This window comes from Camelus bactrianus, chromosome 8, assembly GCF_048773025.1.
Source record: "Camelus bactrianus isolate YW-2024 breed Bactrian camel chromosome 8, ASM4877302v1, whole genome shotgun sequence".
NCBI classification, from domain to species: Eukaryota; Metazoa; Chordata; class Mammalia; order Artiodactyla; family Camelidae; genus Camelus; species Camelus bactrianus.
Genome location: NC_133546.1, coordinates 23,499,510 through 23,571,598, shown reverse-complemented (window position 1 = coordinate 23,571,598; position 72,089 = coordinate 23,499,510). Strand labels below are relative to the sequence as shown.

General features: G+C 42.2%; 1 protein-coding gene across 1 annotated transcript; it reads left to right on the top strand.

The window, feature by feature from the left end:
• The first annotated feature begins 44,036 nt into the window (after positions 1-44,036).
• TNFAIP3 (TNF alpha induced protein 3) lies at positions 44,037-59,453 on the top strand. The gene is made up of 9 exons (XM_074368283.1): positions 44,037-44,374; positions 47,710-48,014; positions 51,321-51,511; positions 52,153-52,300; positions 52,471-52,641; positions 53,467-53,647; positions 54,804-55,708; positions 56,369-56,550; positions 57,277-59,453. The coding sequence occupies exons 2-9, from the start codon at positions 47,720-47,722 to the stop codon at positions 57,559-57,561; spliced, it is 2,358 nt and encodes a 785-aa protein (XP_074224384.1). The 5' UTR covers positions 44,037-44,374; positions 47,710-47,719; the 3' UTR covers positions 57,562-59,453.
• The last annotated feature ends 12,636 nt before the right edge of the window (positions 59,454-72,089 follow it).

The window sequence follows — 72,089 nt, the reverse complement described above, 5'->3', positions numbered from 1 at the left end:
GAGCTATAGTCTTAAAGTCCCGGTCCAAGAGGGAGCTCCCACCGTCAGACCCGTATTACAAGTAGCAAGAGAGGGGAAAGGAAATTAAGGGGCTTGGGTACATAGGCCATTGTTCTGTAAAGAAATTTCCCAGAAGCTACTGCCCACATGGCTCTTCTCATATCTCCTTAGTCAGAAATTCATCACTTAGAAACACCTAGCCACAATGGAGGCTAAGAAATGCAGTCTTTCTCTGCATAGCCATGGTCCCAGCCAAAAGTCCATCATTGAGGAAAGCTAGATATTGAAGGTGACTTGCCGTCTCAGCCTCAGAACCAAAGAATGTGATCTATCACTGAGCCAGCCTCTGCATTCCTCCATGTAATATGCCAGCAAAGTCATCAGCATTGGTGTCAAAGTCTGGCTGAGGACAAAAACAATAATTCACACTCAGTACAATAATTCATGGATCATTTGGGGATTCTTGACAAGACATAGCCACTTACTAGCTCTATAATATCATGTGTACAGCTAACTCCTTTGTATCATGACCTTTCTGGATTGATGACACTGTAGATTTATGCTGATGACTCTACAGATTTATTTATTAATGCAGCCATTAGCATCTCAGATCAGCACCTTTCAGCCCAAAGAGAAAAGCATGTATGTAGGTCAAGGTTGTAGCTTTAGGGTATTGAAGTTATTCTTTGTATCCTATTTTTAAAGAAATTTTGGTCTGTACTCATGTGTATGTTTATATACCTTGCCTGAATTAAAATTTTCAATTTTCTGTATTCCTTCCCATAAAACCTAAAGGCAAGCACTCTTCAAATGTCTATTTCATAAAAGTTAAGAAGTTTCTGTAATGTAGATTTGGGATCTAGTACTACTAAATTAGAATGGAAAGTTCAAAACTTTAGTAAGGAGAAGCTTTATCAATTATTTAGAGTGAACTTCTCTGATTATCCACTGGCTTTCATTTAGGAACAGCCTAAAACATCTGTCATAGGGTTTGGACATCTTAGTTGCTTCTGAATTACAAATGGAAACCTGGTGATCCTTCTTTAGGGCTGAACCTGTTATTCCAAAGAAGGAAAGGAATAATGACATCTTTAGCTAAACTTGAACTGGAATCTTAAGGAAACAGTTTACGAGTCTTTCAATTAAAACAAAAACTACCTTTTCAAGATAACATTTTCTGTAGAAAAATTTCATAGGTCCTTAAAAATGACTAACCACCACCCAAACCAGGGAAAAGCAAAATTTCTGTCCTGACTCAAAGGCAGAATTCCACCACCTGAGTCACCTACCACACTTTCAGCTGCATCCTGGATTTTCCTGAAAGGGTCTCCAGCCAAGGACTGGGCAGGTTTAGCCACGTTTTTTTATGAAACCAACTGATGACACAGCCACAAGGACTACAGCTCAAAGGTTATGGGTTGGGTTAGTGCCAGCCCTGGTAAGATGCCCTCCGCTCAGTACAAAGAACTCTAATCTCCTTAGATAACAAGACACTCCTTTAGTTCAAACATTCATGTCATCTGCTCACAGTAAAAGCACCACTCTGAGCTCTCGCCTTTTGTGATAGCTAAGGATATTTAGTCCACGTTGGCTCAGTTCCGGCCTTTCTTGATATTTATGGAAAACCCACGTTCATTTTCAACTGCTTTTGCTCATTTTCTTTTCATCCTTCTTCTCTCTCTGGCTTGCTTCTAGATTGAGACTTCATCCTCAAAATCACAGCATAAAAGTCAGCCCAGTGCAGCCATCATCTGGAGGAGCCTGAGAACCTTAGACTTGAACCATGTTAGAGCTAGAAAGCTGTTTAAAGACCACGTGGTCCCAACTCAGTTCAAAGGAGTTAGGGCGCCCACATCAGTGCTCACCAGCAGAAATGCAATCAGACCTGGGCCCCAGGGATTGTCAATACAAATAACTTTGACCTGGCAATTACACATCTAGGAATTTAGTCTACAGATACACCAAAATATATACAAAGATATTCATTGCAGCACTATTTGTTGTCAAGAAATGTTGAAGAGATCCTATCAGTAAGAGGAAGCATATCAATAAAAAGATTGTCATATAAAATGATAGGATGCCTGTAAGTGAAGGAATCCACAGAAAGAATGGGAGAAAGCACACGAGACTGTTTCCATAGTAGTTACCTCTCAGAAATAGGGTTGGCTGAGCAATAAGGGAGGAGGAGGGCCATTCACGTTTTAGTTTATACACTCCTGTTATACATTTTGAAAATGAAACTAGTCAGGAGTTCAAAGAGCACAGGTGTGGCTCCTTGACTCTAAGGTGACCACCTTCTCCTTAAAAATACCAGCGTTAACACTTTCCCAGCTTACTAAATATGTTTACCAGCTTGCCCCTTTCCCAATATCCGGGTAATAAGGGATATTCAACATTTTCTACTGTTGGCTGATGCTAAAAATGTCATCTTTTAAAAGGTTCAGTATGACAGAAAATGACCCATTTCCCCCACAAAACACCCCCTACAGTCTCTGGAAGCCATGTGGGCAATAATCTGGGAGTTTTGATAAAACCATGCTCTTTCCTCCCCTGCTGTGACACTCCATCGATGAACAGGTTATGAACCTTTGCTAGAGTATTTCTCTCTCTGAACCCTGCACATGGGGATGAGTCCTGGCCGTGATGATATTAATATCGTAACTCAGGTTTCCTCTGGGCTTACCCAACTGCACAGATAACAAGAACAACCCAAACTCAAGTTTCCCTGGTTCTTTCCGTAGCCTGGGGACAGTGGATCTCCAACCAAAGGTATCGTTCACATACTTCTGGAGGCCCCTAGGAGGTATCTTCCACGTGTTGCTGAGTAAGATCCCTCCAGCACGCTCGTCTAAGGACACCCCCGCCGTTTGATGGCTGTCGCTGTCTCTTGCTTGGCACCTCCATCTACTTTTGCAGCCAAGGTTCTGGAACTCGGAGGTGTTCAAGTTGCTTGGCATTTTCTTTTAGGTGGGAGGTATGCTTCCTTTCCCCACCTCCCATGCCCATCCCCAGTGAGGGTCTCCAGCAGTGTGGCTAAAGCCCCAGTATATTAGAGAATTATTAGTGATGCAGAATTTTAGTTTCCCTTTGTAGCTCCCTTCCTGTTTAAGGGACTCAGGCTTTCATTCCTAAATATGTATTGACTGCCTGCTCTGTGCAGACAGGCAATATTTACAATGACAGATGAAACCACCGAGGACCCTACTAGCATGGAATTTTTCAGTCTCTTCATGGAAAAAGATAAAGAATGAGGACACAAAAGCAAACAAATATATAACTGCAAATGGAGATCAGTGCAGCAAAGGAAACAGAGAGGTAAGAGAGAAAATAACTTATAACTTAGAATGGTCAGAAAAGTCCTCCGAGTACTGAGAGTATACATAACAATGAAGACATTGAAATGCCAGGTCTGGGAAAAGGGAGGGGAGGAGATGAGGAATAGAGGGAAAATAGGAACAGAAGGAGAAGGAGCTAACATTTTTAATCATTATGAACCAGGAGCAGTCTAAGAACTTCCCATATATTATATTCTTTAATCCTAACACGATCCTACAAAGTAGGACCACTGTTTGTCCCACCTCACAGGTGAATCCAATGAAGCAAGGTAAGGGTAAGTGGAAAGGCAGACCTTGAACCCAGGTCGTCAAAGACCCTAAGGAAGAAAAGACTTTGGGTTATTTCAGTAACTTACAGGCCAGTGTGGCCACAGCAGAATGCAAAAAGGGAGCATCGGCCCACGGTGGAGTTAGCAAGGCAGGCAGACTAGCCCGGCACGGTTTAGTGGCCATGTGCCTTTCTCCGAGTAATTCACGGTTGATTAACTCCAAAGGCACAGCGTTGTACTGAAGAGCTGGCTGTGGTCATGACAATAATTAGCACTCATATTCTTTTTCTAAGTGAGGTATTAGAAACTGAGAGTGCTTCCCTTATGTTGTGAAGAAGACAGGAGACTTAAGATCCCGGCACATTTGTTGACTTGAAATATAACTTGGGGAATTGCACCATCTCCCTGTACTTACCTGTAGTAACTCATCCCCTGGGTTACGGAATCATGGGTGGCCAAATTCAGCAGCCCTCTGCTTGGGATTGAATCCAGAGATAGTAAGCAGAGATGAGGAAGGGCAAAAAGAGGAGCCAGCTGTCAGCGTGAGCTGGCCCTCTCCAGGCAGTGATGAGTTCTGCCCCGTAGGCATCAGCTCTGAGTAACACCCTCGCTCGTGGCCACAGGATACAACCTGCAGCTTCTCTCTAGGCTACTTAACTTGGACGATAAGTCCCAGAGATGAAGTCCCAATGCTTGGTGCACCCAATAAGAATAAGAATAAAAAGGGGTGAAGTGACTACTTTTCTTAGAACTCAGTAAGTTATATCAATGGAAAGAGTGAAAAAGGAAACTTTTTCAACCTTAAGGTCAGCTTTTTGTTGGCTTGCCCACCTGAATCCTTTTTGAGGATTCTTCCCCCTCTTAAGAAAACACAAATTTGCCCCAAAAATGAGAAGATGAACTCAATCTCATCACATAAGCCACGTCTAACCTCAGCTCTAGTCACTTAACTAGGAAGAACAGAGAGGGGACTTCCCAAGTTCTGTTTGCTGGTAATGGTAAAGCCTGATTGGTTAGCGTGCTCTGCCCGCTTGTCGAGTAGTGTAGACATCCATCCTTCACTTCCTCCTCTCTAACAGCCCCTCAATTTCTGTTTGGGGACCCAGGTGATTCCTGAAAGGCTAATTCCATCTTGGTGGGAAGGAGGGAACATGTGGCCTGGGCTTAAGCCATCAGCACATCTATCCCCTGGTCACTGTGACTGACTGAGCCAGTTTATTCAGTGGGACTCCCGGGACTTTAGTTGGGAATGCAGGAGGAAGCCTCCAAGTCCCTCCTGCTGTATTTGAATTAGATGCCCTGGAGGTAGAGCCATCTGGGGACCACAAGAGGAGCCTGACTTAGGATAGGGTCACTGCTAAGCTAAGTAGACAGTGAAAACAGTGAAGAGCAAGGTCCTGGATGACATCATTGAGACAAATGATCCCATCACACAAGAAACCCGGACTTTCAAGGGACAGGAGTTGATTAGATTGAGTTCAACAAATATTCATGTATTCTAAGTGCCAGATATGGGATCAAACACTTAGAATACATGAAACAGACAAGCATCACTGTCCTTATGGAGGAGACAAACAATAGACAATAAGCATAACCAATAAAATGATAGTACGTCAGAGGGGGATAAACGCTGGGAGAAGGAAGAAAAGAGCAAAGTAAGGGGGTGGAGAATGGAGGAGGAGGACGGAGGACAGGGTCTCTGATTTAAGTTGGTAGGAGTCACAATCACTCTGTTACTTGTTACTACTTGCCAATAAACACCTTAGGACATTTTAAATACTTGCAAAACCCTTACCCCCACCCAAATACACACCCAAAAGTAGAAATAAAAGACAAAAAAGAAACAAGAAAAAAAGGAATGTTAATTAGATTTATCTAAGATTCAGGAGGGGGGACAAAGTTGTATTTAAATTCAGGATAAAGACTGAAATTTCATTTCCAAACACAGATCCACTCTGGGGGCAGAATGTGGGGAGACTCTTGGATCACTTCCATTTCAATCCTGTAGCACTTTGACATAAATTACAATACTTTTCTGAAGCAGCAAGATTCTTTTACTCCCACTATCTTTGCTTCTTGAAACATAAAAATAATCACTTGTCTCTGTTCCCAATTTCCATCGACAGAAAATGCAGCAAACGAAAGTTGACAATGCTTCATGACTCAAGATGTCAGATTCTGTGATACATCTTCCCAGGGACCAACATGCAAGAACTAGGATAGAGCCAGACTTGATCACAGAGCTAAGTTGAAAGCCAACAAGCAAGTAAGGAAGGAAGCAAGGAAGAAAGAATGAATGAGAGAGAGGGAGAGAACAAATTAACTTAACACAGAGATGTCTGCTCCCAGCCACCTTTCTGAGTACGTGGCTGGTGGCTTCCTGTAAAGGAAACATTTTGTCGACTCTTGTCTCAGTGAGTGAAGACTGGCATTCCCCCCTTTGTACAACTGTGCAGTGTTGTGTGAAAGAAGAAACCATCACCATAGAGACTCTGGTCCCTTGAACCATCAGGATGGCGGCAGATGCCCTCTCTCCCCGTAGCACTCACTTTCTCATGGGCACCTGTTTATAGGCCGTGTGTTTTTAGATCCAATGCCAGACAAATGAAAGCTATGCGCTGATAATGCCAAAAAGACATTTATAAACATGACTAAATTGGGCTAGTGGGTTTTCATGCAAATGCACTGTGCCTTTACCAGTTTCAGATCTTGACTCCAACTTTCCCTAGACGCCTCAGAGTTGAGCCTCGGTGAAGCTTAACCGCAGTGCCAGGTCAGCAGAGCCAGGGAGAAGGCGGGGGGAGAACAAGCACAGAGGAAGACCGCCTCCTCCTCAACATCTCTCCCCAAAACCTGAGTGATGCCAAAGCCCCCAACCCGCTCCAGGGAGATGTGCTGAAGCTAGAATAATATTGCTTTTAAATTTGAGAAAAGAGACGCCTTAAGTCATTGGGAAGGGAAAGGTTATTCAACAAATCATGTTGATGGGTGGATCTGGAGATCATCACTCTAAGTGAAGTAAGCCAGGAACAGAAAAATACCATATGATATAACTCATATGTGGAATTTAAAAAAGAAAAAAGAAGACACTAGTGAACTTAACTACAAAACAGAAACAGACTCACAGACATAGTAAATAAACTTATGGTTACAGGGGGAAGAGGGTGGAAAGGGATAAACTGGGCGTTTGAGATTTGCAAATACTAACTACTATATATAAAATAGATAAACAACAAGTTTCTTCTGTATAGCACAGGGAACTACATTCAATATCTTGTAGTAACCTATAATGAAAATGAATATATGTATGTATATGTATGATTGAAATATTATGCTGTACACCAGAAATTGAGCCAACATTGTAAACTGACTATACTTCAATTGAAAAAAAAAGATATTTAACAACTATTAAAAAAAATCATGTTGAGACAATTGGTCAGTCCTTTTGGCAAAAGAAGATTGTCCCCACCTACATTAAATTCCCAGTGGCTGACATCCAAGGACATGCACACATAAATGCACACACACAAGTACAGAAATCTAACTGTATACATGCCAAGGAAAAAAATAGCTGAATGTTTGATCACTGGTGGTGAAGGGCACTCTAAGAGTCATGTAAGAAATCTCAAAGAAAATAATGTCAGACCTGATGACATGAAAATATTAAACTTAAGAAGAATGTAAGATTAAAGAAAAAGAAAGAACATAAGATGAAAATACAAACATCTAAATAGAGGGGGAAAGCTTCAATGAATAAAATGAAAATAATCTAACATCTTTAAAACATACAGAGCTTACAAGACCACAAAAACATGAAAATTCCAGAATAAACATGGGCAAAGGACAGCAGACAATTCATAATACAGCAAATGTAAATGAATTTTAAAAGATGAAAAAAGTGTCCATCTCACTATTTAACTAAGGCAAAATTAGAACAGCAGAAAGGGATCTTTCTTATTACCAAGTTTGCAAAAAAATGATCTCTTTTCTTAATAGTTCCTATAAGAGTACAATGAAACCAGAAATCTCATTCACTACTAGTAGGAGTGTAAAACTTTCTGGAAAGCAATCTATCTTTTTCTCAAGAGGCCCCAAAAATGTTTATATCCTTTGACATAGTAATCCTACTTCCAAGAATTTATCATTAGAATGTCATTTAAAAATTCCAGGACGTGGACAATCATTGCTTATAAAAACCAAAGCACCCTAAAATGTCCTCTACTCATTTCAGTATCTCATTGAGCACCTACTATGTGTCAAACACTGAGCTAGAACAGACACATAGTAGGTGCTCAATTAGATAAACAGAAAACAGACAAGATCCTCATCCTCGCAGAACTTACAATCTGGGAGGAGATAAGCAGCTAATGGAGTAATTACGACATTTTCCACAGGACTTCATAGCAGAGGGAACCCAACCAGAGGAAGTGGCATTTAACTTAAAATCCGAAAAGTGTGTGACGTTAAGCAGAAGATGGGGATGACAGAGGGAAGAGGGTTTCAGCAAAAGAAAACAACACATGCAAAGACCTGTAGGAAAACGCAGGCTAGAGAGCCTGGAAGTTTAGCAGGGCTGGAGCAGCGGTGCTGGGAGATGCGGGCAGGAGCGACAGGCTTGTAAATCACCTTTAGAATCTTTGATTTTATGCTGAGGGCAATGGTTGGATAAATTATACCACATCCACTACATGCAAATATAGGCCATTAGGAGAATAGTTTCTATGTTGTTCTATCATCTGAGGAGACTCAAAAGAATAAAAAAAGGTAGTTTTATTCTCTTTACCTCCTCAAGGACATGGAAGTCTCCCGGTCCAGACTTTGCTTGCCAAACCCCTCTTAGGAAACTCCCACCCTTCCCAACTCAGTTAAGATACCTTTGTGTTTCCAAGCGTCAATAAAGAGAATCCAAGCCTCTATTAGAAGATTATGACCTCGTAGGAACCAAATTAGAATTGCTTTCCTGGAGAAGGGAGAGACAGACAGGAGGAGCACCCCCCATCAGGGAGAAGAAGTCTTCCCAAATGGGAGAATGACTGTGATGGTGCCGAGGGACCGTGGGGGACCGTTAGGTACCATGTCTTGAATTCATCAGTAAAGACATGAAAACCTCCCCACCAGGAGGACGGCTCCACTTCCGAATGCACCACAAGGGCATGAATACAGCGCAGGCGTGACAGTCAAGTTGGACTGAAAACAAGAGGCCCACATCCCTGGTGTTAATGTGCATCAGACTCCAGGGTGTTGTGTGTGTGTGTGTGTGTGCGCGTGCGCGCTTGTGTGTGTGTGTGTGTTTATATCTCCAAGAGGACGGCAGAGCCATCTCAAAACACAAGTGAGGTTAACTTTTCCAAAGAACCTTGGTTAATGTGGTCAAGACAGACTTTTGACCTAGAAATCTGTGATCAACGCAGTAAGTTCATGAAAGACAAAAAAAAGAAAATATAAGAATGTTCGTCTAATGTTACAAGTAAGATAAACCTTATATAACCCATAATAAGTTTATTCATGATGTTACAAATAAGATAAACTTTATATAACCAATAATAACTTTACTTACGAAGAGTTTGCAAAAATAAAAATTACGCAAAAGAAAAAAGTAAATGACAAATTGTGTAACAGTGTATTGTCAGCTTTGCTTAAAATACACATACACACACAGAGTCAATAAAATGCAAGAACGTATTACGGTGGTCAACTCTGAGTAACATGTCTTCCTCGGCTTTAATGAATTTTCCAAATTGCTGGATAAGCATATTTCACTTTTAAAAGTGCTTAGTATAATTATGATAGTTCGAGAACGTTAAGATTTTAAGAGATAAGCCTAGTTTAGTGTTTGGCACGTAGTAGCACCACACATGAACATTCATCAAGAATCAGGTGAGTCAACTTCATCACAAGAGTGTACACAAACTGTAAAAACTATTCAAATGATTTTGACCTATAAAATGTGATGGGCCCCATTGATTCTGACCAGTGACTTACCTGCTACAGTTTTCCTGTGTGCGGGTCAAGTTGAAACTATGCTGATGCAACGCCTTTGCTCTCAACAAACACAGAAGAAAAACTAAAAGACCTTGATTGCTTTAAAATCTTTATGTCTGGAGTCTTGTCACAACTGATTTTTCTGGCCTGAGGAATGGAAGCACAGATTTCTACTTACTTTCTTTTTTAGATTACAAGTCATGTGAAAATTTAGTGAAATTAATTAAAAACACTCTAGGCCCCCAAATCAAAAACTTTTACTTCCAGGGTCCTCTTAATCTAAGCTAGAGATTTTAAAAAAGCAGCAAGAAGGAGCGGCTGTTATCTGGTAAAATTGACAACTGCGAGATGTATGGATGACGGTCTACAAGTTTAGAAACAGGAAACGGTGCTCGCCGCACTTGCCAAAGGGCATATGAAGTTGTTCTGTAGACAAATCAAGATCAGAGGCTGAGCACAAAGACAATCTTCGAGAACAAAACAGTTTGTGGTGATAGGCGGCGACGTGAGGTTGTGTTTATGTTATTAATCGTGGAAGCATGTCTGTCGCCGGTAACGTATCCAACAGAGGTCTTGATATTATCTGCAGCTGATCACTTGATTAGATTTTACCGGCAGGAAAAGCCAGGCCACAGCCTGCCACAGGCCCGCCGCGCATGACGTACATACAGAAGGGTCCTTGTCTCACCCCAGGCGGGAGTGATGCAGGCGAAAAGCACACTTGATTCCATCCGCTTTCCATGGCAACAGGGCCAGATAATGACTCTCTATCAGCAGGAAGAGGCTGATCCCATGACAGGGGAAGTTTTCAAGGGGAACTCGTCCAAACAGCAACGGCTGTTTGCTGTTGCGGTAGACAGGAACATGTGGAGGGGTTGCCAAGTAGCTTGCGTATGAAACGTAAGATTCTTGCCCTGGAAGAGGGAACAGAGCAGATATAAATGTTCCCTGTTTCCTGGGGGAAGAAGGCAGACGGGCATATGTTGAGTTGGAGCCTCTCTTCATCTGTAAATTATTTATCGGATGAAAGAGTATGTCCCTTGCCGACATCCCAGCATCCCAGCATCCTGTATAGAACTTCAAACCTCTGCCATTCAGGCTTATCAGTTGGAAGTAGGAGAATTCAGGGAAGTAACTGGAGGAAAACGAAATGACAGAGGTAGGGAGTCATCTACTGTGAATCCTTCCCCAAGGCAAGGCGGGTCCCTGCCCATCTGGGCTCTGACCCACCCCTTCTCTTGGCTTTTACTGGAAGCTGTCTGGGATGTTGTTGACTTGTTTGCTTAGGTGCCTATCTCAAAAGTTCCCAAGGGCAGAACTACAGTCTCTTTTTCGTCTTCGTATCCACGGTACCTGGCATAGAACAGAAACTTAATCAATATTTACCAGTTGCTAGTGGTTATGGTGGTGCTAGTTGTATGAAGTACAGCTAAGTGATGGGACATTCTCTTTCTAGCCTCAGACTGTTGTGGCTGTCTCTGGGAAGTTCCAGTCCAGATCCTGGACCCTCTATCCATGCTAGTCAGTAGTGGGATTTCTCCTGGTGTCCTCTTTAAGAGAGGAAGGCAAGCTCTATTGTTTATAGCATGAGCCCCACAGCCAGATGACCCAGATTAGAATCCTGGCCCCACTTCAAGTTGTATGAGCTTGAGCAAGTAACTTACCTTCTCTGTGCCTCCGTGAGGATGAACTGAGCTCATTAGAATGGTGCCCGGTGCCCTAGAAGGGCTCTTTAAAGCTTAGTTGTCACTATTCCTAGTATTACTGCTCAGTCTTAGGAAGAGAGAAGTCCAGGTGATGAGAGCCTTTTACTTCAAATTTTGAGTTTCACATGTAACCCTGCAGTCTTATCCCCTGGGATCCCCTGCCTGGACAGAAGATGGATCAGGTACCTAAGCTTCTCCCCTAAAGCTATAAAGCCACTGCCAAGCCCCAGGAGTGCTTCTGAGTTCCTCACTAAACTCCTGCAAAGGTATGTTGTCACTTGAAAAGAAAAATGGTCCAAACCAATCAATCTGCTGTAACTATATATGGCGTCTTCAGTTTGCTCTTGAATTATGATTCTCTCCTTACCAAGTGTGATTGCTACTTATTATCTTGAATCTTGCCAGAAACTATGGCAGAAACTGTAAACAACTGACACCCAAAAGGCTGAGGGGACCTAAAGCCAAGTTGGAGAAACAATGTGAATATTGGGTGATTAACAAACATACAGGTCCAGAGAGTGGTGGGTTGTGCACACCCACCTCCCACACGTGTGTGCGCGCACACACACACACACAAAGAGTGAGCCCACAGTGTTCCAAGGACACATTAAAACTTAAATGATATAGCAGCACTATATACAATAGCCAAGACGGAAGCAACCTAAATGTCCATCAACAGATGACTAGATAAAGGAGATGTGGGGTGTGTGTGTGTGTGTGTGTGTGTGTGTGTGTGTGTGTGTGTGTACATACATATACATATACATATACATATACATATACATATACATATACATATACATATAATGGAATACAACTCAGCCATACAAAAGAATAAAATAATGTCATTTACAGCAACATGGATGGACTTGGAGAATGTCATACTAGGTGAAGAAAGCCAGGAAGAGAAAGAAAAATACCATATGATATCACTTATATGTGGAACCTAAAAAAAGAGAGACACAAATGAACTTATTTACAAAACAGAAGCAGGCTCACAGACATAGAAAACAAAATTGTGGTCACCGGGGTTGGGGGAAGGGGAGGGGGTGGAGAGATAAATTGAGAGTTTGAGATTTGCAGATACTAACTACTATATATAAAGTAAGCAACAAGGTCTCACTGTGTAGCACAGGGAAGTATATTCAATACCTTGAAATGGCCTATAATGAAAAGGAACTGAATCTCTATGCTGTATATCATAAACTGACACAACATTGTAAACTGACTATACTTCAATAAAAAAAATTATAATTTAAAAAAACACTTAAATGATACATAGGGAATTTGATAAAGTTCACTCTCAAAGCCTGAGAAATAAGGCCGTCCACAACTACAAACCAGCACAAAATATTGCCTGGGGAAAGGACTCCGACTGTCCATTTTGACCAACTTGAGCAGATTCTCTTGGAACCGCAAAAAAGAAGGCAGGGAAAGAGAAAGAGACAGACCACCTCTGAGATGATTTCCAGATAAGTACAGTGAAAAGGTTGAAATTTTCTACTAAGAATTTTAAGGCATTGCAACAGGAGCCTCTGTTACCTAGGACTGTATTCCTGCCGCGTGGCTGCAGTGATAAAGTCAGAGGAACCCGCTGTCAGTTTCCCCTGCTGTTGTATTACGTAAGTGCAGTACGTTTGTCACAACATATGAACCAGTATTGATATCTTGTTTTCCTGATGTTTTTCTTAATGTCTTTTTTTCTGTCCCAGCATCCCATCCAGGACACCACATTACATTTAGTCATCATGTCTCCTGAGACTCCTCTTGGCTGGGACAGTTCCTCAGACTTTCCTTGTTTTTGATGACCTTGACAGTTTTGGGGACTACTGGTCAGATATGTTGTAGGACATCCCTCAGTTGGGATTGGTCTGACGTTTCTCCTATGATTAGACTAGGTTAATGTATTTCACGAGAAGGATCATCGTAGTGAACCCCATCCCATCCTTTCAAGGACTGCATACTGTGACTCCACTTCCCATGGGAAGGAGGTTCTTTTCCTGTCGAAAGTAAATCCCTTGTTGTCAGAGAGCAGTTCTCAAAGTGTGCTCCCCAGGTCAGCAGTATCGGCATTACTTGGAACTTGTTAAAAATGCAAATTCTTGGCCGAATGGCAGGCTTAGTGAAACAGAAACTGTCGGGGCCCAGCCATCTGTACCTGAACAAGTCATCCAGGTGATCCCGATGCACCTGAAGTCTGAGAACCGCTGTGTCGGGGGCCCCCTGGCACTGCTGGCACCATGTAGCCGCTCACCCACGGGCTCAGAGGCTCACGACCCCACTGCGTTTCCTGAACAGCTCTCACCACGCATCACCCCCAGTGACTGATTTAATTGCTTTGGGCAGGTTTTGTTTTGTTTTGTTATCTTTCTCAGAAAGCTCCCAGGCGGTTGCAGACTGACGCAGGGTCAAAGACTCCTGCTTCTCACCCTCAGCTGCAAGCAGCCCCCCTTTTGTCACACGTTCCATCGTCCTCACACGCTCTTTCTTCTCCCCACCTCAGACTTCGGAAGAAGGGATCAATCAGTAGCTTGATTTCTTAGAAAACATCAAACAGGATTTAATACTCTAGATTTTCAGAGTTGGTAATAAAGGTCAACAAGTTAAACGGTTTTAAAAACTTTCTTTTTAAAGCAGATCTCTTTCTTCAAAGGAAATCTTATGGGGAAACCCAACAGAGAAAAAGAGAAATCGAGCTGCTCTGATGAAGGGGGAGATGGCTGGATGATGCTTCTGACCTGCCCTGCAGGTGGGCGCTCTCTGGCCAAGTTCAGCCTTCCCAGGCCATGGTTGTCCACCTTCTCTGGGATCCCCTTTAGTGATCAAAGCTTCTTTACCACTAAGCCACTTCCATTCTCAGTACAGCTCAAAGCTTTCACATATTCGTCTTTCAACTGAGGCCAAATCTGCCTTGCTCTCACCTCTCACCACGAGTGCTAGTTCTCTTCTCGGTGCTAAAGAGAGGAGACCTAGTTCCTTTCCCATTCAAAGACTTTTCTCAATTCACTATCAGGCCTGCCACCCCCTAATCACTGGTTCTCAGCTCAACTGTGTGTTAGAATCATCTGAAGAGATTTTAAAATTTCCTGATGTCCGGATCACATTCCAAATCAATAATTCAGTGTCTCTTCGGGTGGAACCAAGGAGAAGGACTTTTCCATTGTCTCAGGTAGATATAATGTGCAGCCCTGGCTAAGGATAAGCGTTTGTACCGGAGCCTCCCTGCCGGCAGATGTGGCCACCTCTTCTATCTGATCCTGAGTTGACCCCGTTTTGAAACTTCTTGCCATCCTCTCTGCTTTCTTGTCAGAGCGCTCCATCGTCTGGAGCCAAATGCAAGTCATAATAGTACAGTTATTTCTACTAGCTGTTTTTGTAGGCAATACAAAAATTTTAAGTGCTGGGCTGGTATAATAGCAAATGCTTCCTTGTCCGAGGTAATTAAAGTAAAAGATCTCTATTTCTTCATGACTCAACCATTTAAGTCCTACCCACCTGTTTCCCTTATCCTGCCCAGAAGCGATCAGACAAGCCCTCCTACCTTTCTCTAAGCAGACTTGGCTTTGGTGAAAAGGAACAGCCTTCACCTTCACAGTTAGGGTATTTTCCCTGCCTGGGTTATATGAGAGGTGGATGATGTGATGGTTTTTTTGTTTTGTTTTGTTTTGTTTGAATTTTTTAATGAATTATAGTCAGTTTACAGTGTGGTATCGATTCCTGGGGTACAGCATAATATTTTAGTCATACATATACAAACATGTATTCCTTTTCATAGATGACTGAATAAAGAAGTTGAGGTATAAATATACAATGGAATACTACTCAGCCATAAAAAAGAATAAAATAATACCATTTGCAGCAACATGGATGGACCTGGAGAATGTCATTCGAAGTGAAGTAAGCCAGAAAGAGAAAGAAAAATACCATATGATATCACTCATATGTGGAATCTAAAAAAAAGACACAAATGAACTTATTTACAAAACAGAAACAGACTCACAGACACAGAAAACAAATGTATGGTTACCAGTGGGCAAAAGGGATAAACTGGGACTTTGAGAGATGTGATGCTTTTTGATGAATGACCCACACAGCTACACCCAGATGGCCCAGTTCTTTGTTTAGTGACAACTCCTCTCTCCTCCTCTACCCCTCCACCTGTTTAGTCAGCAAACAACTGAGCTGCATAAAACACAGGCTGTCTAGGTTGTCAAGGTCACCAGCCTCCAAGTGTTCCCTCCTGAGTCCTCTCAGCCAGTATTTCCTGAACAAAGTTAAGATCACATAGGCCAGAAGCCAGGGAGTTTTGCTGGAGAGGGTGGGGTGAAGCACACGCAGACAAAGCTTTCAAGTCTCTCAGATCCTTCAGAGCCAATGACAATTACTTGTCTTAACCACAACACATCCCAGTGGTTCCTAACTCCAGTCGTTAACTTGTCTCCACTTTATTAGGTGACTCATAGCCATTAAGTCCAAGGAAACACGAAGAGGATAATGTCTGTGAAACCACTGGATCCCACCAATCACTCCAGGCTGCATAGCATTGCTGAGACAAACCCAGTAATTGTGCTGAAAGCTTCATCTCAAACACGTGTTCCATCCTCAGCTGGAACATCCTTCCATTCTCCACTATAATTATTTCATTGTTTTTTACTTCCTTGCTGCCCTATACCCTACATCAGTGTCTCAGAACTTCCTCCAAAGCTGCTGTTTTCTCATCTCTAACAGGGGGATAATTATAGCATCTGCCTAGTGAAGCTGTTCTAGTCGTAAATGAAAATAATGAGCATGTGGTTATAAACACATGATATCATAAGTACCTAATAAACACTACAATTATTATATTATGTATATGTTATTGTATATTATATGCTGTCATTATTACATAACATAAATAATGATAAAATAATAATTGTATAATTTTCTACTCATCTCAGAGTCAAGAGACTTTTTTTTTTAATGCCAGCTATATGCTAGTTATTGTGATAGGTACTAGGATTTTAAAAAATTAGTAAGACCTAGTTTTTGTTCATCACACAGGGAGAAAGAAGTGCAGAATTTACAGTTGACATAACACTCTAATGTATATTCTCTGAAGATCCCATCTCCTTCCCACTGGCTTTCCCTCATTTCATGGCCTTTTCTCTTTTTGCTAAGATCAAGGCAAGTCAATGGAAGCCCTTCAGTGTTCCTTTTCATCTCAGAATTTCTCCAAGTTGTCAAGGTTCTCGTGTTTCTGTGCTCTTGACACAGAAGATCACGTCGGCTCCACTCCTCAGCCCTGGCCCTTCTCATTGGCGCTGCGGTGCCCCAGGCAGGACTTCCCCTCAGCCTCTGCTATTAGCTCTGAGCACTGCAGCCCGCAAGTTTAAAACTGAATTCTTGCTCTCGAAGAGTTAAGGCAAGGAACAGAGTTAAGGAAGGCAAGAAGGCAGGAAGAGAGGAAGGAAGGAAGGAAGGAAGGAAGGAAGGAAGGAAGGAAGAAAGGAAGGAAGGAAGGAAGGAAGGAAGAAAGAAAGAAAGGAAGAGAAAGAAAGAAAGAGAAAAAGGAAGAGAAGAGAGAGAAAGAGAGAAAAAGGAAAAGAAGAGAAAAGAGAAGAGAAGAGAAGACAAACTTGCAAGATAGCTCACAGCAAGTCATTCAAGGAAAAAAAAAAGGTGCCAAGTGAACCACTGAGCTCCAGTTAAAAAAGTACTATTCCCAATAGGAATAAAGTTAACTCCCCAAGAATGTTTGGTGCAGCTTTTATGGAAAACAGTATGGAGATTCCTCAAAAAACTAAAAATAGAGTTACCATATGATCCAGCAATCCCACTCTTAGGCATATATCCAGAGGGAACTTTAACTCAAAAAGACACACACAGCCCAGTGTTCACAGCAGCACTATTTACAACAGCCAAGACATGGAAATGACCTAAATGTCCATCAACAAATGACTAGATAAAGAAGTTGTGGTATGGTTGTACAATGGAATACTACTCAGCCATAAAAAAAATAAAATAATGCCATTTGCAGCAACATGGATGGACCTGAACATTGTCATTCTAAGTGAAGTAAGCCAGAAAGAGAAAGAAAAATACATATGATATCACTTATATATGGAATCTAAAAAAAAAAAAAGACAAATGAACTTACTTACAAAACAGAAACAGACTCACAGACATAGAAAACAAATTTATGGTTACTAGTGGGGGTAGAGAGTGGGAAGAGATAAACTGGGAGTGTGAGATTTGCAAATACTAACTACTATATATAAAATAGATAAACAACAAGTTTCTACTATATAGCACAGAGAACTATATTCAGTATATTGTAGTAACCTATAATGAAAAAAATATGAAAACGAATATGTATGTATATGTGAAATATTATGCTATACACCAGAAATTGACACAACTTTGTAAACTGACTATACTTGAATAAAAAAAGAATCCCCCTAAAAATTAACTCATCAAAACTTTGTAATCATACTAATCATTTTGACGTCTTATAGTTTTTATAAAGTAATTTCACAAAAAGTATTTCCTTAAGCCACTTAACTCAGTGAGGAAGATTAAGGAATATTCTGTCCATTTTATAAATGAGAAAACTGAGGCTGAGAGAGAAAGGGGTGGTTAGGAGAATTGGGGCAGGTAGTAAATGCTGGAGCCAGGACTTTTGGGGTCTTAGGATTCCCTCACCTGCTTTTCCTCCCTGGATGCTAACATTCATTGGTTTATTAATTGCCAACATTATGCTGGGAAAGTAGCACTATGTTTTCTCACCTACACTTTACAATTCTGGAAGGTAAGTCTTACGTCCTGCATTTTAGAGATCAGGATGACCTTATGAGGAGGGGCTAGGGAGGGAGGGAGCCTGTTAACTCATTTGCCCCAAATCCCACCTCCAGGAATCTAGAGTTGGCATACAAATCGAAGGTCACAAAACCAGAATTCTACATATTGCACTATATTCCTTATGTGTTAAGAACTTTTGCTCGAGAGAGCAAAAGGTAATACAAAAAATTAAAGCCAAGTTTGGAGCAGGTAGCAGTGACAGCTGCTAAAATTGGGCAAGACATCCATGATCAGGTAAATTGTGTGTGCGGAGACTGGGCCATAGTGCAGGACAGAGAGAAGACCCTTCACAGTTACAGCCAGAAATAGTCAGCTATCTTCATAAACACTAATTCCTAAGTTATTTCTGAAAAAAAAAAGACAAGGTTAATTTGACTATCCCTTGGTTTTTATTGCTCTCTATGGTAACATGAGGTCCCCTGCTAGAAACTCTTCAGTGACCAAAGTGCATGGCAGTGTTCTCCATGTCCACTCAGACCTGTCACTCACATAGACCTCTGACAAATGATATGATGGCTTATATTTTTCAAATAAATTCAATTTTTTACAATTACATTAGACATGTAGACATCTTTAAAAATTAACTTAACTAATCTAAAGCTTAGGATGTCAGCAAAAATCTCTTTTGAAGAAAAAAAAACTAAGAGAAACCAATTTAAAAGAGTATGTGTTCAACAAAATACATAAAAATAACAATGCTTGATACAGTGTAGCCAAGTTTACAGCAGATCCTTGATATAGCAGCCTCTTTGGAAAAGTTTAGAAATATTTAAATGGGTTGGCGATCTCAAAATTCTAAAGCATGACTGAATGATTTTCTACTGGTTATGCTGTACTTTTATGAGGATTTCATCCTTTTTTTTCCTCTCTGTGTTCAGGCTGATCTGGTTGATGACTATGACTCAGATGATTGACTGGTTGTGGTTTGAAGGGCATTGCTTCAGAATTCTAATCTCCTTTGTCATGGACCATCCCTGGGGATTCCAAAGTGCTACTAGCCTTAGAGGAACTCCCCTTCCTTAATAACCACAGCTCCCAACAAGAAGTGAGCAACTTCTGGTAGTGAAAATGGGACATTTTAGAAGTAACTAATAGTAAAACCAAATCAAGAAAACTTACTCTAAAAACCACTATTTGCCATGTTAGGAAATGATGCCTGGGAGACTGACAAAAGCTTCATAAGAAGTAAACTGGACACTATTATAATAAGCTTATAAGCTTACTTACCAAAGATTTTTGTCATGGTTGCTTTTAACCAATGAAATAGAGGAATAAAGAAAATATAAATTATAACCTGCATAAGGACTGGTTACCCCACTTTTGGCCATCAGACACAGAGAGCGCAATCATTCCTAGGCATTTCTTAATCAAATTCAAGTCTGATCAATATCTATGAATACCTCCTAAGCGCCATCCTGTGTTATCAGGTATCGTGGAGTGAGTAAAGCAAGGTCTTTCCCTTCAGCAAGTTTACCATCCAGTGGAGGAATTCCTACCATATTCACAAACTTTTCAGTACTTATTATCAGAGTTATTAGGTACTACTGCCTGCTAAACGCTTAGCTCTGCCCTAAGAATGAGCACATGAGAAGATCCAGAAATGTGTGAATGCCGCACATAATCCAAGTGCAATATACATCCTCAGTAGAGGCATCCATTCGTGTTTTTACACTTATTTTTCTTAATCCATTTCAGGTAGAGGCGTATTAATTTATTAATAATACTATAGGTACAGTGTGTGCATCCCAGAAAATACAACAGACTTATTTTCAACCCAGAAACTTAACGCTCAAAAAGTAAGAAACTAATTGGGATCAAAAAGTAGCCTAACCAAAACTTAAAGAGGTGCTGGGAAAATCATCAGTGTCAAAGTTATAGTCTATTCAAGCCAAAGATTTCCCAGGTGTGGCTTAGTGTCAATACATTGAATACACAGGTTGAAGGAGTGTAGGGGTTTGTGCAAATAGTTTTCTAGGAAGAATATATCATACATAAAATACTTGAACTTTTCAGATTCAAAATTCCCAAGTGGAAGAGGGATTAGGGACTTTCTTAAGGAACTTAATGACTCAGTTTGACTATCTGACTTCACTTGATGAGTGTTTAATAACAAGCAAGCAAACTAGACAAAACACACACACACAAAACCTGCCTGATTATGTAGTTAGGTAACAAAGTCAAAACACCCACGGAAGTTTGTTAGTTTATAAATTATATCAAGTAGTGGAACGTAGAGTGTGCAAATGAATTTTCTATTTCCTTTGACTCCCCGCAACATTGGTACATACAGTCTTACTCCCATCACAGACATTCACATTTAGTGAATATGCATTTTGAATGAAAGAAAGAAATGAATGAACAAATGGATGGATAAATCAATCAATGAATCAATGCCTCTATAGGCACTGATGTATGTGTGGATATATGGGCAGGAGGACTAGCAGATTTTACCTTTTAAATTCCGCATCAGGAAATTATAATGAGTTGATTCAACACTTTTCAAGCTTGCCTGCTTCTAAGTATCACCAGAGACCATGTATTAAAAGTACCAGTTTCCAGGTTTCTGCCCCAAAGACTCTGATATGAGAGAAATCTAGAAATCTCTATTGTTAACAAATAGCTCCTGGTGATTCTTGTTATCAAACAGGTGTAGGAAATACTAAACTAAATGATTCTCGCCGCTCTGTTTATAATACTTGACTTGTTTGATTGAGGGTTTCATTTTATTTGTTTTTATCATTCGCAGTGGACCTTTATTTAGTCCTCACCCCTACTTTTTCCTCTCTTTGAGTTTCATCTGCTCCCTTAAATGAGGGCCCTGCAGCCCTGTCCTAATCTTCACTCCTAGCCTGAGCCTCTGTTCCACTGCCACGGAAGCAATCATCATTGATAACATTTCCATCAGAATCCTCATGGTCAGAGTAATACATGTTCATTTCAAGAATTTTTAAAACCTTGGAGAAAGGAAACAATTTTATCACTTCAACAGCTTTAGGAAAATTTGAAAAAAAAAATTGAGGAACTGAAAATGTCTGAGGCCTGAAGTCAGGGAATATACCAAAGGAACAAACCCCAAATCTCTTGTCCACACTTCCTCCAGACTCACTTGTAAATTACTTGTACATTCGTACTCCAAAGGAGGTTATTTTCTTCTTAGGCCAAAGTTTAAGACATTGTAGGTGATGTTCATGTATTCTGATCACAGTTGGCTAGATATGTAAATGTGTTACTCCCCCGAATGTGGGACCACATGAAGAAATTTACCTATTCATTCATTTTTCATTCATTCAATAATTGACACAATGCAAATGCCTCCTCTGTGCCACGGCCTAGTATGTGAGCTAGTATACAAAGACTAGTCAGAGATAATCCTCACAGGTCATTTAACTAATTCACAGGTCATTGGAAAAATAGGCATATAAGCAAGTAATTATGTCACAATAAGACAATGATATTAAGGTGTGTACGTAAGATACACAGAAAAATGTATTGTGTGAGGATGGGGTGGGGTCACCTTTAGAGAGGAGATGATCATTTCTTTAGCCTATTGCTAAAGTTATTTTTTAATTTACAAATAATATAACATTAAGAAGGATATTTTTTCAGCACTTTGCACATTAACAACTTTTCTTATGTTCCCACCCAGTCTTTTTGTCTATATGTAAATATATGTTTACATACAATATATATTTACATATATAGAACATATAATATATATTTATGTGTATACAATATACATATATTAGAATATATAACATATACACATAGATGAATATATATAACACATATGGGTAAATATACATTTATATTTATTTGTATATAATATACATATATTAGACTATATATATTAGAAAGTTGAAATCATAGCATCTATAATTGTATGCTCCAAAAGTTTGCATACTTTTGGCTATTTGAAACCTAAAATATGTTTTCCTATAAAAACAAAATTATTAAAGGTTGTTAGCTTTCCTGGAATAGCCTATTTAATGATTTACAAATCACTCTACTATTGTAGTATTGTGGTTGTACAGTGGTAGAGTAATTGTGTAGTAAATTAGAAAAATGTATTGTTTTTCTAATACATTTCTGTAGCTAAAAAGAAAACAATAAAATGATTTTAAAATATTTTTAAAATATATTCCAAATGCTCATTCATCCTTGAGATGGGAATTTATATATAGCCCAGGGCTGGGTAAGGAATAGATGTTAACCAGACGCCAGTGGAATGGGCAGCTCTGTTTCCCTTTGATAACATTATAGTTGGGGATGAACAAGGGAAGCCCAGAGCTAGTGAAAGAGGCAGGAGCACAGCTTGTTCTTCTCTTTGGAGATGGATGCTCCCCCTGCGATGGGAGCAATGCTGAGCAAACGTGGACTGAAGTCAGCCTCTGGCTAACTGAGAAACCTACCACCCTGAAAAAGTAGGGCATGTGGATAGCAAAGTGGGGAGAGAAAAAGGAAAGCAAGTGATCAGGTCCACACTCCAGACGGTTGGCTGGCACAACAAACTGTTTGCTCTGCCTACTTGAGACTTGACACCTATAGCAGGGAAAGTAGAATGACTGACTGCAAAACGTCCCTCATACTTTGGATCATGGACCCTGGATCCTGGAATCTAGTGATTTGGGAAAACAGCAGCCCAACAGCAAACTGGCTGGAGATAACTCATCACTGCTGTGGTGGCTCCCAGGCATCTGAAAAATGGCACGCATGGAGGTCCTGAGGGGCCGCCAGTCTTCCCATTTCAGAGGTAAGTATATCTCAAGGAACTTGAGTTGTGCTATGGGAGAGTTATGATTTCATTTCCGATACAGAGGACAGCTGTAAATGGGTACTTCAGGTTTATTTTTCTGAGCTATGTATGTGAAGATTAACATTATTGAAGACAAAAGCTTTAAGGTATTGAAACATATCTTTTCATTCCACAAATTTCCTATATATATACCAGTTCAACCATGAATCAAAAAAATACACATGAGCATATATAATGAATAATCCATTTGGGTAAAACATAGAGTAAGTGAAGAATACAGGTGGAAAGTTAGGCTGGGATTATACTGTGGATGGACATGAAGGTTTAGTGGAGAATCTTGTAAATTGATTTGGTAGACAAGAAAAAGAATTTCAAAGTAGATTTTTATAAAATTATAATACTAAGTCATGGTCATGGTACAAAATTCAAATAGTAAACTTTCTTATTAATCCTTCCAAAAGTTTTCTATACAATCAGTTTTTTGAGCAGAAGCTTGAGGTGACCAGAATTGGTATCTCAGGAAGATTCCTTTAGAGGTAATGTGAAGGCTGGGTTACAAAGGGAGAGAAAGGATGGAGATTAAAGACAGATCTTGCAATAGGATAGCTGACAGGACTTGGTGACTCATTAGTGGGAGGAGCCCTAGAGAGCAAACAGAGCTGATTCTCAATATAAGTCCATGTTAACAGGGTGGGGATGAGGGTGCACTCCCATTGGCTGACAAATGGAGCACAGGAAGAGTGCTATTTATAGATTTGTTTTTGAACCACAGTGGATTTGGGGTAACCAGTAGGACCCTCATTTGGAAATATAAAGCAGGCAACCTGGAGCTCAGGAAGATGCTGAGGATAGAGATGCAGGTTTGTGGCTCCCTCACCTGGAAATCACACTGACATTTCTGGGATGGGTTGTGTAGTGTTCCAAAAAACTACTTCCCAGAAAACAAATAAGAAGCCAAGTGAAGGAGGAGGAGCCAGAGAAAGAGGCAGAGAAGGAGAGACCAGAAATGTAGGAGAAACACCAGGTAAGGACATTCTCCCAGAACCCAGTGATGGAATTTCAAGAAAGGTTTATCAAATGCCACAGAAATGTCAAGGACATTGGGTCTAGTAATAAAGGAGTCACTGGCAAACTCTGAAAGAGGAATTTCACTAGAGCAAGAGGCTAAAACCAGAATAGGCAGGAAAGAGCACAGGAAGAATGCAGAATTCAAATTGCATTGGCGGCAAAGACAGCCATATCTTCATTTATTCATTCACTTACTCATGCATTAATCTATCCCACAGATAAATTAAATTGTGCCTCGGCACTGCACCAGACATTGGGGGTACATCTCAGGCCTCGTGGAGCTTACATTCTAGTGAGGACAAAAAAAATGAGTTAACAGGAAAATAAATTAATAGTGTTGTGATAAGTGCAGGTAAGAAGATAACTCAACAAGTGAGAGTGGCATTGGGGCGGGGCTGTGTGGAAGAGAAACCATCACGGACCAGATGACCAGGGGAAAGTTGAAGAATGTGGGTGTGTTTTGTTTTCACAGGAGAGACAGAGCCCATTTGTAGGTTGGAAGGAAAAATCAAAGGAGAAAAAGAAACAAAATGTGTAAGATAGAGGAGCAATAATTTATGGAGGAAAGTGCAAGGGAAATGGGACCGTCTTAGATCCAGGGCCTTGGAGTTGAGATGAATCTTTGAAAGGATCAGGGACACTTCTTCCTCAAAACAGGATTGAGGGAAGAGAGGAGACGTAAATAATTTTCTCTAGAGGAAGGAAGAGGAAGGAGAGGAGAGGGTCCTACAGGAGAAGTCACCTCAGTGAGGTAGACTGGAAGATCATTGCCAAAACAAAGAGACTATCCTTTGGTCTGCTGACCTGAGTTGCCACCGCACATCAGGAACTGTGCTGGGGACCAAACCTGCAGAGTCAAGTAACACAGAGAGCTTATAACCATCTTGAAGAACAGAGATTTGAAAACAAATTATTGCAACTAAGTGTAATAGGGGCCCTGATAGAAAGATGCACTAGGTGGAGTGGGGGCCTGGAGGGAGGGCATGTCAGGACTATCTGTGGAGGAGGGAGAGACGGGGGTGCAGAAAAGGCTTCCTGTAACTTGGCAGCTGAATCTCAAAAGATAGCAAATCTCTGGGAAGTAACCTGGATGGCGAAAGACACTCTGGACAGAGACGCGCCATGTCCAGAGGGATGTTCAGAACACAGTGAGTTAGAAGGGCAAATTTGAATGGACAGACTATCAGGTTCAAGGGTGGAACAAGGCAGGAGAACAGAGTGACACACCTGAACAGAAGGGTTGGAGAGGTGGGCAGAAGGCACTTATTTAAGGGGGGTGTACTTTGCTCCTATACGTGATGGTCGTCATTGGAGAGTTTGAAACAAAGCAATAACAAGGTTAGATGTCACCTCTGAGGCCATGTGGAAGAAGTATTGGAAGAATTCCAGATGAGAGGCAAGGAAGACAATTAAGACAAGGAAAGTGTTTGTCTGCATTTGGGAAACAGCTGGTGGGATAGAGAGAAGGAAACTGAAAAGAGAGGCTAAGGTGGTGAAATGAGGGGGATTTGGCCTCTGTCTGAACGTGAGCGTGAGAAAAGGAGAGTCTAGAGGACCTCTGGGTTCCTGGCATGGGTGACTCACAGATGGGGTGCCAACCCCGGAAACAGGAAGCAAATGTGACAGGAGAGCAGGCTTGAGGTAGGAAGCTAAAGTGTGAAAGTCTGAAGGTGGTGAGGAGGAATGAAATAAGCAATCAGCCAAAAATGGTTGTCAAGAGACCTGAGGGTCAAGTAGAAACATGAATGAGCAGTAAACTAACGTGGAGGCGATCTACGTTTCCCAGCAAATTTCAAGAGTAGAGCAGAGAAAACAGGCTCATTTTTTCTCTGGAGTGAGGTGTGGGGATATGAGTCAGAGAGGGCCCAGTGGAAAGAGCCGTGAGAGAATAAGAAGGGTCTGGTTGAAAGTGCAGTAGAGCTCCGGGCTGGGCTGTGAGGTGCGAAGTCAGAGAAGAGCCCAGGGACTGAGCAGGAGATCAGGAAGAGTGAAGCACAGAAAGTGCTCTGAGGTCAAACAGCAGTTCAGGAGAAGATGAGGGAGACGTGCCTATGGTCACACAGAGCATTTCAGTATTTGGGCTAACGCAGATGGAGCACTGGCAGGTGACTTTCAATTCAAGGTGTGGCCATGTTCAGCTGCAGTTTATTTGCACCAAAGTGATGCAGTCAGTACGAGGACCTGATGTGAAATGTGGATGTTGAAGTCACTGGGACTCTCGGCAGGGGGAGGGGAGGCGCCCATTGAGGAAGATGGAGCAGGGCCCTGAAAGCCCTTATTGTGGTTTTTAAGACCGGGTGCCATCTGTCTCCTTCCAGTCTCTCTCCATCCAGCTCAGGCTGTGCCTTGCCACTCGGGTCCAGCTGGCCTTCTTTCAGTTCCTTGAATATTCTGGACTCTGTTTCACCCCAGGGCCCCCACAAGTGTAATTTCCTCTTCTTAGAATTTCGAACCCACTTCAGCTCCTAGTCTCCTTTCCTCCACTCCAATCAGATCTCATTTTGAATGTCACTTCCCCCGAGAGACTTTCCCCAAATCCTCGGGCCATAAATCTGTGTTAGAACCCTCTGTTAGATTTCCCCAAACTACCTCGCACTTCTTAGCACTTGCCACCATTGTAACACATTATTTCTTAATGGTTTGCTTACAGCCAATCTCTCCCAATGGGCAAGCTGTCTGAGGGCAAACACCATATCCACCTTGTCTACCAATACAACTCCGTTCCTAATAGGGTACCAATGTATGTGTTTTTATCTACCCTTGGCTCAGAGGACCGGAAGTGGCACAGTACAATTGTATGGAGTATTTTGATCCAAGACATTGAATTAAATAAATTTAAATTATTAGGTAAACTGTCTAAATAAAGGTAGAGGAAAATGGTTCACTGGTTGTCAAGAGAGCTAATCTTTCAAATTAAGATGCTACAGTCTGTAAAAATAGAAGCTTCTATCCAAAGGACTGCTTTTCAGTCTTGGCCAGAGTATGCCACTGCCAAATTGTTCTTCTTTAAACACCATTTTCATCATAGCTCTTCCCTGCTTAAAAATGTTCTCAGACTCCTTTCTCCTTTCCTGAACAAAGCTAACGTCCTCTGGTGACTTGCAGTGGCCTCTATGTGACCAGATTTTTCCTACTCAACTCAGGCTGGGTTTTTTAACCTTCCAATTAGCTTGCTGAGCTCATCTTCCACCTCAGTGACTTGGCCTACATAACTTTTCTCTCCCCAAAGACCCTTACCTTCCTCCAGAACCCATCTGTCATTATCCCTGTCGTTTAAGACCTGGCTCCACAAGACGGGGTCATTTCTTGCCTTGCTAATGTATCCTCCTTTGAATTTGATTGCATTTGATAATCAGGACCACAAAATAGTACTTAGCTGTATACTGTTCTGGATTGCTCAGCATAGACTTTTAGCAGTTATATCTCAATATCTCCTAATAAAGGCTAATAAATTCCTTATCTAACCAAAGGGAACCAAAACTTAAAATTACTAAATTACTCTGTATCCCCCAGACCATAAGGTTGGTCGGGTTTTCTATTTACTGGATGTCCAAACACCTGTAAAAATCATTTGCCTCAAGAATTTCTTTTCAAATTAAAAACATTTTAGAAAATGTATTTGAGCAACCTTTTTTCCCCTGTGGTTTTTCTTTTCTAGTTTCCTGTAAGCAAATGTTAGTTAACAGGGTATTTTGGAGTTGAATTATGAACAATCTCTTTCTAGAACACAAAATCAACACTTTGCTGCCGTAAGCATCTGTCCCCAGCTACTTACCAAAGGTCATCCAGTGTTTATGAGCGAGGCCGGACGGAGGGTAGAAATTCCTGGTATTCCATGTATTTTTACAATTGGCTGCACTCTCATAACATATTAAGAAGTTGCTCCAAAGCATGTTTAAAGCAACTCAGGACTTTTTCTCTGACTCTCATTTAGCTAAACAACTCTTTCCAGTGGTTTTCTTGGCTGCATATTCCATAGAAATTAAGTAAGCTCTGCCTTCTAGCCACTGAAGGAATATTTCTTACAAAACTGAAATAGATTCCATTAAAAAAAACTCTAAGTACTAAGTCAATTAAAAAAAAAACCTGAAAGTAAGTCTACAGCACAAATGCATTATGCGTGAAGTCCTTCTATTAATGACAACCATGATATTAATAAACATATTAATGTAATTTATTATTTTCTATTAATACAACATTCATTATGTGCAGGGCTAGAATGCAAAGTTATTCAGTCATGAATCAGCTAGAAGGATTTCTTGGAGAATTCAGAGAATCTGGGATTGTTTTGCTTAACTGGGAAAGCTGACACTGGATCATGGTCAAAGCTTATGAATAGTTTTTTATAACCATAAAGCTAGGTGGTTCATGTATCATTCTTTATCCTTTGAGAAGAGGTAACACAACATTTCTAGGTTCAGTGTTCCTCTTGCAAATTAAAGGGGAAAAAAAGGCTGTAACAGCAATTCTGGAATATCCAGGAACTCTGATCTCACAGATGAGGAAGCTACCAAATATGGACACACAGAGTGAGATAATTTTCCAGTGCAAATTCTCCGAGGTACACAGTGTTGGGAATACCCTTATTAAAATTTCCTTTTCCAAATTCAATATAAAAAGTTCTGTTTAATTGTTAGAATACAACTGATGGGAAAAACAATAATCATGATGTGGGGAATCACCCAAAGTTTTCTGTAGACTCATCGGATCCAAGTAATCCGAGGCACTAATTTCAGAAGACCTGGTTCAAGTGACATTTCCTTCTGCTCCATAATGAGCATCTTTCTGTTTCATGCTGCCTGTGCACAGTCCACATATGAGACCAGGGGCATCACCCACACAGAAAACAGGCCAAAATATGATTGCCACCCGCACCTGCTTTTGAAAATGAATCTACATCCAGATACAGACTAGTCTGAACTTGTACTGCATGCCGTTTGGCTTCAACAGGACTCTGGCTTGGGTGCTTAGTAAATGTGAAATACAAAGACCAAGAAGTGTTTCCATTTCTACAGGTATCAGATTTGCTACCTCTCACAACCCAGTGGCATAAAATTGTAAAAGCCCAGGAACCCCATTTGCTCCCTGGGAGAAGATCCCCCGCCCCACATCCCCTTGCCCAGCCAAGCTAATTTTTTCCAGAGAACCTAATGCTCCAGGAGTGCAAAGTTCCAGCGTGATGAAGGAAAGGCAGGACACCGGAACCAGGCTGTGCTGCCACTTAAAGAAACAGTGACCTTGGGCATATTCCTTACCCTCTCTTTGCCTCAGCTTTTTATCTGTCAAATGGGGATAATTTAGTGCCAATTTTATTAAGTGACTATGAGAATTAAATAGATTACTGCTTATAAACACTAGAACGTTACCAATCACATGGTGAGTGCTATGTCAGCCATTAATCATTATTAAATTAATACCAAAGCCCTCGAACATCACCAAGTACATGGTAAGAGCTGTGCCAGTGTTAAGTGTTATTATTAAATTCATGCCAGCCATGCGGACATTCTCTAGAGGGTTTCCCTTGTCTGCCTTGAATAGACATCTTCACGCGGGCTCTGCATTGACCTTGCCCCCACTTTCTGTATTTTGTTCTTGCTTCCTCACTGTGTTTTCCTCAAAATTGGACAGTTGTTTACACCCACAGTGTAATCAGCAAATTCCCTCTCACGTAGTCTGAGCTAATGGGCTCTGTGGGCACCTGTCCTCACATCCTGTTTCAGCCGTTGATGCTAACATTGTAATTCTAACATCACAATGCATCTCTGCTGGATATCACAAAAGCTTTCTGTGCGTTATCTCATTTCTTTTCATCTTCACAATAACCCTGGGAGGAAGGTACTCTTTTCAGTTCTACTTTGCACATTAGGAAACCAAGACACTAAGACTAAAAGGTTTCCCTGTGTCCCCCTCACTGAAAATGACAAGGTCTGTGACGGAAGTGGACCTATCCCCACGGCCTTTGCTCTCCCGTCTCAGCCCCCTGTCTCCCAACCATTGTGGTTGGTATCGATCTCACAAAACCTCAGACCCCAGGCCATCCTCCTTGGTAAGTTCTTTACCTCTGTCAGAGCAAGACCACTATATTTCTAGACTGACCGGGAGACAAGAAACAATGGCCTAAGAGCTGATCATGCTTCTTACATTTTTAAACGGTTAAAAACAAATCAAAAGAAAAATAGTACTTTGTAACATAGGAAAATTATATGAAATTCAAGCATTAGTCTCCATAAAAAAAGGTGACAGAAATGCAGCCACCTGCGTTTCTTTACATAATGCTGATGACTGCTTTCAGACTACCCCGGCAGGGCTGACTAGAGGCGACGAAGACCCGGCGGCCCACAGAGCCAAACGTGCTGACTCTCCAGCCACCCCTGCTCTAGACCTTTGCCACTCACTGTGTAGTTGAGAGACCAACAGCGTCAGCCTCACCAGGGAGCTCACTGGAAAAGCAAAGACGTGGGCCTCATCTTAGAATCTAAACCAGAAGCTGCATTTTAACCAGTAATCTGTCTGCACGTGAGAGTCTTAGGGGGCCATGTCAGAGAGGTTTGGAGAAAGATGTTGGATTCTGAGCCTGACACTCCTGCTCCAACACTTCCTGTGCATGCAGCCTTGGATGTTACTCTGAAGTTAATCCTTAATGCAGGTTTCTCATCTGTAACGGGGGTCCAATACCATCTACCTTTAAGAATTAGATAGAGGAGTAGAGATACTGTCTATTGTGGACTCATCCCAGTGACAGTCACATCGCAAGCGTTTAATTGAAACTGAATGGTAGCTCTGAAGATTATGAACCCTGGACATTTGGGGCATGTGACTTACCTAAAAGGACTCTGCCATCTTGGCTTCATGGAAACTGAGGAAACCGACAAAACTTTTCAAGGTGTTTGATCAAACGTGCAGACCATTTCAGTATGTGCTATGGACTGAATGTTTGTGTTCCTCCCCCACCAAATTCGTAGGTTGAAATCTAATCCTTAATGTGTTGGTAACTGGAGACGGGCCTTTGGGAGGTGGTTAGGTCAAGAGGGAGGCGCCCTCCTGGGAGAGATCAGTGCTCTTATGAAAGAGGCCCCAGAGAGACCCCTTATCCCCGTCCCCTCCACTTTCACCCCCAAGAAGACCATCTGTGAGTCAGGACGCAAGTCCTCACCAGACACTGAATCTGCCAGCCCCTCGATCTTGGACTTCCCTGCCTCTGGAACTATGAGAAATAAACTTCTGTTGATTATAAGCCACCAATCTTTGGCATTTTTATTATCACAGCCTGAATGGGCTAAGACAGGGCATTTGATCAAAAGTGAAGACCTAACAGAAGGTAAAGCTGACAAAGAATGAGTAAGGAACTACTTGCCTCCTCCTCATCTCTCGAATTTCCCCCACCTGGGCCCTTGACCGCCACCTGCAGGTTCAGCCCCACTGTAGGCTCTGGGATATCCATGGCCTTAGTCAGTGTTCAGGTGACTCAACGAGAATTCAGCTCCACTCGGAGACCTGCTGGCACCGTGTGCCCTCCATTCAGCAACTAGGTGCCTGCCTTATGACTCTATAGTCACTCAACAAATACTTAGTTGGATGGCTCCTAGGTGCCGAGCAGAGGGCCTCCCAAGACAGACATACAGCTCCTAGGGACAAGCGGTCCCCTTACACCTCAGCTGGTAGACTTGATCTCCCCAGCTCTCCCAGGACCGAGGTCCTCCGGCACCTAGCCCCAGCCAGCACCTCCTGACAGTGCTGTGATTCTGTGGGTCTCCATCGCTACCCCTCCCGGGCTCTAGGCCTTCCCTCCTGCGGGACCTCACCGATGCTAACCTGCCAGATGCCTGCCCCACTCACCCAATGGTGGCCCCCAGGCTCCAGGCCCTCCACACCTGGAAGGAATCTCCCCTCTGACAGAGCGTCCCTCTGAACACTTTAGTGACAAGCCTTCATTCTCTACCATGCCAGGCCCCACCAGCCTGTGTAGAAACAAGCCCAAGCTAATCACATCCACGGAAGCTATAAAAGGAACTCTGGCTTTGTTCATTCACCTTTTATGATCATGGGATAGTCCTGTGTTCTGTGACTCATGCTGAAGTGCCTTGAGTGTGCTCTTCCCTGGGCAGTCAATTTCCCCTGATTCACGGGCCACATGCTTTTTCCCCTGGGGAGTAAGTAATTCGCCGGCTCATCTTTTTTTATTTGTTGAAATATTTCTCAGAGGTTGGATAGGTTACCTGGGAAAGGCCAAGTGGAGGTGTGACACAAATGAGTTTCCTACCAAATGATGGCATTAAAAAAGGAAGACAAATAATTGAATAGCTTACTCCTCGGGTATTGTTGCTATGGTACATTCAGATCACATGAAAACGTAAATCTTGTTCCCTGAAAGCAAATGCAGCTGAAAAGAGCACTAATTTCCCCCAGGGCTTTTTCAGGTTGATTTTCAAGAAGGATCAGGAACTATGATTTTAGCAACAAAAAGAACACTTACACTAATAATGTCCAACATGACAATGCTCCCGTTCCAGAGGAAGGAGCATGCTCACACACACAGTCAAACTGTTTCAATTTATCTTACAGTTGATTTTGTTTAGCTTGTTCAAAATCTGCTAAATTAAGCACTGGGGTCACTAGCACAGACTTGGGAGACAAGCAAGTTTCCAGTACCAGTTTTGTTGGTTTCTCGATCCGTGATTTTGACCCTGTTATTTTATCTGGAAGATGGGATAATGATACACTTGTGAAGATTAAACATGATAAAATAAAGAAAACATTTAGCTCAATACCGAGCATACTGTGAGAGTGCCATAAAAGTGTATAAAATACACGGATATGGACACTGCACGTCAGAAGGTGATAGTCAAGACTGTCCATCTGATTGACAACTGACCAATCTTAATCAAACCCTCTACTACCCTATGGAGGGAGATTCTCTACCTTCTAAATAGAAAGAAAATCTATATAGTATCTGGCAATATTTTCTTCATCCTGGACACAGTTGTCAAGAGAGATGTGAAATGTACATCCTATCTGATACAGGAAAATGGGGCACGAGAGAATGGTCATGTCCCAGGTGAGTCCCTGGGACACTCCCCATCAAGTGAGGGTCCTTGGCTTCACACAGGAAAGAATTCAAGAGCGAGCCATAGTAGACTGAAGGTAGATTTATTTAGAGAGATACACGCTCCACAGACAGAGTGCAAGAAGGCCAGAGAGGCCACGAGTTGTGGGGGGGTGTTTAGTTTAAAGTAAAAGTAAATACCCACTCCATAGATACAGTGCAGGCCCTCTCAGAAGGCAAGAGAGAGAGAGCCGAGAGAGTGACCATGAAGTGCGAAGTCGTTAGTTTCCATGGGCTCAGTAACTTCATGTGCTAAGAAGTGGGAGGATTATTCCAACTACTTTGGAGAAGGGGTTGGGATTCCCAGGAATTGGGCCACCACCCACTTTTTGGCCATTTATAGTCAGCCTCTGAACTGTCATGGCACCTGTGGGAATGCCATTTATCATGCTAATATATTACAGTGAGCGCATAATGAAGTTCAAGGTCTACTGGAAGTCAAATCTCCCATCATCTTGAGCCTCAAGGTCTACTGGGGGTTGAATCTTCATCTATCTTGGTGTTAGTTGCTGTGCCATTATTTTAAGTACTGTGCCTTGTCTGCTTCTCTCCTATTTTATATCCTTGGAGAAGCAGGGCAGCCATAACCTGTATCATTAACTCATATCCAACAAGGATGCCACAGATGCCCCAGTGGGGACTTCTAGTCACCTTGTGAAACCTACCACAGAGGTGAGCAGGACAGAGGGAAGAGTGGCAAAGACAGGGAAATCATTTCTATTTCAGGGTAGAGCCAAGTATGAATCATAATCACGGAAATTTCAGATTATTGAGAGACTGATTTATCTTACTAGATTAGCCACATGTACTCCAGGATATGGCAATAAAGCATCCATTTGTCATACATTACATTTTTGTAGCATGTTCAGGGCCAGGTACTGCATATTGTCTTCATTTAATACTTATGATAACTTTCTGAGTAAGTTTCATTATTACCCCTCTTCACATTATCTTCTCTTTACAACGTCTTTATGTATAAACCCCTACTGAGGGACACAAAAATAGTTAAATGGGAAGACATGTCATATTCTTGAATAAAAAAATTCAACATCATAAATATATTGTCTTCCTAAAAAAATTATAAATTTAATGCACTCCCCCCCTCAAAAAAACTAATCAGTTTTGTTGGAAGGATAGGGACTAGACAAGTGGAGTCCTCCTATGAAGAAAAAAACAAGCAAGATTAGCCAAGAAAATTCTTGAAAAAATCAGAAACTAGTAATTGCATCAGATATTAAAGTATAATATTCTAATTATTAAAACAACATTTTCTTTGCATAAGAAAAGATAAAAATCAGTAAACAGTGTATTAAGTCCAACAATATATCAAAATATGCACAGAAATTTAGGCTATGATAAATTCAGTTGGAGACTGATGTATTATTCAATAAATGGCTTTGGAAAAACGAGGTGTCCATCTAGAAAAATAAAGTAAAATTAGAGCCCCACTTCATAGCTTAAAATAAAATACATTTCAGGTGGATCAAATATTTAAATGTGAAAAATGTAGTTATAAAATATTCAGAAAAAAATTGGGAGATTTTAATTTTTTAATCTTAGAGAAAGACTTTTCTAAATATAATAAAAACCCAAGAATACAGCAATTTTTGGAAATTCTGCTTGGAAAACTAAACAAAGTTAAAAGACAAATGTGTGTGTGTGTGTGTGTGTATATATATATGTAGTTGTAATCCATACAACAGACAAAGGATTAATTTCTATGCATATAAATAGTTCTGATACTTTAATAAGAAGAAAGCCAACACGTCAGATTTGAGCATTACAGAAGGAAAATAAAAATGGTTCTTTAAAATATGAAAGAATGCATACCCTTAGTCGTGACAAGAGCACTGCACATTAAGCTGCTATGAGATGTTGTTTCCACCCAACAGTTTCAAAAAGGTCTCCATGAGGAAGCAGCACTGCCAGGCACTGCTAGTAAGAATACAAAGGAACAACCACACTGCAGAACAATTTGGCACTATCTATCCAACTTTCAAATACAAAGATCTTTTTACCCAGCAATTCCACTTATAAAAGTGTATCTTAACAGAGATGTATTCCCATGTGGACAATGGCTCACCCACATTGCAGCATTGCCTCCCAGAGCAAAAGACTGAAAACAGCCGAATATCCATCAACAGTTAAATCATGGAATGCTGTGTAGCCATTAAAAAAATAATAAAGGAGATCACATGTGCTGATATGGGAGAGCTCAAAGGTATTTAAAGTGAAAAAAAAATATGTAAGCCTGAGAAAGAGACATAATGAAATTCAGTAACTTGTCTAAAATAACCTTGTTGTGATAGGGCAGTTGGTACTGGAACCTGGTTCTTTCTGAGTACAAGGCCCCACTGTTCTGATGCTGTGAAAAAGTCATGTTCTTGGTAAGATGTCAATGTCAATGGACTGAGCATCTTCTGTGACTCTATGGACCCACTGTTTCTTTGGACAGTGTTTCAAGGAGGAGGGGAGAGGGTGGGGAGTGGAGTATTGGCTGCAAGACTTCACTCTAGTTAACAACTGTTTCTCAAGCAATTAATTAAAGCTTTCCCCTTACCATCTGTCAATACACCAGGACTAGCAGGGAAGATATAGCTTATAGATTCCTCTCTGTGTCTCTGGAGCAGAAATGGAGCTGAGGAATCCCGTGTTGGGAAACATGAAAGTTTGCACCCTAACACTTGGAAAGCATTCTGTACCCTAAGGAGAGACAAGAACTTACTGCAAAAGCATTTCCATCCTGAAAGGAAAAGCATTCAGCAAACGAGAGCATTAACAGTTGTTGAAAGGCATGTGGCAACATCACAAGTCAGTTTATGAAAGGAAATGAAGGCAGTGTTCTTATCTAATTAAAACAGCTTGGGGAAAGAAAGTGGGCAAAGGGTAATTACCTAACTTGGCATTTGGCCCGCAAAAGAAGGGTTAGTGTTTTTTTTTCTTTCAAAAACTGTCAGGAAACCTCAAATTATAATGCTTGCTTTTAGAGCTGTAGGGAATTTTTCACCCCTAAATCCCATGGTGGCTGACACATATAAATTATTTGGCCCTTGAGATGCTTCCTTCAAAAGCAATTATTCATTTTTCTGTAGATAAGGAAGTTGAATTTGATTAAGATGCTGAAGCTTTTACAAAACAATCTAAAGGCACAATCTCTGGTATCTTATTTAACTTCTAAATTCCATTTCCCTTGGTTTGGTCTTTACTGCTTTTATCAAGCGGAAGAAACCCTATTTAGCAAAAACGGGCTGGTATTCCTAGAGATGCTCTGGGGTTTTCTGGTTGTTGTTGTTTGTGAATTTGTTTGTTTTTACTTTAATCTGTTTGAAAGTTTCCAAGGCAGCATGGTATAGAATGTGGTCTATTGGACACCTGAAAACCTGGGGTTTATTTCTGGTCTGCTGTTAACCTGCTGTGTACCTCTGGGCATCTCAGTGCACCTCACTGAGGCTCAGTTTCCCTAGCTGTAAAATGAGGATATGTGAAAAATAAGATAATTTTTTATCAAGAATTGCAATATGCAAAGTAGATGGAGGCAAAGCCATTCTGGTAGAATCAGAAGTACCACAGAGACTTATCCTTCCTCACCCATCCTGCAGGGCCTTGAGGATGACATTCAAATCATCTCCAGGGGAGTCTAGGATTCCTATGTAGCAGGAGATATTGGTCAAAGGGTAAAGACGTTCAGTTATCAGATGAGTAAGTTCTGGGGACCTAATGTACAACATGGTGACTGTAGTTAATAATACTATATTGTATAGTGGAAACTTGCTAAGAAAGTAGCTTTCAGGTCCTCCCATCACAGAAAGGAAAAAAGGTAAGTGTGTGAGGAAATGGACATGCTAATTAGCTTCATGGTAGTAATCTTTTCACTCTGTATCTATATACCAAAACATCACGTAGTACACCTTGAATATATACAATTTTATTTTTTTTAAAAAAGCAAATTATGATGTGGACAAGAAATCAAGTCATTTACATAAAATAATGAATCCTGATAAAAATACATTATCTTAAGTGAATTAAAAATAAAAGTATATGAACTAAAATTGGTTGACTGTGCTATTTTCTACAATGAATCCAAAAATAGAAACATCTTATTGAAAAGTAGTTTTAATATATTGGCTACTTGCAATTCACTGAGAGAGTAGACCTTAAGGGTTGTCACCAAACACAAAAAATGGTGCCTATGTGAGATGATGGATGTGTTAATTAGCTTGGTGTGGTATTCACTTCACAATGTAAACATATAGCAATCATCCTGCATACCTTAAACACACACAATTTTTTGACAATTGTACCTCAATAAAGCTGGGTAAAAATGTTTACTAAAAGAACTAAGACATTGTCAAAAAAAAAAGAAGAAAATTACTAGTCTTGATGACTTGATGATTTCTAAAGTCCCATCAAGTACTAACATTCAATAGTTTTATAATTCTATATTTGTTTTTTTTTAAGATAAATGTATAAAGGAATTCTTGAACTCCCTTGCAAAATAAAGGTAATACTTTTCACCCAAATATGGAAAATAACCATGAAATGACTTGTATCTTTTAGTATGATTAGTTCCAAGCAAATCTTGAAATAAAACAATTTGTCCTGTCAAGAAAATGAACAATGAATAATAACTAACATTACTATGTGCCAGTCACAGTTTTATGTACATCACACATATTAGTTTATTTAATCCTCTTAATAACCCTCGGTCTTATTATTATCTTCGGTTTTCCAGTGCAGAATGAAAGGCAGAAAAATGAGGCAACTTCCTAAGATCATTCAGCTAGTAAGTGGCCAAGCTGAGCCTTGAACCCAGCAGCGTTGATTCAGATCCTATACACAGATCTCTGTAGTAAATGTAACCCACTGGAACATTAATTCATATACAATTTTCTCGAGTAGTAAATGTAACCCACTGGAACATTAATTCATATACAATTTTCTCGATAGAACCATAGAAGGATCAAATGTTACAGATGGAATGACTCTCAGGGACCAGTGCATCCCAACCTTTCACTTTACACATGAGCACAATGAGACCAATTTAAGAAGGGAAAAAACCATCTCTTGGCTCAGCTGAAAGTTCTACCATTTTTCCTAACATTTCTCAAAATGATTTCCATCAGAAACGGCCCCTTAAAAAATTTAAATTCAAAACAAAAAGTTAAATACATATTAGCTCAGAGAACATCAGACAAACAGAAGCTTTAAGACTTAAAGTAAATGATCATCAGCTTAGGAGGTTATTTACATTTTCTCGTGGTGAATTTTCCATTCACATCATGTGACTTCACTCTAGAAAGGCACTTTGAAGGTATGGCAGCATCCAGAGCTCTGCATGGATAGGTGAGTTATCACAAAGCAAACCACTGTAGTTAGGAAATAAGACATGACAGGCTGTGACTTTCTGAGTAATTACAGTTAAAATGCCCAGGGCCAAGAATTTTTCAGCCACCCAAGCAGTACCATAATTTTGCTGAAGTTCAAAGCCAGGGAGGTATATATGAATTAAGTTCTTTCATTAAAAAACAGTTTTTACTCTCGAAATTTTTTTACCCACATTGGCTCAAGTTTGGATGTTTGACATAATTGAGAACTAATTAAAGAATGCCTATTTGGTTCAACCAAATAAGCCAAGAACCAACCAGGAAAACCTCAAGAGTCAAGGCTTTTTTTTTTTTTTCTGAAGAATTTGTTTCAGAGCGGAAAGGCAACAAGTTGCATTTGGAGTGGGCAGGGAAGGGTACTTCTGTGAGATGCCATGAAACTCACTTGTTCCAGGAGAACAGCTGCATTTCATTCTGAGATGAAGTATGATGTCTATCTAGTTATTTTCTCTAGAGAACTGAACCTGTCTCAGGACAGACTCAGCGGATTTATTTCAAGTATGAAAAACCCAGGTAGCCTCCACACATATATTAAAAATACAGCAATTGTAAAATTTTCTTCTAGGTTTTTAAAGCTTCTCTAATGAAAACCAGAAATCTATTAAAGCTAAAGTCTTAGGACTTTAAAAGAATAGGACCAGTTCAAAAAATAAGAGTGTTTTTGTCAGTAACATAAAACCAACAAAAGATTAATATTTTTACATATGATAAACTCATTTACACATGAATTTTAAAACTAAAGTGAACAGATAAATATTTCAAAACTCCTAAACATTCATATGGGAGACTAGTGAGTCTTCCTATAATCAAGAGAATAACAGACATGCAAAAATATACATAGTAAGTAGAGGGGCCTTGCTTCTCTGTGCTGCTGATATATATTCATTCATAGAAGAGAGAGTGGAGAGGGTATAGCTCAGCAGTAGAGTGAGTGCTTAGCATGCACAAGGTCCTGGGTTCAATCCCCAGTACCTCCATTAATAAGAACAATAATAAATAAATAAACCAAATTACCCTCCCCCCTAAAAAAGCCAAAATCAAAACAAAGAGAGAGAGAGAGAGGAAACTGGCTGGTTCATCTCAGGGACATACAATTTTTTCCTGTGATGCCCCTATGCATGTAATATTAAAAATTAATAAATTTGTATACCTTTTCTCCTGTTAATCTGACTATTGTCAGTTTATCTCATAGACCCAGCTATTGAACCTAGGAGCATAGAGCTAAAGTCTTTCCTCCCTCACACAGTGAAGAAAGGGTACTGTAATTACATCAGTAAATGTAGGCTATGGTCAGTGAGTAAAAGGATCGCGTGAACATCTAATATGAGGTTGTGCCCCTCAACTCCCCACCCACCACGTTGTTACTAAATCCATGGTACATCTTGCAACCATGGACTCTCAGAATCATGGAAATAGAGCTGTTTCTTCTCCAGCCTGCTAAGGTGCTTGGAATTTCCACCTTTAAGCTCTAGGAAGTTCTAGTTTCAAGAGGAATGTTTCTCAAGAAATATAACATAACATGTTGCAATCTGTTTTTGCAAATGAACCTGAATTACCTTCTTAGATTAGCCAGTCCCAGAAAACAGGCCCGTGGGAGAGAATGAAAGCCGAACTCCCTTGCTATGGAGATGGGGGGTAGGCAAAGCTGGGAGGCAGGGGTGGCAAAAAAGACAGGATTATGGGCCCCCCAGTTCCTTGGACTAAGGGAATTGAGAGACAAATGAAGAAAAGGGGGGAGCAGAAAAGGCAAGTTTTCATAATGGCTTGCACTATCCCAAATAACAGGAACTGATTTATTTCAGTTCACATCCAGCTTACTGCTCAACCCGACACTGCACACCAGCTGGTTCCTAATAACACCCTTTTTAAGATATTTATGTCATTATTCATATTTGGTCATTAATAGCAGCCTCCCCAGAAACAGAAATGAAACCAAGAATTGAATATTTATCTTCATGATGTAAAATCAAATTACTTTGCCAAGTGTTTCAGCCAAGTGTTGACAGAAAATTAAACCAGAATTTGTGGCGGGATGAATTTTCTGACCAGTTTCAGATTTCAGCAGCCCATGCTTTCCGGCAAATTGGGATAGGAGGAGCTGTACTTGGCACTGAACCAACTTCCTCCCTTCTAGTGGAGGGTCTCTGTTCCTGTTACTAGCGATTCATTAGATTCCCTTGGTTAAGTCCCTTCCCTGTGGTGGGTCTTGGTTTCTCCATTCACCCCAGATAACACCTGTAAAGAATCTGAGGTCCCTAGATAAGAAATAGCACTTCAGGAAAATTTGGCATCCATAGGGTGACAAAATCCATGACATCATTATCCCAGATCTCCCTGCAGTTACAGCCCACAAAGAACTTCTCCTGTCCTCCCAGAAAGAGTCCTTACAGCTGCCTCGAAAGCACAAACACTACACTTTAGTAATCTCAAAACACAGCCCAGGGTTATTAAAATTTGAAGCAGGATTCAAAGCTACCTTGCAATAACTAAACTGCCATTCTTACATAAGGCTGTTTCAAAATATGTTTAACATGGATTTTCCTTTTCAACAGAGCACAATGCTGGGAAAGGGGGAGCAATTGTTCAACAGACACAGAACGTCCGATTTTAGTTCAACCCTTGATTGTCTTGTGGCAGAATTCCATACACCTTAAGAAATACCCTGTGGCTGTTTCTTAAGAAAGACTCATGAACTGAGTTTTGAAGTGAGCCAGATAGGGGTCCTCTTCCCAATTACATCCGCCTCGATTTAATTGGGTTTCTCCTGTCCCCTCCCCGACCCCTCACTCTACTCCATCCTCGCTACCTTGGGGCATACATCTTTTTTGTTCTGTGGCATAAGCACACAGGCCACAGTCCCACAGTGGGAGATTGTCTAACTCCAAGAGATCATATGTGCTTACTGTACGCAGTTCATGACGTGTGAATGATGGCCTCACCATAAAAACGGCACATAATTTGGAAACTCTCCAAAACACTCCACATTACCTGAATTCCTCTTCTCTCTGATAAGGAGACATGTATTTTTCTCCTATGTGTCCACTCGATGTTAATATATATTTCTTTCTCTTTGCAGAGTTCCGTTCATCTTAATAAGATCATAGAAATTAAAGTCCCTGGCAAGGTTTTGATATCTTTTTTGAGTTTAGTTCATTCCACAGATTTCCCCAAATTTTAGATCTCCTTTTCCTTAGGAGTCTCTCCTTCTATGTTCCCCCTTCTTGTCCCACTCTTCTGATTTACCATCAAGAAATTCCCAACCGGTCTTGCCCATGTGTTACGTATTAGAAAGGGAAACGCCAGAGTTCTGATTTAGAAGGCAGAAACAAGAGTCAAAACTAGAGAAGGGCTGGCCTGAAAATGCAACCTCATAGAGACCATCATTCCAGGGGCAGAATTATGGAAGATGGGGGTAGAGCTAAACTGGGCGTTACGGACTGCTCCCGCACATTTGATTGCTACTCCCTTCTTTGCTATTGCTATTACGAATCCTGGCAGGCAAGATGGTGCTGCCTCGACCTCAGGACAACTGGAAGTGACAGATCTGAGCATGGTCTTTCGGGCTTGTTACTCCCGCTATTGCATTCCTAACTCATGAAACCGGGGAGCAGATGTAAACCAGAAAAAGGGCAATGGAAGTTCCAGGAGGGGTGAGGAGCAGACAGAGATGAGCAAGAACAGGCAAACTATGTTTCCAAAGTAGCACAAGGGGAGCGTGGTCTGAGGACTGAGGATATTCTTTTATATACATCATCTTTTATCATCTCAACCAGCTCAGGAAGTTTCCTGAGGATGTCTGGCTCCCAAGCCCACATTCTGCCCCAGCCCAGGGTCCGTATTTGGCTAGGGGACTGCCGTATGTTTGGGAGGCTGGGACCAAGGTTACAAACAGGGGCCATGAGAATTTAAATCTTGTCAGATCTTTTCTGAGAGTAATGATTAAGGGTTAAGACTTAATGGTGTGGACTTTGGAGTAAGGCGGGCCCAGTGCCAGGTGCGGCTCGGCCACTTGCTGATTGTGTAGACTTTGGGCAGATGGCTTAAGCTTCTGAAACTTCAGTTTCTTCAGCCGCAAAGTGGAGCTGTGAGGTTTAAATGTCAGAATGCGCTGCAAACACTTAGCCTACAACCTGGCCTATAGTAAGGGCTTGATAAATGTCTTCATCATCACTGTTATTATCATTATTATATTACTAGCTTGACTACCTATTGTTTGCCTGTTGGCAGCTGAAAATATTTGTGAATGAGAAGACAAACACCAGGAGTTCTGGAGTTGGAAAAAATTCCAGCCATCAGTTTCAAATGATCAGCACCAGCCTTGGGACCTTGGTGATTCTCTGCTGTTAGAGTCACCAAAAAAGTACCTCCCTCCACCCAGCCCCCAGCCCCCAGCCCCGTTTCTGTGGGCCCTTACTGGAGAGAGGAGAATGTTTTTCTAATTCAAAACTTGAGATATCTAGCCGGACAAATATACCTAAGTCTACAAGGTATATTTTAGTCTGGTTCTAGTTTAGTCATTCTAGAAAATGAGCCAAGGAGGACACCAAGGCAGTAAAAGAGCCTAGTGCCCCTCCCTCCACAACTCATGTCCCTGCACTGCCCAGTGGCTGACACCTATTTCCACAGGACACCCTCTGGGTGAAGACAGTGCCATTAACATGCTATTTAATAAGGGGGTGGGGGCGGGAAACGGAGGGTAATAAGTATTATCAGCCTTTGGAACCGTGGGGTGAACTACTAGCACGACCTACTATCAGACTCATAAGGTCTTAGAAGCAAGTGGCAAGGACAGAAGGAGCTAGAAGCGATTTCTAAACTGAAATGCTACCTGAATTCGAGGCCAGCTGGGCGCCTGGTGTGCAGAAATGTAGAAAGGAAATCAATCAAGTGAGGGACGAGGCTGGCAAATGTTCTGATTCCTAATTTTACCTAAGACTGGCTTTGCCCCTGCAAATTTCAAGGCCACGAGGTCTGACGTCACCTAGGAGCGGCATCCCACGAGCCAGGAGCCCGGGACTGGCAGGAACGCAGGAGGTAGGGGCCAAGGGCTGTGACTGCAACTTTTTCTCGAAATCCCCCTGGGGGCCCAGAGTAGGGCGCTCCCCTACGAACTCATCACGTGCGCAGCCCAAGCGCTGCAAACCCGCGGAGGCCTGCGGTCCCGGGCTCCGGGGTGGTTTTTAGGGTTTTCTCTCTTTATTATTTCCCTTCTTGTTCTCCACAGTTGATGATTTTCTGCAGAAAAACGGCTGCGAAAAAGAACCTATTTCCAGTTCCCATCATTGCGATTTCCACATGGATGTGACGTTGGGCCCAGCTTCCGAAATGCCCAGGTGACTCACGCGGGGACACCCCGGGGCGGGGCGCAGGAGTTTCTCCGGCGGCAGGCGGGGCGGGGCGAGGCGAGGCGGGGCGGGGCGAGGCGAGGCGGGGCGGGGCGGGGCAGGGCGGGGCGGGGCGCAGGTCACCTCCCTCGCCTCCTGCGCCTCCCGCGCCTCCTGCGCCCCCTGGCGGCGGCGGGAATACCCCCCGAGTCCCGGCGCCAGGAGCCCGGCCCAGCGTCACGTGACTGGAAAGTCCCTGGGTGGAAATCCCCGGCTGTCCGCGGGCGGTAAAACAGAAAGGGAAAAAAGAGAACTGGCAGTCTGCAGCCTCCTCGGCGGCCAAGTGCAGCGAGCTAGGAGGCCGCGGGGGCGGAGCGGCGAGAGCGGCCGCCGAGAGAACTGCAGTGGCGGCGGCGGCCGCGGCGGCGGCGGCGGCGGCGGCGGGCGAGATCCACACCCCCGGCCAGCCCGGCCGGCGAGCGAGCCCCGAGCCAGGCGTCCATGGGGCGCCGCCTCCACCCGGTCCCGACCCTGACCCGGACCCCAGCCTGCGGCGCGCGCCTGTCCTGACCTGCCCTTGGGATTTCGAGAGAGGATTGCGCAGCTCAGAGAGGTAACTGCCTCGTCCCCGTGCTATCTGCCACCGGCTCCCGGGGCGGGAGCTGCGGCTGCGAATTTGGCAGCGACCCGCAGGCGGGCCCCGTCGACCAGGCCTTGAGTTTACAGCGTTCCTGAAGGGGAGTTTGTTGGCCGTTTGTGCCCATTGCAGGTTCTGGACTGCTGGGAGTTGAGGTTGCCGTGCCAGATGTTGGGGGGTGACAGCCAGGCTTCCTCCAGCCAGCTGTTGCTTGCAGCTGATGCAGAGAACTTGAACTGCAGCTGCCTGGGGAAAGTGGCCCCGGGGCCGCTGGGTTGGGGGTGGTCGTTGATGTCTTTGCGGCGCGGCTTTTTTAGAATCAAACGCTGCATGCTTATGGCCACGTAGACCTTGCAGAATCGCTGTGGCTTCTTTCCAGATTGTGCAGCACCAGCCCAAAGGGTGGGATGTCGCAGGGGCAGCAAAGCCTGATGGGGTGGGGGGCCTGTCAGCTAACCTTTGCGGGGACAACTTGCAGACACTCGGAGTTCAGCAGCGTCGGAGAAGTGTGCATGTCGCAGGAGGTCGTCGGCCTGCCTGAGGGGGGTGGGTTACTCCAGTTTAGAGCATCTGCAGGCCCCTGCCCCCCAGTCAGACTGCCTTTGTCAGCCGGGGTCGTCCCACATCCTGCCACCTGGCCTTTCAGGAAAGCCGTGGTATTAAGTAAGGAAGGAGCTCAGCTCTTGTTGAGACCACTTTGTTTTCAGTTCTCCCTGCTTCCAATTTCCTTTCCTTGGAAAGCCGCTCTGGTCGAGTGTCTCAGGGTAGCCTCTGGGGAGAAACACTGTTTAAAGAGTCCTCTGGACCGCAAGTATTAAACAGGCAGTTACTGCTCTATTCTCGTTGTCTGCGGTGCTCCTGGCTTTTTTTCCCCAATTCTTTGTACAATTTTTGAATTTGGCGGGGGCGGGGGTTACTTTCTAAAAATTCAATGAGATATTTGTTGATAAAAGGGCAGTGAGGTAACAGAAATGTGAAAGAAATATTACAAGTAATATTGTATGTCTTTGCCTATAAGGACTTTACAATCGTAGCTCAGAAATTATCATAGGTCAGATTATTCCTTAATCTTAAATGTGGAGAAGTCCAAGTACTGGGTACTTGGGCACTTGTGCAGTGAGTTTTTATTTATTTTAAGGAGGCCATTCTGCAGGCTGTGCAAGGCTGAACCTATGAATGAGATGACACTGGGCTATCAAATCCTGACATTTGCATGTCTTGCCTATGGTTACGGCTCTCACTGAGAACTTTGCTGAAAGATCTTAGGTGCAGAAGAAAGTAATAGAAAAATCAGAAAAGCAAAAAGAGGCTGCACCTGGCTTGTTTCAAATCTTCCTCTTGCCTGCCTGTTTCCATGTGAGAGCAACAGGCACCACAACCACAGGTGTGGTGTTGTGAGACTGGCAAGGGGGCGGGTGTTGGAAGACCTGGCTTCCCGGCCAAGCGCTGCCCCTGGATGGCGTGGTTCCTACCTGAGCAGGACAGGTGCTTCAGCTGCCGTAGCTGGAGACAGAGATGGTCGCGTGATTTCAGGACGGGGAATGAGGTCATCTTTGATCTTTTAGCCTCAGCATCAAGCACAGCGCTCGGTGGTCAGGCAGTGGTAGTATGTGGTCAGGCCGTGCTTGTCAAGTGATGGATGGACAAATGAATGACATCGTGAAAGAGACTTCTCGTGTCACAAAGGGGAAGTGCGTGTGATTGTTTTGTCCCTTTGTTATGTCTGTGAGCCTGCCATGATTTTGCCCAAATCCACCTGCAGGGAATGTCTGACATCAAAGGAGAGATTACCATTTGACCCAGAGAATGACTGACTTCTTCCAGGCATCATCCAGCAATCAGATGAGGAATCCCAATCTAAAACTACCACCAGAAAACTTAGAAGCAACCTTGGAGTCATCTAGCCCAAGTCTCTGTTCTGAGTGGGCTACGAGAATTTAGAGAATTTAGACCATTTTATCAGGGAGCCTAGACCCACCTAGGAGCGGCTTCCCAATAACCTAGGTTTCTTTCTTCCCCCTCTTACATAGGTTTACGTTCTTTCTCAGCTAGAGGCTTGCCCTGGCAAAAAGTATGATACAGAAGTGGGATTGACAACTGGGGTAAAACTTCCTAGGGACCCTCTTCATGCTCTGAAACTGTCTTTGTCTGGAAATTAGGATGGATGATAAGCACCCTGCTAAGGGCCAGTGAATTCAAGCCGGCTCTCCACACAGCTCTAGGATGTAGAGGTCCAAGGTTCTGTCAACTCACAGCATCGGTTGGAGATGCTGGGTTTTGCCCCACTCCTCTTTCATTTGCCCTGAGTGGCCCCTCTGGCTGAAATTTCTTTTCTTGTCTGCTTCCAGCCTTTCCTTTCTTTCTACCAGCTGATTATGCTTGAGGATTTCAGGGTGAAGACAGGGTGGGAAATGCATCAGTCTTGGTACCTAGAGGACGATAATAGAATTTGGTTGGCAGTTGTTCAAGCAGTGCAGCTCCAATATCTGCTCTTGCAAGTAGGATTTATTATTCTGTTATTATAACATTTCCTTTTCTTATGTTGTAAAGCTCAGTGGAGAGGTTCTGAAAGCCTGCTGACCGTTTGCTCTGAAAATTGCAAAGCATCTTGCTGGAAATAGGCTTTTTTGTTGTTTATAAAACATTCAGTTTTAGCTCTATATTACTAATACATTTTATAAATAAACTCTTTATACATATTTCTCCCTGGGACTAAAGAGGAAACTCCAGTCCACAGCCTCAGTGGCAGCATAAAATTGCAAGATTTTCCGCAAAATATTCACTGTCTTTCCAGTATGGGGAGGGAGTGCTTAAAAGCAATAAATCAACATTTTGCCTAAGAGCAACGATTGCTTGGTGGTCTTCTTAGAAGAAGAGCCAGACTTGTCAGGGCTACGTTGTGCCTGTAACTGGCATTCAGGGCTCTTAAAATTCAATTGCTGACCCAGAGTAGTATCAGAGTAGCATGGGAGCTTCATTCGGGTTATGGGGCAGAGTACCTGCTGCTGACAGGCTTGGCTCCCTGACAAACGTTACTGAAAACACGGGTTATTCCCCTCCCCCTCAGTACCCACTCCCCGCCTTCCTTCTCCTGTTTAGACTAATCTTTAAAAGTGATGTAACTTAAAACAGTCCAGTGTGAGTTAATCTTTGGGGCCAGCTAGTATCCTGGGAGTAGAGGTGACTAAGATCCTTTGCCTACCAATTAGGGTAATGACCAGATCAGACGCTGGGGTTTCCTGCAGGCAGGTGTATAAGAGTAATATCAAAGGCGAGCTAACGGAGTGGGGTTTTCTTTCCCTCCTCTTCAGATATAGCACAATGGCTGAGCAACTTCTTCCTCTGGCTTTGTATTTGAGCAATATGCGGAAAGCTGTGAAGATAAGAGAGAGAACTCCAGAAGACATTTTTAAACCTACCAATGGAATCATTCACCATTTTAAATCCATGCACCGATACACGCTGGAAATGTTCAGAACTTGCCAGTTTTGTCCACAATTTCGGGAGATCATCCACAAGGCTCTCATTGACAGAAACATCCAGGCCTCCCTGGAAAGCCAGAAGAAACTCAACTGGTGTCGGGAAGTCAGGAAGCTTGTGGCACTGAAAACAAATGGTAAGACATGCTTTTTTCCCGGGGGCGGTGGGGGCAGGGGTTTGACTCCCAGGGTGCTGGGTCCCCATTCATTAAAAGGTAACAGCCCCAGCCCAGCCCCAAATCACATCTCTCCAGGCCATAGACACCTTAGGACAGAGACTCTATAAGGGGCGTGTGATGAGAGCAGGCTTGTTTTATGGCTGTTTTAATTAAGGCTGTTTTCTAGTTGTGTGTATTAGAGAGCAGAGCACACTGAGGCTTGGGGAATGCATTTCTAGACACCATGCACCCATTAAGTGTATATGTCTGGTATGTATGTATGACTTCAGTATCTAATTCTTTTTGACTGTTTAATCATCTGTAAAATGCCCTTCCCTAGCCAGTAATGCAAATATTAAAAGGCTTTAAGTTCACAAGGAAAGCCTCGTGTGAAAATTGGTATTGTTCCCCACTGTCCTTAGAAAATGCTTACACTTCTTGAATCGATGGCATTTTATGGGTTAAGCAATAGCTGTTGTCAGTTCCTCCCTTACCTACGTTCGGTTGCCTGTGGTCCCATGATATGCACTAAAAAGATATTTGAGTTTCTTAGTGCAGATTTTAGGCCTCTACTTCATTATTTTTAGGGATTCCTAGTACTGAATTTCTTGCTACGTGTGCCTGTCTGCCCAATGGGCATTTATGACTGATAGCTGTTTCCTGCTCTAAGCTTTACTGTTTTGATTTTTAATTATTTCCTTTGAGCAGAAGTATGTGCATCACAGAAACATTCAAGCATACTGTTTCATGCAGGTCAAAATTCTGCTTTATAGATGTAGCTAATTATTACAAGAAGCGCGTAGACAACTAAATGCTTACAGTCTAGGTAAAAGCAGGAGTCTCTTGTCCTTAGATCAGTGACAGTCCTAAGCTATCCCAATCAAAATAATACGTCAAAGGGCAAAATAATACATCCTAGTTGACAATGAGATGATAAGAACATTAACTTAATGAAATTCATTTGTACATTCGCTTTGGCCATTTTTGACTTGGGTAACGTGGCATGATTGAGGGACATGCTTTTGGCTTTGGTTCTGGGGGTCAGGCGCAACACCTCAAGATTACTTTTATTTTTGAAGCACAGATTCTTAGAAACACAGAAAGAAAACTGGGGATTGCTAGTGTTTACATTGTTGTTGGCATTAAATCAAGTGATGCTTGGGAGCAGGTAATTATGTTAAGTCATCATCAAGGAGTTTGTATTCCTGACAGTTTATGGTTTTAACTCTCTCCTATTTTGTTGCAAAAAGAGGTGGAGTCAGCTTTGGGAAAGTTGGAAACAAAGAGATTCTTCCAAATTAGAAATATGGTAGAAAGAGAAAATCCATATTATGAACAGAATTAACTGAGATTTTAGGTCTAACTTGCTGCAGTCCCTTAAAGAAAAATGGATATAATGTAAAGAGTAAACACTTGTTTTGCAAAGATATGTCACTTAAATCCAGGATTCATGCTACAAATAAGACTACGAAATCAGGTGTATTTTGATATCGTTTTCTGGGAAATCGAGATTTTTAGGCTCAGAATCCTTTTATTTCCCCACTTGCACGAAAATTCCTTAAAATTCTGGAAAAGGAAGACAAGGTATTTAGGGGAGGGAGGAAAACAAATGACTTTTCCTCTCTGATTTTATTAGCAGCGTTGTTTTTTAAGCCTGCCCCCAGTAGGAGGGTTCTACGGAGTCAGTGGTCTGTTTGGGGAGGGGTGATTCACAAGTTCACATTTGAGGATATGAGACTGTGGTGTATGAGGAAGGGAGTAGGAGGCATAAAATTGAAACTTCATGTGAAAAATCCCAGCGTCTATTGGCTGCCGCGATTTCACTTGTATAATGAGTAGCCTGATTCCAGCTCACCCTGACCACACCCACTTGGAAAGTCCAGGGTGCACTTCGCAGTTTAAATGTCTACACATCAGAACAAAAAGTACAATGGCTGTTGCTCAATTGCTAGTCAAATAACTTAGCACTGGGGAATTCCAGATGTTGCTTAGGGAATTTTATGCTGCTGCATCTCAATAAAGAACTGAAAGTAAGCACAAGAAGAAGAAAAAAAGCCTTATCTTTGCTCTAGATTTTGCAAAGGGGAAATTTCAACAGTGCAATTGTTGCCACACTTCTGCCAAGACACACGGCTTAAGCGATCTTTTTTGTTCGTTTGTCTAAATGCTGGTTTTTCTAAGTGCGTAAATTGAAGGGATACTGGCTGTGGCCATATATTTGAGGGTTTTTTTTGTTTTTGGTTGGGTTTTTTTTTTTCTGTTTGACTATAATTAAAATATGGTAACATTTCAAGTAACTTTATTGCCCTGTAGAGCAGTGTAAGAAACCAGTTGAACTTTTCTTCATGAAAAACAGTTATGCACTTGCCAAAGGAGACTAAGGAGTTAACTTTTTAATGTTAAACATCCCTCCAAAACGTTTATTCTTTGGAGGTCAAAGAATGCAGGCTCGTGAATTGTGGATTTTAAGCTATGAAAGTAACAAAGTGATGGAATAAAATTAGACCTGTCTTTTTCTCAGAATGCTCAGTATTCTGAAAATGCCAGTAAACAATGAATTATGTTTGAAATGCAGCCACCCAGGCCCTCGTTAGCTCTGTGAAAGAACTCCGTGATTGCTGACAGACGGGTTCACTCAAGGCATTGCTAGGGAGCGGGGGCCAGCAGGCAGTAGGTAACTGTGTATTCTCAGTCCCAGCTTACAAATGAGAAGAGGAAACTCCCAGGCCCCCAGAACTGCAGTGGGATGGTCAAGCCACTCAGTCATAGCTAGACTGTCCCTGTCTAGTAGATGGAGCCCAACCAGCTTCCTGGTTTGAGCGTGTTGCCCTGTGTAGGGTCACAGAGTAATAGTGCCAGCGTCTTAGCCAGAAAATCAAGGAATGTTAGCGAGGGATGGACTTTAGAGATCATAATCCGATGCCCTCATTTCACAAAGAGGAAAAATACTCTCAGAGGTTAAGGAATTTCCCTCCAATGTCATCTAATCTAGTTAGGGCAGAGCCAGCCTGGAACCAAGGTCTCCTGACTCTCAGTCCCTGGTTCCCTGGCTCTGTTAGGATCATTCATTTAAAATACAAGTGAAAAGAATGATATTCACCTTAAAGCCGTCATTGCCTTGTGGAATGTTACCACTTGGCCCTTTGACTAAATAATGAAGCCCTTTGCATTTCTCCCAAGCCTCCCATTGGGTCCCTGATGGTAGCAGTAAGGCTCATTTATTCCAGAAAGCTTTTCCGGGCCTTAGATGTGGATGGCTTGAATTTGCCCCGCTTCTGTCCGCAGGCGACGGAAACTGCCTCATGCACGCTGCTTCCCAGTACATGTGGGGTGTTCAGGACACAGACCTGGTCCTGAGGAAGGCGCTCTTCAGCACCCTCAAGGAGACTGACACGCGCAACTTCAAATTCCGCTGGCAGCTGGAGTCTCTAAAGTCTCAGGAATTCGTGGAAACAGGACTTTGCTACGATACCCGGGTATGTTGTGTATCCCCGTCAGCATCTGTGGACGGAGCTCCATGGAGGGAAAAGGGTACCTTAGGCCGGTCCCTGCTCTCAGGGAGCGTTTGATTTGCCAGGTCATGTGAACTTGGCAAAGCGGAGTCAATGGAAAACACCAGAAACCTCCTGTGGGATGATCCCCAGGCTTTGACACTGCGGGGAGACTCCCGGGCAGGAGCTTCCCAGCTGGAGAGTCATTTTAGCACGTTCTTTCTGATCAGGGCCTTCCCTGTGGTGTTTTGGTTAGCTTTCAGTTTGATTACCCTTTGCATGCTTTGCTGAGCCAGCCAATCAAATTCAGGTGGTGCCTCCCATCTTCAGTCACAAGTTTGGGATTTTTGTGCACCTTCGGATGGGGGGCTTCGAGGTCATGCCTCATCAGGGATTTTTTCTGAAAGCAGGTGCTGTCCCCATCCTCCCCTACTTTTGAATTTGCCTTGCTAGTGGAAAAAAGTAAAGGAAGAAAACCAAAATGGGGAAAACAGGGTGACTGTTTGAATGATGATTTAGAGAAAGGGGAAAAGTAAGCTGAGTGCTGTAAATAAACAATTACAGAGTGAAGCCAGAATTGTCTCAGAGTGCAGAGTACGCTCAATCGTTTCGCTCTCCCCCCTCAGAATTGGACTGATGAGTGGGACAACCTTGTCAAAATGGCATCCACAGACGCCCCGGCAGCCCGGAGTGGGCTTCAGTATCATTCACTGGAAGAAATACATGTATTTGTCCTTTGCAACATCCTAAGAAGGCCCATCATTGTCATTTCAGGTGAGATGCTTGCAGATGGCTTATCTGTATTTAAGTTTATTTATTACTTATTTTCAGCTGCTTTAGCTCTTGGGAAGGTCCACACCACCGAAGTTGTAGGCGATTATAGCTAATGGAATCCTATGGAAGTCACGGAGGGCCTTATTTTTCCTTTCTCTTTCCTTAAACAGACAAAATGCTGAGAAGTTTGGAATCGGGTTCCAATTTCGCTCCTGTGAAGGTGGGCGGAATTTACTTGCCACTCCATTGGCCTGCCCAGGAATGCCACAGATACCCCATCGTTCTCGGCTATGACAGCCAACACTTCGTACCCCTGGTGACCCTGAAGGACAGTGGACCTGGTGAGAAAACTGAGCATCTGTTCACATTTGTAACTGCTGGTAGATACCAGTACACCCTGTGCCTACTGAACGTCAGGGTTCACTCTTTTGCTCCTTATTGAAATAGTGTCATTTAAGTATATTAGTTTTATTTAAATACAGTAATCTGTCATTTATTTGATTAGCAGCAGTAAAGCAGTGACAGTAATCATAATGCCCCTCCCTGCCTTTTTGTGTTTAGTTTGGAAAGTACTTTCAGCATGTTAGTGGCAAGTAGGAGATACATGTGTATGGCATATTAAGGCACACAGAACCCTTAATATAGTGCCTGACATGAGGCAGGTAAATGGTGGTTTAGCTATTACTGTGATAGCTTAATGTGGAATGAATAAGGCACTGGGTAAGTACTTTGGATACATTATTCTATCTATTTCATCCTCACAGCATCCCTGTGGATGCTGTAAGCACTGGTAACCTTATTTTACAGATAAGACACTGGAAGCTCAGAGAGGTTAAATAATTTGCCTGATATCACAGAGCTGGATAGTGGCAAGTCAGGATTCGAACTCAGGTCCATCTGATTCTGAAGTGTGGGAATTTGACCAATACGATTCACTGCCTCCAGGCCTCTAAATATTCTGTGAGCTTCCTGGAAACAGTACATTTTCTATTAGAGTTCAGCACAGTTTGTTTCCACATTTGATTTTGTGGCTAGATAATACTTTTCCACTCTGTAATTATATCCTTTCTGCATTTTCAAAATGTAGTCATTATATACATGGCCTCACACATAATCTCATGCAGTAGGATTGTATTTGGCTTATGTGTTACTTTTTTTTCCCTCAGAAATTCGAGCTGTCCCACTCGTTAACAGAGAGCGGGGAAGATTCGAAGACTTGAAAGTTCACTTTCTGACAGATCCTGAGAATGAGATGAAGGAAAAGCTGCTCAAAGAGTACTTGACGGTGATAGAAATCCCAGTCCAAGGCTGGGACCATGGCACCACCCATTTAATTAACGCTGCAAAGTAAGCAGTTTGTTTTTAGCACCATCGTTTGTCATCTTCCGCTGTTTTTACTTCAGCCACAGAGGCTGCTGCCACCCCAAAGCTCAACAGTAAAGATATTTGAAGCCAGTTTCCTCCAATGTGAAACAAATTCAGAGGCTTGTATGAGAGTGAAAGACATTCATTTCAGGCAGTACTGGCTTTGCTTTCAAATGGGAACAAGCAGCTTATCTGTAATGATTTTCCTGCCTGTTTGGATGTGAGAGTCGGAACTGTGGCTTCTAAAAGGGTGTTTACATCAAGGGTTGGTTTTTTTTTAATTGCCCTAGTGCTAGACCAGCAAGTGAAAATTCTTGGAAACAAAAGCCTCTTTCTCTTGGCTTCTGGGTAAGGCAGACGCGTCAGACACAGACTGAGCTGTCAAATGTTTAAGGTTGCAGACACATGACTTTGCCACAGGGAGAAGGGAGGAGAGACCCAGGGTGCAGGTTGTACAGGTATCGAAATTGTCAGTACTGGCTTTATGATAAAGAGATGCCTGTTTCCTAGAATTTGAAAGACACAAGAAAAGACCGAGAAGGCCTAAGAGAATCGGTTTCTCCAAGTGGAGATGGACAAATTACAGAGTCAGAAGTCAGAACGTAGCACCTGGGGGTGTGTCCACCTCTTAGTGACCGCTCCTGCAGTTAACGCTAATAGGAACCAGGTGTACGGTGAAAATTAGTAACAGCAGAATTCAGAACACAAAGTTCCAGCGTAGTTAGTGCTATAAAGTAGGCTAGTCTCAAATGAATACCCTGAATAATATTTCACTAGAAATTTAGTCTCTGAGAAGTTAGAAAATAAAAGTGACATTTTCAAAAAAGAATAGAGTAATGAAGTGTGGTGGCAGCCCCTGCACATCTCTTTCCTTAGAATTATCTGTAATTTGGGGTGAACCAAAATTGATCAAATAAAATTGTGATTCTGGAAATAATGACATCTTCTCAGCAGGATTGGCCTGTGCTGTGTTAGAGATGTAAGCTCTATCACAGGCTGCAGTTCAGTGAACAGTTACAAGGTTATTGCTGCGATCCACATTCTACAAGTTCGCTCTCTGAGCTGATGATGTAAAATTGTGTGTCTGTGTGTGTGTCTGTGCACAGCCGTAGTCTCACATTTCCCTTTTGGTCTTTAGGTTGGATGAAGCGAACTTACCAAAAGAAATAAATTTGGTAGATGATTACTTTGAACTTGTCCAGCATGAGTACAAGAAGTGGCAAGAAAATAACGAGCAGGGGCGGCGAGACACGCACCCTCCGAATCCTTTGGAACCTTCCATCCCCCAGCTTTCTCTCATGGACATAAAATGTGAAACACCCAACTGCCCTTTCTTCATGTCCGTCAACACCCAGCCGTTTTGCCACGAGTGCTCGGAGCGGCGGCAGAAGAACCAGACCAAAGCCCCGAAGCCCAACTCCAAGCCAGGCCCCGAGGCGCTCCCCGGCCTGGCACTCGGGGCCTCTCGGGGCGAAGCCTGGAGCCCCGAGGAGCCCTCCGGGGGCCCCCACTCGGCCCCTCCGACGGCGCCCAGCCTCTTCTTGTTCAGCGAGACTACGGCCATGAAGTGCAGGAGCCCCGGCTGCCCTTTCACGCTCAACGTGCAGCACAACGGATTCTGCGAGCGCTGCCACCACGCCCGGCAGCTGAACACCGGCCAACCCGTGGACCCCGCACCCCACCTGGACCCCAGCAAGTGCCGGGCCTGCCTCCAGGATGTCACCAGGACGTTTAACGGGATCTGCAGCACTTGCTTTAAAAGGGCTACGGCCGAGCCCACCTCAGACCTCGGCTCCAGCATCCCACCTGCCTGTCACCAGCGCTCCAAGTCCGACCCCTCACAGCTCATCCCAAGCCTCTCCCCTCACTCCTGTCGCCGGGCCGGGGCCGAGGCCCCCTCCGGCTGCCACTCCCCAGCCACGCGGACACCAGGGGACAGGACTGGGACGAGCAAGTGCAGGAAAGCGGGGTGCATGTATTTTGGGACTCCAGAGAACAAAGGCTTTTGCACGCTGTGTTTCATTGAGTACAGAGAAAATAAACGTGAGTAAGATAATGGATTTCCCTAACCCCCATTCCAAAGCCCATCCAGAAGGCGGTTTGCTCCTGAACCTCAAAAAGGGAACCCCTCTGTGCCGCAGGGTAGAGTGTGGTTGGCAAAGGGAGACAGTCACGGTGGCTCTGCCAGTGCACGTGGAGACAAAAGGCCCAGACTAGCATGCGCTAAGACCCAAAAGCACCCAGTAGGTAGAGTTCAGAGAATTTGTTTTTATAAAGTCACACGGTGTCATGTGTATAAGATGGAGTTTAAGCTAGACTTCTTTTGAAACTTCGGCATCATAGAGAAAACGCAAAACCTGAAGAGCAGTAGGTAGAAAGAAGGGGTCTCCGCTGACATTGTAAGAACACGTGCTTTTAGAAATTGCAGATTTTGAAAGAAGGACAGGCAGTTAATATCTCAGTTCTGTAACTGTGGTCGAACTGTGTAGCAGGTTCATAAGCAAGAAGTTTGTAAAGTCAGAGATGTTTCAGTAATGGTACTATTATTGTGTGTTACTTGCCGAGCTTCTAGGAGGCTGCTCTCATGGGTACAGCGAAGAGTGGCCTCATCTGTATGTGCAGGACCCTGTTTGTTTCTCTGTGTCAGTGTCTCTCTGCTCAGTGACCCATATGTGTTGCTGATTAGCCTCATCTCTCTTCTAGATTTTGTCGCTGCCTCAGGGAAAGCCAGTCCCACAGCCTCCAGGTTCCAGAATGCTGTCCCCTGTCTGGGGAGGGAGTGTGGTGCCCTGGGAAGCACTGTGTTTGAAGGATACTGTCAGAAGTGTTTCATCGAAGCTCAGAATCAGAGATTCCATGAAGCAAAAAGGACTGAAGAACAACTGGTGAGACATTCCCCTCTTCTGTGGCCCGGCCTCCTCGCTGGAGCAGTTTCTTCCGGCTGTGATATGCAGCCTCTCCTACCTGCCAAGTTCCAGGGAAGAATTGGGGGGAAGTCACTGTGGCCCCCAGGATTGGAAGCACAGCAGTTCCTATTGATTTTCATGGCCTAAGTTTACTACAGAATTCATTTTAAGTGGCATATAAAATCATCTGTAGAATAAAACCTCTTAAGGCCTCCAAAGAGCCAGATGGCCATGAGAGACTTCTTGGGTTTGCAGTAGAAGCACAGACATCTAAGTGGCCGGCAGCCTTTCTTAAGTAACCCTCTATCATGAGATGGAAGCAGGAGGCGCAGGGCATCCCAGGGCCTCCACTTACTGACGTACGAGAAAAGCAGGCACTAATTAAGAAGCACCTCTTCCGTTGGCTGTGGAGTGGTAGGGACTCTGTCTAGATGAAGGCAGCATAGTGTTAATACAAATGGAAGTGAACTGGGCCGGCATTTGCCAGCCTCCCTCCTGGGATTGGTGCTTCCGCTTGACCTCCCAGGAGCCTGATCTGTTTTCATGGGTTGGTGAGGAAAGGTCCTTGGAGACTCCTGTCCCCTTGGTTAGGCAGACACTCTTCACCCCACAGAGCCCTTTGTAGGATCCCCGCTGTTCAAAGAGACAGCACTGCTCTCCCTGAGAAAAGTGAGCAATGGTTTTTTCTGCTCTCTCTCCACCCAGAGATCCAGCCAGCGCAGAGACGTGCCCCGAGCCCCCCAGAGCGCCTCCAGGTCCAAGTGCGCCCGCGCCACCTGCAGGAACGTCCTGGCCTGCCGCAGCCAGGAGCTCTGCTTGGAGTGCCAGCCGCTCAGCCAGCGAGCGGGCCCGGGCCCCCGGCGGCCAGAGCTCGTCCCCGAGGAGCCCCCCACGCAGCGCTGCCGGGCCCCCGCCTGCGACCACTTCGGCAATGCCAAGTGTAACGGCTACTGCAACGAGTGCTTTCAGTTCAAGCAGATGTACGGCTGACCCGAAGCTGGCAGGCCCACCCCAGCCCAGAGCGGCCTGGAGCCTTAGCCAGCGTGGTGCTATGCTCTCAGTGCCCTGGTGCCACCGGAGGGTCTGTCCCTGCATGGAGTGTCTCTAAACAGGGGAGGAAAGACACACTCAGTCACGGCCAGGAATCTGAGCGAAGCATGTGACCGGCAGCAGGTGGTGTCGGATTCAGCCCGGGGTCCTCCCCTTCTCCTCCCAGGCAGAAGGCCAGGAACTTCATGGACTTCATACCAGGGCCAGGACTGCTTCATCACCTTCCGAGGAAAGGGAAAAGACACACAGTTCAGAGCTGTTCCCCTGCCCTCCATCAGCATCTCTCAGAGACAGGGAGGCGGAGCCTCGGGGCCGCAGGCCCTCTGCCAGAAGTTCGGGAAGCCCAGGCGAAGTGGACAGATTCCGGGGTCAGTCGGTGGTGGTTTTTCCCTGCCTGCCTTGTTCCTTTCCCACAGACACGGCAGAAGCAGAACCATCCACGGACTGTGATTCTGACGCTGCTGAGACCAAACACATTTGTGATGAAAAGCCAACCTGCTGCTCTTTACGATATGCACCTTTTAAGACTCAGAATAAGTCAGTGGGCAGAAGGGTACCTCTTTTGGTTATCACTGTCTTTACTTCTCAAGGTTAGCTTGAACTGAGGTGTGCATAGAGATATATTCATATATAATGTCCCCTTATATTATGTATGAGGGAATTTTTTTATGTTGAGATGCTGCCCTAGAGGTTTAAGTAAGAAGACTGAATAATAATAACCTATTTTCTGGTTGTTGTTGGGGCAGGCACCTCTTCTATACACATGAACTCAACCAGCTACCTTGTTAAAAGGAGCTCTGTGTATGTCTGTCAGTCACTTTATTTATTTTATTGCAAACTTTAAGGTTATTTAAGTGAAGATCTCTCTTCTGGTCTGAGCAACATGCTGTACTGTTTTCTTGAGACATCATATTTGCTTTCAGTCACATCACAGACCCAGGCAAGTTCCTGACCACAGTGGGGGAGTCGGGCTCTTCCTTGCACTTCGATTGCCTTCCCTGGGAAAGAAGGAATTGCATCTGTAGGAAATTCATTAAAATCTCACGCTTCTTCATGAAACTTTGGCTAGTGCCACCTCCCAGGCCCTCAGTAAGAAACCGCACTCCGTGTTGTTTAAATGCTTCTGTGTATCCTACCTCCTTAGAGAGATGATTGGGAAGGAACCGGGATGAGATTGGACAAAGTCACTGGAAAAGATGTTGCCTCTCTTTGCTATGTCACTGCTGTGTCCTGGGGTGCTGGGCAGCGACCTTGTGTCCAGTGGCCCCTAAACATTGGGATAGCAAAGTCTTAATACCTTGAGTAAGCAGAAATTTCTTACTGTGCTTAGCCTATAATTTCTCTGTGTGCTTTGTGTTGCTGTCATACTTGTTCTAGAAAAAAGGGAGGGGAAACACATTTTCCCAGAGGTAAAGGCTGCTATTTTGTGTTTGTTTGTGTGTTTGGTATTCTGACCTGAAAGTCTTGGCTCTCTATAACTCTCCATGGTCTTTACTTGTACTGTGTGATGTGTTTTCCCCTTGGAACACCATAAACCTTTTTCCTTCACATAACCTTTATAATTTCTTTCTAAATTGTTCAAATAAACATCAGTTTTCTTCACCTAGTTCTTTTAAAGTTGCTGTTTTACTATTTTATGTGTTTCAATATTTTCATCCTTAATGTGAAAAGTGGAAATATTTATACTTATTATAGAAAGCATTTGAAATTTGCACATTTAGTTGTCTGATAGAAAACTGTCGGCTCTGTGTTGGCTTTTTTCAAGATTCCTTAAATTGAAATGTAACTTTTCACAAAAGTCAATATTAAAAAATAAATTATTTAAGAACAAATTTTGATGTGTTTTGTTTATGAATGCTGAAAGGAAAAGGCCCAGATATTAAGACCATGTTTCTCAAATAATTTTATTTCAAGTTACACCCGAGCAGGGGATACATCTCTCACCCATGGATAGTAAGAGACCTGACCTTGAAGGGTAAGGCATCTGGTTTAAAAATGAGGACACAGAGGCCCAGAGGGGAGTGGGGAACACCTGCCAGTGCCCGTTCCTGCAAGATGCTAGGTACCTGTGCTCCTCAGATGGTTCCTGCCCTGAGCCTTTGTAAAGTGCAGCAAGAGAAGACAAGAGGGAGAAGCAGAGAGAGAAAGAAAGAAATTAGAGGGAGAGGAAGGAGAAGTGATGTGAGACTTCTCGGGTCAGACCTTAGAAGAGATGACCTATGGCTGTGTTGGCCACAAGCACTGGCAGCACATGACCTGGGAAGTTAGTTATAAGTGGCTCATTCTTCCACCCCATACAAATGTACCCACAGAGGACTGATTCTGGAAGGCTGTGCAACTCCTGGAACCTTTTTTTATTTTTAAGCTCCCCCAAGAAGCTTCTGACCATCAGCCAGATTTTAGAACAATGCATTTAAAAAATATTTATAGTATTTTTAAACCTACTGTGGGAACTTCTAACGTACAAGAAAGTAGAGAGGAGTGCAGTGAACCCCCATATATCCATCATCCAGTTTCAACAGTTACCGACATTTTGCCAAGTTTATTTCATTTTTCATTTTTTTTTCTGGGTTATTTCAAAGCAAATTCCAGATATTGTGTCCTGACACAAATACATCAGTGTGCATCTCTAATTGATAAGAATCTGTTCTTTTTACATAACCACCACTGTTAACACTTAGCTAAATGATTTTTTAAACAATCCAATCCTAAGTATGTATTCTAATTTCTCAGATTGTCAACTATACAGACACTTGTTGCTTTTGATTGCTAACATTTCTTAAAACTCTCTTATTTGGTAATATTCCATTTTAATTTTTCATGCTATTCATTAAGGCAATTAGGTCATCTGGACTAGCTCATTTTCTGGATTTGGCTGATCGCTTTCTTTTGGTCTCATTTAACTTGTTTTTCCAGACTTCTTATTAGATTCCGGATCAGTTAGGCAAGAATAGTTCTCAGGTGGTGCTGTGTGTGTCCCACGGCGCCCCATCCTGTCTGAGCTGTATGAACAGTTACCCAGAGAAATCACAAAACCTCCACTTGACCTCTTTCCTTTTTCTCCACTCTTCTTCCATCTCTCACCCGGCTTAAACACTACAATTCTTCAATCATCATGATGAATATAAGCATTTGACCATAAGTCATCAGGATGTCTAAAATAGGAAGTGACTTATAATTAGCAAATTAGCTCTGACTCAGAGGACTGGCACACAGAAAGAGAAATAGGGCAGGTTTGGAGGGCAGTGAGGTTGCCACTGAGGGCAGATCTCCAATCTGGAGCAGTGGGTGGACCTCAGGGGTTGGGGACCCTATAAAGAAATCATAGGTACAATTTTATATTGCGGTGGGTACATTATCTTTCTGAAGTGGGACCAGCGGCTTTTGGCAGAGTCTCAAAAAAATTGACGACTTTCCAAAAAAGCAAAAAACCTAACATGGAAGCTGAAAAATAAGCCTTGGAAGGAACTGGCTTGGCTTCAGCTTGCCCACGCCTCCACTTCCGATGTGGCGGAATGTCCCCTTCACACCACACGGGGTGGACACTCGGATCATCCAGGACTGAGCTTGTGATACTTTACCCCTGCCCTCTTCCCTCCATGCGCAGAGAAGGGCAGTATCAGCTTCCTAGCCACCTCTAGACTTTCCCCCTCCTCCCACGTCCAAACTTCCATGCAGTGTATCTCCAAAACATCTCTCAAATCCACCCTTCCCCCTTTCCTTCTGCTGCTCCAGCTTGGACCCCAGCCTCCTTCTGTCTTTTTGCCTCTGGCCTCCCCATCCTAGGCCACTCCCTTGCTAGTTACCTCTGCTTGTAAATCACAGGCCTGGTGATGTTTCTCCTCTAATCAAAACACCCTGGTGGACTTTCTACTCTTCCCAAAGCTGGGTGCATGCAACCAGGAGATACAGGAAGAAAATCAGAAAGCTCCAAGTTCATTTTGCTAGTATTTGATACATGAGTTACTACTGCTGTTGTTCTCCCTTTGTCAGTGTCAGGGGGGTCACTGTCACCTGAGCCACCCTAAAGTCACAGTGAGCTACCCAGCTAAGAGCGGTAGCAATGGTGCCTTCGTTCACTCACATCCGACATATTGAGACAAACAACATTGGACTTACACCTTGTTACATGATTTTATTACCAAAATTGGTATAGCTGTGCCCCCTATAACCTCTCTTACCCACACAATCAAACTTGGAAGCCAAATATTCTAGAGTCTGGTTAAAAACTATCCAAATGAAGAGTTTCAGGGGGTTTTGAATTTTTGAACCTATTTAATGGAGATATCAATGTATCTTTGCAACTTTCCAACTAATTGACATCAAAGAAGAGTGGAATTTACTAACTGAGATTCAACAAAAACTTTTACATAGTCGATAGCTGGAAATGAAATTTAATCAATCATGAATAAGGAGGCACAATGATTTTTTTTCCTTTCTCTGCATCTTCTCTAGTTTTTCTGTCTGTCTGTTGGTATCTCTTCCAGTTCAGATGGTCAAGGATCACAACAAAATGATCTTAGAATCAGACTTTGGAATGACTTTGTTATAAAGGGATAGATGATGATTTTTTTAAATAATGAAACATATTTAATTTTATTATTTCTTATTGAGAACAAAAGGTGTTTTACCATTAATAAAAATAGTTATTTTAAAATATTGCCTTATTCATCTTTATCTCTTTTAAAATTCCTATATTTTGTGATTTTTAGTGTTTCATATAATATTATATTTTAATTGATTTAAAATAATACATATATTGTGAATGTGTACTCAAAAATGTTTTTAAAGATAGCATGAGATTAAAAGCCTTTGGGGTCCAATTTCCAACATGTTATGCAATGCTCTTCACAATTTGAACCAACTTTATTCATTCTTGTCTTTTGCCCATATATGAGATAAGAATAAAGTTGGTTCCAATTGTAAAAAGCATTGCATAACATGTTGGAAATTTAAATCACTGGTAGTCAGAAGAGGCCTATTTTCACAGAGGCAATGAAGAGAAAGGGAACACAATTAAAGTGAGCCTGGGGCACCTGAAGAGGCTAGGTGACTTCTTTCAGGTGGCGCCTTATGCAGGTGACCAGCTTGTCATCTGCACCCCGACTAGGTGGCATTTATTATCATTGTGAGTCTTCTTTGGCATAAAATGGCATAAAAAACTCCATCTTCCAGAGGCAATATCATATTAACCAAGATCAGAGAGATGCTACCGCATGGATAATTCATGTGAGAAAAATTTACTATCAAAGACGTACAAACACTTGCAATGCCAGTTAATGCACCCCCTCCTCAGAGGCTCACTCCATGGGAAGCATTATCGAAGTGGGGGTTGGTGACTGACGTTGTGCAATGATGCATTCTTCCTCAGAGTGGTGGGATATTTCCATCACCAGGTCCCAGCAGGTGGAGTCTTCATTCTGCACACAGCCGTTCTCCAGGATGCTGTCTCCCGCATATGGCGCCTGGATGGACCACACCTGCTCCTGAGACCCTGCCTGTTCTTTGTGTCACTACCCGCATCTTCTCATTGGTCTGCTCTCCTCTAATCATGTAAACACCTTCAACCAGGCCACACTCTGTCTCTTCGGGTGACTTTGTACATTTCCGAGCTGCTTTATTATTTAAGTCCCAGAGGGAAATCTTATTTCCAAGCTACAACCCCCACCAGCTACTACCTAAGAATCTTGAGTTTAAAGGTGGTAATCTGGAAAATCCTTAGTGCTTGTTAGAAGAAGACTTGACATGATATTTTCAAATATTACTGTAATACTTTATTGTATTAAACAAGACATCTAGCTATCAGTCTGGACAGGAATTAAACTAAGAGAAGATGTTATTTACAGCACGAAGAATCACAGCAAATACAAGCATGAATTTCCTAATATTAAGAAATGTGGAGCCCTGCAATAACAAGGAAAGAAGTGGAATAAATCCCTCTCTCACTGTCCACGCCCACCACCAACCTACCTTTACAACAATGCTCATCTATTTACCTGTATTCTAACTTATTCTAGTCCTATGACTTGGTGAAGTTTTGCTCAGGTTTTAGGGACCTGGACTTCATTTAAGTCCTTGCCCCTGAAATCCTTCAGGTCCAAGGTGTCCTATGTCCCCTCTCACCCAGCAGTTCAATGAATGTGAAATCAACTTGTCGGTTGAATGTTGAATTAGTTTCATGAGCATATAATGCTTCTCTGTGAATTCCAGTTTTAGAGTTAGATTTTCCAGTAGAATAATGAGTCATAAAATAGGAAGAAGCTAGCACTTCACACTTTTCATGATCGTCTCTAGTAAACTTAAACTAAACATGACTAGGTGGTGATTGTGTTATGCCTTTTTGAGGATTTAAAGATATCATCAGGTTTGTGGTTTTTAAAGCAGGTACTTTTAAGTAAAAATACTAGCCACCTGTTCCTCAGTTTTCAAAAGATTATGTTTTCTAACTCAAGTTTGAAGTTACATTTTGTTTAAAACACTGTATTCAAACTGGAGACCATTTTCAAACTAGGAGATTGATATTTTTATCTAAGTCTGAGAAATACAGCTTTCCAATAGCCATAAACAGACTGGGAAAGAAAGCATGCAAAATTATGGCTGGTAAAAAAAATGCACTTAATAAATAGATATGAAAAAAATGGCCTTTTTCACAGTTTAAAAAAAAAAAAAACAGGAGTAGTTTTGAAACATGGAACAGAAATTGTTGACACAGAGGCTTCTGGATCCACAAAAGAATTATCCCCACTGGCCCAGGACAAACTACACACACCCTGCAAGGCAGCAGAAGAGTTTGTAGGTCTGTGCAAAATGTACCACAATCATTTAACCGCAGAATTTAGAAACGTCTTACTTAGGCTGACTTTATGTTTCTTTTGTTGTCTATGTGGAATTTTGTATTTTTGAGGAAAGGACAGCTTGATATTACATGTCCAAGTAAGTATATTAATGTCTCCTCCATCTCCAAAATATATTAGTGATCAAACCTAATTTTCAAAGAGTTTGCTAACAGATGTCATAATAATATAGTAGGCATATGTTCCAAACCATTAGATAAACAGAGGAATATACCATAAAATATTATTTAATACAAATGAAAGTAAAATGAACCAGAAAAAAATTTTAATGAAAAAAATGTAAAAAAAAAAAAAAAAAAAAAAAAAAAGAAGAGGAGAAGGGTTAAAGGAATTGGAATCTATCAGCTCTTCTAGGCTCCCACGCTCATCAACCAGATTGATTCTCACCTGGACCATTGCACAGCTTGGTAGCTGGTCCTCTTGCTCTCAATTATGACCCCTGCTGCACCATCCTGGTGTAGCCAGTGGGGTCTTTATAAATCATGCCCCCCTACCTTGGGGCTTGTGGAACACCCTAGAGCAGGAGGATTTTAGGGTCAAGGACTTGAATGAAGCTCATAGTCCCTAAACTCTGAACAGAATTTCACTGAATCATAGGACTGTTTTTTTATGGCCCTCTATGGGCTTTCAAGTAAGTCCTAGCTCCTTTCCGTGGCCCACAAGTCCCTTTGTAGTGTGGATGCACAGCTCTCTGCATACGTGCACACCCCTATAGAATCCAGCAGGCATGAGCCCACAGCCCAGAGCTACCCCTGCCATTGCCACTGTCCCTGCCCCTTCCACCCTTATTCCCTAGCCAACTCCTATGCAGCCCTCATGACTCAACCCAAGGTACCCATACACCAAGAAATACCTTCTGTCTCATACTCTCCAGTTTGAGTTAGCTGCTTTTCTTCGGTGTTTCCATTTAATGTACTTTCTGTCACTGTTTTGTAAATGTTGGTTAACTTGTTTGTCATCAATGTGATTTTCTTAAAGTAAGGAAACTTTCTTTTTCTCTGTCCCAAATTCTTAACCCAATGTCTAAAACAGTTTGAACCTTCTCTTGGAAGCAAATATTGAGATAGTATTTGAGGTCTAATGAACCTCAGTGAGAAGGCATGTCACCATTGAGCTGAACCCTAACAAGATCGTCGATGCTAATTTGCAGGATGTACAAATATTTTTGTCAGTTCTTAAGAGATCCTACTTTGTTAGAGAGAGACTTTCATTGCATAGAATTTCTTAATCAAGTTAGTGCTCTAAATGTGAACCAGCTAGTTGACCCATACAAAATAAGCCTGGCGTTCAAGATTAACACTTTGAAGATTTCCCTTTTTTCCCTACTCCGAATGTACATTTCTTGGCTTATTCCAAAATATCTCACCTTCTCCCAACTCAAGTGTATTGTGTACTCTTTGAACATCATTTAACAATACAGTGCCTTCCATATTGCAAGCAGTGGCATACAGAGATGAATAAGACATGCTCTATGTCTCCAAGAGTACCTATGCAGAGAAAGAAGCAAAGATGGACACCAAAATTACAACACCCTGGGGAAAGTGCTGTAATCGGTCAAAATTAGGTCAGGTGAGAAATATTACCACTCTAGGAATTCTAAGCCGGAAGAGATTTAATATAGGAAATGCAATGCTAACACAACTGATAGGATTGTTGGGGGAGAGAAGCTCAGAAAAAGTCGCTATTGACTTTCAAAAAGTAGGAAAATGCAAGAATTTCATTTGTATTCTGCCTGTGTCTCCTACCGACAGCTGTCACCTGAGGATTTCTCCTTGTCTGTGGCTTTTAGATCAGTATTGTGTTCCTCTCAGAGGGGCACTCTAAACAAGAACCTTGCTAGCAAGACTGACTGAGAAATGTCATTTCCAGTCCTTCAGCCCCTGCAGAGAAGAGAGAGCTTGGAAGGGCCAGCGAAGATGGTAGCAACTAACGTTCCCTGTCCATTATGTATGTTGGGATAACTTCTCTACTCTGAAATAGCCAAGTCATCTTAGATCTGCAGAAATGCAGTACAGATCTTTCCTCTTGACGGATCTGTCCCTAGTAAGAACCATGTTCTCACATGGGGGCTGGTCCTAGTTACAAGAGACCAGGAGAGAGTCAAGGGATATTTCTCAAAGGCCCTTCACCTTTGTCGGTTTTTATCCTACTAACTGTACTGGATCTGATATTTACACCTTTTGAATAATTATTTGAAAATTAAAATGTTGCCTTGGCAGGCTTAATACATTAATCTTTCACACTGAAAAGTTGACTGCCTCCTGAGATAAATTATAAGGTCAATTCAAAGTGGAGGTTGGTCATCGCCAACCCTGTCAAGTGGAAGGAACACTGCAGTAAGACAAAAGGTCTGTGTTCCTAAAGAGACCATTTACTCACTGTGTAAATATAAAGAAGTCATTTCACTTCCTAAAGCTAATTTCCTCTTCAATGAAACAAACATTTTACAAGCCTTTCCTCCTACCTCACAGAGTTATTTTAAGATTTAAAACTAGAATGGGAAAATAAATGTGAAGATATTTTTGTAAACTTGGATAGGAAAGGAAGCCAGAATTGATGGGGGACCAACTTGACTATAGAAATAGGTCCTAAGATGGATGGCTGGTTACAGCGTCCAAAGGAATATAGTAAATTTGAGATAGTGTCAATAGCTGAGAGGTTCGATTTGGGGCAAAACAGAACAGTCCAAGCAGTGATGATTGTCAGAATCAGGCACTTGGCAGGGGTGACTGGGGTCTATCTGTTTGGAATGATAACACGACAGCAGATCAAAGTCCAGGCAGCAGCATCCTTCACATGGTAGCTTGGCACAGAGTAGGCAAGCCATATACTTTTATTGACCTGGCCAACTGACTAAAGAATAAATGAATAAATATCTGGCCGTAGGAGAGCATGTTGTCAAGGCCCCAGAGAAGCTGAGTCCAGTTCATAGCCTGGCTCCAGGCCCTTCTGGGAAATACCAGTATTAATCTGGATGAGCTGCCCAGTGACAAGGGCTGAGCAACTGCAGGCAACAATGACAAGTGCAGGCAAGAAGGAGGAGAAGGCACACAGCTCAGTGGGCTGAAAACAGGGAAGCCCACCCTAGGCACAGTGGCTTAGCTCCAACAGAAATTCAAGATCATACCTATGGTTGGAATTGGAGCACCTGTTTCCAGGCTTGATCAGGACAGCTGGGTCCAGCCTAGAATTGGCAGGTTCCTGAAATTTAACAGGAAATAAAAATATACATTAATATATTATTGTACTGTGTTTTTAAACATTAACTACTCACCTAAAAAAAATGACAATTTCACTTTAGAATTCAGAAGGAGTTTAATGAGGAATCATTTTAATAATTAGATTAATATCCCATTACTAAAATTTCTGTTTTGGAAGAAAACCTGGGAAAATGCTAAGGAGGTAATGAAAAAGTAGATAAATAGTACATGCTGCTATGATCATAATTTTCTCTGTGTGTGTGTTCAACAAAATAAAAGTGCCCTCTGTTACCATCATACATAAAAGTCACATAAAAATGCCTTCATAAAAGGCACTGAAGTCATAAATATCAACCAAGTCTAGTAGAGTTACTATTTTTAAGTGAAATAATAAATCATAAGAATTTTTTGTTCATTTACCCCAGTTCTGGGGAAGGCTGGAAAAAAAATCAAATACACAAAGGTCAAATCTCAGTTTTCTCCTTCAAGTAAATATTAACATTGTCAAGAAAGGGTTGAGGTCAATTTTTTAACAGTGGGAACGTACTCATAACTGGAAAGCAGAGGCTGTATTCAAGTAATTCACAGTGTGATGGATGGGACCGTGTTGATTTGTGATGTCAAAATCCAATGCAGGGGTTGTCTAGAGGAAGTAAGAAGGGGGTGAGGTGACCTCTCACTGCTGCTCTGAGCCCCAAGGCCCAAGCTCTCCTCCTCAGAGGAGGGCAGTTGTCCAAACATCTTTCAGCCCCAAGTCATAGCTGGGGTTCCTTTACTCCTTTGTGAGTGAGTAGCTTTGGGCACTTTCTAGAGTGTTCTACCATAGGCTGGAGAGCAATAATGTAAATTTCAAGTGGTCCCAGAGAGTTGCATTTTGAGGATTCTGTCATTCTCTGCTCAGATGGACAACCATCCTATGTAATTGTCTACGCAGCTGTGTTATCAATACAGTAATTCACCCTCCCCAGGTTAGGGAGTCCTGTGAGGTTTGAGGACAACGTGTTGACTTTACTCTGGTGGTCTGGAAGATTAAGTGAGAAGCTCCCCCACTAGAAACAGATCTCCAATGGCTACCATCCTAAGAATGTCGGTGGAGGTCTGAAAAATTAGAGTCAATAAAACATCTGAGAGCCCTCAGCCCCACTCCAGGTAAACAGGATGTCCCCCTGGACCAGTATGTTGCTTTAGGTTAGTTTTTCAGGTTTTGAAAACCCAGAAAGCAGATGGGGGACTGGAAACTGAATTTATTATTAGACTCATCTTAGAAATGTGTAGGGCAGGGAAGTCAGCCCAGGGCCCTGGGGTTCCCATCCAGTCTGTGGATTATTGGGGGGCACTTCCCAGAAGGCTCAGGTGCCACCGATACCCCTGCAAGGCCACAATGGAAAAACTCTCACTCAATCACCCGAGGTTTCTCATTCCAAGCCTAGATAAGGCAGTTACGTTGAAACTATTGCATCACCTTGCTGCAGTCATGCATGATTAGATAGATACGCTGGAAAGAGGGGGGAAGGAGGCTGATTACAGAGTTGAAGGAGTGTCATTTATGGTAAAACACCTTTTTGCTTTAGTTTGTAGTAAAATCAATCAGAGGTGGTGGCAATTGCTACAAGAAGCTTTTAATGTTGGTTTGATTTCTACGTTTCTAGATAGTGTTTCCCATTCTTTCTTTTTCTTTTTATTTTTGTAAGCGAACTTAAAGAAACCTGAATAAAGTTTTGACTGAGGGCGGGTGAAGGGGACATGGAGTATGATAGTCACTTTTGTTCCAGTGTTAATTTTCAAAAACTCCGAATGTCTAATACTGAAAGCCAGTCCAGAGCGGGCAGAGTTAAAGAACTTGCTACCTACCCCTCCTCCGGGCTGCAGGGCTGAATCACACTGAGGGAAGGAAAGTCTGTCTCACAGAACTATTAATTCACTACTGTGATTTCTTTTTCTGTGGCTAAAGGGGAGCTGGGGGAGGGGGTGTGGTGAGTCGAGTGGGCAGCCAGGAAATGTGACATTTGTCTTGGTTCCTTGCTATTGGAGGAAATTCTGTGTCCTTTTGCTTCAGAAATTTTAGCAGTGTAACTTTTTTTTGTTGTTTAAATAGCTGACTTTTGTCAGTGGAAGCTACCCCAAGCCCACCTCTCTGAGGCTGTTAAAAAAACCTTTATCAGGGTGTGAGAGTATAGCTCAGTCATATAGCATGTGATTAGCATGGGCAAGGTCCTGGGTTCGATCCCCAGTACCTCCATAAAATAAATAAATAAATAATTTTAAAAAATAAAATAAATTGGGTCAAAATGCCAGTGAAATGTTAAATTACATTCATGATCTGAAAAAGAATTTGAAAAGGAATATATGTATGTATATGTATGACTGAAACATTATGCTGTACGCCAAAAATTGACACAATGTGACTATACTTCAATTTAAAAAAACTTAAAATAATTGCTGAAGATCATTCATATTAATGTTCACATCTCATCAAAAGAAGACAAAGTAGAAAAGTGAGATGAAGTTCAAAGAGGACGCTGAAGGCGACAGGTCTAAGCAGACTTGGCTGGGAAATGCCGTTTTAAATTACACAAGGCAGGCAAGGACCGCTTCTGCGGAGGTTAGGTTTTTCTTGCTGCCCTCCACCTGAATGACATCATTTCTGTGTGTGATTTAAGGCAGCACTTCCCAGCCCGTCTGATCTTCAATGCCTGCTGTCTGAAGACCCATGGTCACTAAGAAGTAATCAAGCCTAAAATGATGGACAAAATGCAAATGATGTGTCAATAAATGTCCCTTACAAAATAACCTGTGAGAAAGTTAAGATGATGTGCAGCAATTATTTTGAATTATTTGGTTGAAACATATTCCTCAAATTTGAGATCAATATAAATAATGCAGCACTAATTTATTATAAAACCTCAGTATATTTTATTTCAAAAGACTGATTGTAATTTCTATTTCTGTTTCTTTATAAAGAACTTTCCCGTATTATAGTATGAGATTTTAATAATAAATAAAAAAAATAAAAATGAATAAAACCACATATATTGCATACTTACTACATAGCACTCCATGAGCCGGGCTTTAAAAAAAAACTAATTTAATATTAACAATACATTATGAGTTAAGTATTATCCCCATTTGGCTCAGGAATGTCACATAGCCAAATTTAAAAATATAGCTTTTTTATCTCAAAAAAGAAATGCTTCACTAAGAGGAACATCAAACTAACTCTAATAAAGTTTTCTCTCATTTTCAATGTTTTGTATTCTTTAACAAAAAAATGTAAATAAATATTTAATACAAAAATTATATTTATAACACATATATAAGATCTAAAGAATAATAATAAAATGAATACTTGTATATACTTACCACTGCTCTTAAGAAATCAAACATTAGCAACACTTTTGAAGTCTCATGCACCCTTCTCCAATCCTATTTTTCTTCATCATTTCAAAGTCTGATGCTTTAGTGCATGGGATTGAGCCATCTCCCTAGTTAGAAAGTAGACTTCTTGAGAAAAGCACTGTGCTTTTTTGGTTATGAGTTTATGATTCTTCTGTTTTTCTTCCCAATTTACCACACAGGAATTTATCCCCAAACAAACAATGCATTGCTTTATTTTGCTTGGATTTCAACTTTATCAAATTAGTCTTTTGTGACTTGCTCTTTTCTTTCAAAACAATCTTCGTTGTTAAGAATGGTGTGTGGTTCTTCATTTTCACTGCTGCATAGTATTCAACTGAATGACCATACTCCATTTATGTATCTAGTCTCTCTCGTTTGGGTTGTTTCTGGGGTTTGCTGTTATGAAAAATAAGTAACCATTCTTGTCCAAGTCTCCTATGTACACTCATGCCATATATGTATATACATGAATAAAACTGACAGGTTGAAAGGTATGTGAATGTTCAATCTTACAAGATGAGGCCACAGATTTTTCAATATTTTGAAAAAATTTTACATTTATACTCATAGTATTTTGGGTATTCCATTGGCCTACCGTCTCATCAATGCTTGAGGTTGTTAAAAGAGCTTTTGATTTTTGCCAACCTGGGAGGTATAAAATAATATCTAATTCTGAATTTGGTATAAACTTTCCTGATTGCTAATGAGCTTGAAATTCTTTTCATATACTTATTAATCATTTGAGTTTGCACTTCTGTGACAAGTCTGCTTGTATGTTTTGTTCATTTCCCTATCGTTTTTCTACTGTTCTGTTTGCCATTTTCTTATTCATGTGTTGGCTGCCTTTATATATTTTTATTACTATTTTTTTGTTAAACATATATGTTGCAAATATCATCTCCAAATTTTTGGCTGGATTTTCACAAAGAGAAAGTCTTAGTTGTAATGTTATCAAATTTAACTTTTCTTCCCTTTATCAGCAAAAATCTTACTCACAGTATCTTTTCCTTCCCAGATG

Excerpts from the sequence above, each read along its gene's own strand:
- TNFAIP3 (XM_074368283.1), top strand. The coding sequence starts at position 47,720 with ATGGCTGAGCAACTTCTTCCTCTGGCTTTGTATTTGAGCAATATGCGG. Across the intron at positions 48,015-51,320 it reads TGTGGCACTGAAAACAAATG|GCGACGGAAACTGCCTCATG; the intron begins GTAAGACATGCT and ends TTCTGTCCGCAG. Across the intron at positions 56,551-57,276 it reads AAAGGACTGAAGAACAACTG|AGATCCAGCCAGCGCAGAGA; the intron begins GTGAGACATTCC and ends CTCTCCACCCAG.